General features: G+C 41.8%; 1 protein-coding gene across 2 annotated transcripts; it reads right to left on the bottom strand.

The window, feature by feature from the left end:
* Positions 1-13573: 13573 nt before the first annotated feature.
* Positions 13574-37094, bottom strand: ATP6V1G3 (ATPase H+ transporting V1 subunit G3). Of its 2 annotated transcripts, XM_061630565.1 has the most exons (4): positions 36999-37094; positions 24885-24917; positions 17921-18021; positions 13574-14308 (listed from the first exon to the last, which is right to left on the bottom strand). In XM_061630565.1, exons 1-4 carry the CDS (start codon positions 37078-37080, stop codon positions 14135-14137), a joined length of 390 nt encoding a protein of 129 aa, XP_061486549.1. In that variant the 5' UTR covers positions 37081-37094; the 3' UTR covers positions 13574-14134. The 2 variants fall into 2 exon arrangements, with proteins under 2 accessions (XP_061486549.1, XP_061486550.1); XM_061630566.1 differs by lacking the exon at positions 24885-24917.
* Between the last annotated feature and the right edge of the window lie 25513 nt (positions 37095-62607).

Here is a 62607-nt window from a genome sequence, read left to right as displayed (position 1 = left end):
GACCTGTATATACAGGCTGAGCTCATCTCATCTTTATTGTTTACGGTCATTGACCAGCCATACAGGTACAAGTATTTAAATGCAAAAAGGCAGAAGAATTACATATAAACAAGTAAACAAGTTAAAATATATAACTCATATATAAACAAATTTAAAAAATAAAATCTGGAATACTAAAATTAAGATGCTTTAAACATCTGTTTCCTTATAGTACATGCTAAAGCACTAAATTTTGCCACTTTAAAAGTTATTTCATTTCTCAAATCTGTGAGAAGGAAGGTGGTATAGAATGTGTCAGAGGAAGGTGGTATAGAATGCGTCAGAGATACAGGCTGAGCATAAGATGGAACGGTTCACAGCAGATCTTTCTCCCACATTAGGTTTCAGGAGGGGGGATAGCTTTGGATTCAGCACAGAGAAAAAAAATGAAATCTCTGTGTTTCTTCCCACTCCAGTTCAAGACAGCAAGTCCTTTCCAGAGACACACAGGCTTTAATGGCAACACCTCCAGCCAGGAGAGGGGGGAAGACCTGCACACCTTGTGGAAGAATCTCCAAGTGTTTCGTTTTTATGGAACACTTTGGCCCAAACTTGGCATAAGAAAGTTGATACTTAACAGATTTAGCTGCAGCCATTAATGAAGAGACTGGGTTGAACCCTTTAGCAGCCTACCTTTTTGCAGAATTCTGTCTCACAGCTACAAAATCACAGGACTGGAAGGTATCCCAAGAGGATATCTAGACTAACCCACATTCCTATAACAAAGGATTGTAAATATTCTTGTCCAAGCTCAGGCTTGGATGCTTCATAGTTCTGATCAGACACATATAGGATTGCATTATAAAACTAACTAACTACAATAATGTAGGGTAGTAGCCAAGAGACTGAGCTGCAACCAGGAAGTCCCAGGTTTTACTTCTACCTTTCTTATGAAATTACGAGGTGGCCCTAGGCAAGCTTCTCTCTCTTACTATCTCTCTGCCTCAGGGTGCCTCCAGACTGTCACTGTTTTGTGTGTGGGATTCAAACATATACCATAAATTTAGTTTTGTGCAATTAAAGTGGATTAAAGGGCTCTGTCATCCAGGGGCAACAAATCCATTAAAAAAACCACAAACTGACTTTTTGTGGTTAGGAGTGATGAGGAAATGCATTGAAAAGTGTGGGATGAATGGGTGATTAACAGGAAGAACCCACAAGCAATCAGGATGAATGCAGGATGAATGCTGATTGGCATATAATCTCCCATCAAATAAATCAGAACAAGTGCTCAGTAAAGACTGGGCATAGTCTAACCTCTGTGTAAGCTTTGTGCAAGCAAATCAGTGTTCCCAGCAGTGTTTCTAGTGTCTCCTTGCCAGTGTATGCACAGGGTTGAGGGTTTTTGCTTTCTCCCTACCCCTGTATCTACACAGAGTCCTTGTATGTCAAACATTAGATCATCTAAGCTCACATGTTATCCACAGCAGTCATCTAGTGTAGGCGGATAATAGAATAGAGGAGACCCCATTCAAGAATTCTTGAGTCTTGGGAGGTACCAGAAGTTCTCTATTTGGGAGTTAGACTTCAGATAGTAGAACAGTATTTGTAATATATGCTATTTATTCATATCTTGCACGCTACAACTCATAAAATGCATTCTAGGTTGCCTTAGCCATCATTGCAGAAACAGAAAAATAGAAATATATATATCTGCACAAAAGAAATTGCTGGATATCCATGTAACATCAAAGTATAAAACTCTGAAGGCACATCTTAATTAATGCAAGTTACAATAGATGAAGGACTGAGTTAACTCTAACTCATATCACAGAGACAAAATACAAAGGGCATAGGAATACATGTCATGATACATCACCCATCGGATGTTATGGTGGAATAGATGGATGGCTCTCCTGCTTTCTTTGATCGGAGCTGAAGGGGCCCTGAGTGGTATGAAACTTGGCTTTTTATACCCTTTCTTTTCTATGGGAAGGCGTGTTCCCATGGTCTTTTCTCATGGATTCATTCCCACAGATTTGTCATAAACATTCTCATGGGACAGGCTTACAAACACCTTTCCTTTCTCATAGATTTCTGTTTTGTAAACATAAATGTTCTCAGCGATTCATATGAGTTCATAAGTGAATTGGCCTGGTTACTGCTGGCCATTCAGAAAATTCTACTAAGGTATTTTCCTATTCTCTGCATTGTTTACATTCTAACTCAGTTTGTTTATTTTACATCTGCTATCTTGGCTGTACGTCCAGACTTCTTGGAGGGGGAGAATGGGAAAAACACTTGTCTTTTTAAAATGCTTTTTCTCCAACTTTTAAGGGGGGCAACTTCAAACCACTCCTGTTTTACTGTTGGTTCTTGTACCTGTAGCAAACTTTATACATTAATTCACTAAGTCTTAAGCATCTTCTAAGCAAATCTAAACATGTGTAAATGATTTCAGCACATTATATGTATATTTTAAGCTATTATCTGAGACTTCCCATTACGTCTGGATGAATGTTCTGGAGGAGCCCTCAGTCCCAACATTTGCACTATGGGAGATAAAATAGTGACTTCCTTACAAAGTTGTTGAATGCATTGAGAGAATGCACGTGGAGAGCTTTGAACACTTGAAAGCACTATACAAATCTGCTTAAATTTTCATTAAACTAAATAATTGCGGGCTATTAATATATGCCTCAGTCCAAGGAGGTTGACATTTGTTTTTCTGTTTTGTTGCAGGATCATGGTGGAACTGGACTTCACAACTGCCCAGTAAAATATAATCCATGGCCACTAACACCAGCCAGAATTTATCGACCCCTGCACCTAGCCTTGGGATCATTCTATATTTATGTGCATGCCACTAGGCAGGGGTATAGTCTTCTGGAGACCTGAAGGGTCATAGACCCCTTATCTTTTTGAAAGCCAGGTCCCTGCTGTGTCTCTATGTCTCCAGCATCCAGTGAACCAATCAGAGTGAAAGGGAAGTGTTGTTAGCCACTCAGAAGAGTCCCAATAATTTCCTATTGCAAGCAAGGCTTTATTAGCTCCTACTTTAAAAAGCCAAGACAAGTTGTGGAGAGTGAGAAGTCTGTAATCACAGAAGAAGCAACAGTGAATCCTGAAGATAACATTCCATCTACCTCACCAGGCAGTTTGAGAGAAAAGTGTAGATACTGAATTTAGTAATTCAAGCAATATCTCTGACAGTGAGAAAGGACAGTCCAGTGGTGACTGTGATAGAGAAGCAGAAAACAGTATTCAAGCCTGGCCAGAATATTCTATAATTTTAAGAGAGTGTGGCTGTTACTTATCAAAAATGGACTATGCACTTCTGAATGCACTTGCTACTACACTCCTGCAATTGGGATGAAGACAGAAAGGCATTCTCAGGGGTGCCGGAAGGAACATTCCAAGGCATTTGTTTTCCAGGCAGAGCAAAGCTGTTGGGTGCAGAAAATAGGTTCTGAAGCCACTTCCGACATGCTTTAGCATGTCTGTGTGGTTTCCACCACCTTTGATTTCTCATCACTTCATTACCTAGCTCTCAGTAACTCACTGCTGAATATGTGAACTGCTTCCATTGACAAGGGTTGTCAGCTGTCACTGCAGTAACATGACAGCTGTGGGGCATTTTGATCTGCGGAAGTGGATCTCAGACCCTGCTACCATCTGTGCAGGTGAGAAGCAACCCTTGCTCTCTTTGGACACCAACATCTTGGGTTACATGGGATTAGTAGAAGCGGTAAGGTGGGTAGAGTGAAGACACTCTGCTAGCTTTCTGACAGGTTTGTTACTCTTGCTTCCTGGGAGGGACAGGAGGAGGGGTGCAGTGGTGTGGAGGCTGGCATGGTGCAAATACACCACCAGGAGTCCTGGATTGGCTTCTCCCCCTTTCCATTTGCATAGCAGCTCTGCCCCACCCAGTGAGCTGCTTTTACGGACTAGTGCTCATGAGCACAATCCAAGGGTGGGGTGATGGGACCGTTATCCTGTGGCCACTACACAGGCCTGGTGTAGCAACAAGAAGGCTTGGGAGAGGCCTTTGCCTCATCACCTCCTCCAACAGCTTCCTCCATTGAGAGTTCCTGGAACTGCTGTTGGCACCTGTCCAAAGAGACACACAGGACTCTGCTCTGTTTAGTTGGTGTTTGAGACTCTCTGGGGAAATGGTAGCACACATAGATAAGGATCACATCAGGTCAAGTTAGATTCTGGTGAATTCAGCTGGACTTTGTAAGACATGTCCAGCTTCAGGCAGAACTCATTAGGACCACAGAAAGCTGCAGCAGAAGCAGCTTGCCCGATGGGGCTATGCTTCCTGGCAAGGGTGTGTGTCACTGTTGCTTACTGAGAGCAGGAGAAGCAAGGCAGCAGGGAGGCTGGGACAGTGCAAATGCACTGACAGGAGTGCTGCTGCACTGCGCTGACCTTCCCACCACCTCTCCATTCCCTTCCGGTAAGCAACGGTGATGCACCTGCTGGGAAGCTTTTATGGTGGCTCCTGTTGGAAGTTTCCCTTCAATCAATGCATTGTCTCGCTGTGTGCTCTGAATCTATTGACCATTAGGGGCAATAGATTTAGTTAGTCAGTTGAAAGGGCAGGTGGTTGAATTCTCTCCTTGTTACTTTACTGAATTATATGTGAAATTATGTGAAGGTATCCTCAGGTTGGGAATTATACTTTTCACCAAAAATGGGAAGATCTTGGATTATTTTTTCTTTCTGAGCCAATCAAAAAGCTTGGGAAAAAACTACACACCCATCTCCACTGCCCTCTCAAAAGCTGCCTCCTGCCAGCCCCTCCCCCTAACTCCCAAATAGTCTTCCCCCCTCCCTTCTCTTCCCTTCCCTTCCCTTGAACCTGCAGTGGTGGTGTCTATCACCAGGCACAGCCAGTCACTGGACAGTTTGCCATTCAAAATTATCTCATTGTTACTTTATTGACTTTTAGCTGAATTGAAGTATATAAATTGGGTTGCCAGCTTGGTAAAAAAATAAAAAAAGCCAAACACAAAACCCTGCTTCTGTGTCTTTTAAAAGCAGCTCAGTCTATAGCCATCATTAGCTGATCATATATCTTTTAGGTCTAAAAAGCTGCACCTCTGTGTCAGGCTGCACATGAACTGCAGCACAGGAGAAGCTCAGGTTTGGTTTTCTCTTCCCTGGTCAGTTCACAATCCTATTTATAAATGAAAACATTTGCTTATCTTGTCTTTTTTATTTTGAATTTTAGTAAGTGAATATGTTAAAATAGTGTTCTTAACAGCACATTAGTTACAGTATGGTATATTTTGAGCATTGATTTATTCAGACCACTCAAGACATGACAGAACTGGGGACAATATGAAACTGCCATAGTGGTATGAAGTCTGGCACGCTGTGTAAGTCAAAGAATTGTATAAAGATGGAAGAAGGTCTTACAGAAACCTGCAATGGGTCATGCCCATTCAGTCTTTGCATATTTTTTCCAGTGCAAGTGGATGGTGATCTGGAGAGATGATAATAAGTTGCAAGGCAAAACAAAATTCTATTTGCAGCCCATGTCCTTGATTTATTGTCACTGATACTCCCAGTCCCAGATAACGTAATGTAGTCCACACATTTTGCAAGAGGTCTGTATTCACAACAAACAATAATGACCCTTGCAACACAGTAGTTTGAAGTGTTTGCTGTCTCAAAATGAGGATTGCTCCATGGTAACTAAGGGTGTGCCTCTATGTTAACGGCTGGAAAATGCCTCAGGAGTATGCCACATCAGAGTCCATTGATATTGCACAATTAAAGTCATATTGAAAATGTGGATGGATGCAAATCTGTTTATGATGTCCTGTAAACCTGCATAGATTGTTTGGCTGTGTATATAGCAAATATGCCACTTTGCTGTTTAATGAAAGGAAGCATACACCATACTCAGTTATTTGTAGAACCCCAACATGTTCATATATCTCTTGATCTTTCAAATTTCTTCACCATGTTTAAACAGGTTTGAGCAGTTCTTGTTTTCTCACTGATTACTGTGTGGCTTTCAAATCCATTTATTTATTTATTAGATTTATATCCTGTCCTTCCTCCCAGTAGGAGCCCAGAGCTAAATTAGGCATGATATATACCTGAGTGGAACACCATTTAACTAATACATGATAGGAGGGCTTCTTTGCAAGTGAAACGTCCCCACTTTTCCTGATTATGTGTGTGGGCTACAGTTCCCAGTGAGCAACATCACTAACACCAGTCCTTTGCCTTCTGGGAAGCATCTAAATCAAGAGTCCAAAGACACTCTTTCTCAGAATCACTTTCTTTGCAAGGAACTCTGCACTTGTTCAGAAACACAAGACTCAGCTCAACCAGGTAACATGTAACAAGCTAAGTTAGATTGATTTTTTTAAAAATTCATTTGAAGTGGCTGTGTGATTGCTTCTTTCCTTTTGTCTTCCCTCACTCTTTCTCAAATAAACCTCTTTATTCTTGAATATTTGACTTCGTTGGTTGATTGGAGAGGACTTTCTCACTAAAGTATTCCCCTTGTGCCAAGACTGCACGGTTAAGCTACACGCTCGTGTTCTAAGGATGTTTCACAAAGGTTTGCTACCTTCTGTATCCACTGGACTTTGGGACAATTAATTGAAAACTTCTCTCTTTATTTTTTCATAGAGCTGGGCTCCAATGAGAGGTTAGTGTCCACAAATTCTCCAAGTAACAGGACAGCCAAGGGTTTTTCCAGGTAGGTTAAGCTTGTGGTGGCAGCCAACTGTAATGCTTTTTTTGGGGGGGGGGAGGGGGATCCTAATACAAGAAGGGAATCTACTAGTAAGGGGAAATCTCCCCCCGCCCCAATCCCTTTTGGAGTGTTCCTCAGTGGCTAAATTAGTAACAGTACTTCTAGAACAGTGGCTCCTAAACTTTTTTTTCACCTAAGACCACTTGAAAATTGCTGAGAGTCTTGGCGGACCACTTCATGATTTTTCTGCCTGTTGTAGTAATTGTAAGGCCCTGTGCTAGACGCTGTATGAGTTTTCATTGCGTTTTTATTGCTTCTTTTTATTCCTTATATATTGTATGTTATGTATTACAATTTGAATTCTGTGGAATTCAACCAAATACACTGTAGGAAATGAAAGAAGCAATAAAATGCCATTAAACATCCATATGAATATTTAATGTAATGGACGTGGGGTCTCCTGTCTTCAACCACAAATCCACAGACATGCTGCAGACAGCCTGAATGAAGCTTGCAGGCCACTGGTGGTCCACGGACCATAGTTTGGGAACCCCTGCTCTAGAATTTACTGCCCAAAAGGTGTTATTATGGGCCTGGTTTTAGAGGTCTTTAAAGGGGATTATAGGCACATTTACGGAGGGTCATTTTGTGATGGAATCATGAAGTATTTGAATTCCTGCACTGCCCAGGAAGTTGGCCTCAATGGCCTTATAGGCCCTTTTCTCCAATTCTCCAATTCTACGATTCTATAAATATAAAGGGAATTTGCCACTTAATACCAGCTGCTGGAGGCAACCCTGGAGGAAGGCTGTTGTCTTCATGAACTGCTCATGGACTTCCCAGGAGCATCTTGTTGGATATTCTTGGAAAGAAGATGCAAATTCAGTTTCTATTTCAAGCCAAAGCTATCATATTCACACTTTCCTAAACAATATGAGAACCAAAACACAAGCATCCTTTCAAATTTGCACTTATTCAGACTTTGCAATGCAGTTCGCCAACCAGCGTTTACAAAATGCAAGGGGAAAGCTGCATAAAAATCAATATATGAGGGAAACTAACATACAAAGATACCTTATATGATGAGAAATTACTTTCAAAAATGTGTACGTTAGTCAAAACTGCCTAAAAATTGTGCTTTTTAAGGAGAAATTCGCACTAGAACGCTGGAGATTTTCATGAGGATTTTTTAAAAATGCAAATTGTTGCAGAAATATGGAAACCTGAATTTAAGATTGGAAAAATGGGAATTTGAGAGGACCAAAACTGACAGATTTTTCCATCCCTGGCTGGGCTAGATGAAGCTTTGGTATGATTCATTTGGGCTCCTTTCATGCTTTCATCCTCTTCAGGAAGTCTCTCAAACTCTCCTACCTTCTGGCTATTTTTCCTGGGCTTTTCTAATCTGAGCACTCGCCATGCAGGGTTCACAGTCGCTCACGTGCTGGACTTCTTTTTGCTGGTGCACTTGAATCAGATTCAGTGGTGCTGTCAATGCAGGATTTGGGGACAGAATGAGTAGCAGGGACCCCAGATCCAGCATGGCTGGCTTACCACATTTTGCAGTAAGGTAGTACACATTATCTTCTATATATCCCTCCCCCCCACCATAATAAGACAAGTCCAGAGTCTAAAATAAGACTCTGGTAAGGGGAACGCGGCCCAGACATGTAGTGGCTGCGCCTTGTTACGGTCCTTCTCATACCCGCAGGGTTGTTGGTCATCCTCTCAGCCAACTCTCAGATCTCCAGTTGCTGCTCTTAAATGCCAGATTGGTACATAATAAAACCTCCCTCGTCCATGATTTGATTGTGGACGAGGCAGCCGATCTGGCATGCATAACCGAGACCTGGGTGGGCGAACAGGGAGGAGTTAGTCTCTCCCAGCTCTGCCCACCGGGGTACCTGGTCCAGCATCATGGTAGATCTGAGGGTCGGGGAGGTGGGGTTGCTGTGGTCTATAAGAGTTCCATTCACTCACCAAGCACCATGTCCATGCAGTTACTGGTCTGGAGTGTTTGCACCTTGTGCTGGGCCAGAGGGACAGGCTGGGAATCCTTTTGGTGTACCGCCCACCTTGCTGCCCAACGGCTTCCCTTACTGAGCTAACGGAAGTGGTCTCGGAGGTATTGTTGAGATCCCCCAGACTACTAGTACTGGGGGATGTCAACATCCATGCCGAGGCTACTTTGTCTGGGGCAGCTCAGGACTTCATGGCCGCCATGACAACCATGGGGCTGTCCCAATATGTTAGTGGTCCAACACATATGTCGGGGCATACTCTAGACCTTATCTTTGCTACTGGACATGTGGATAGTGATCTGGATGTGGGGAGTCTTACACCTCTCCCTTTGTCATGGACAGATCACTGCTTGTTGAAGTTTAGACTCTCAGTGGCCTTTCCCCTCTGCAAGGGTGGGGGACCTATTAAATTGGTCCGCCCCCGGAGACTGATGAATCCTGAAGGTTTTCAAAGGGCTCTGGGGGATTTTCCGGCTGAGAGGACTGGCGCTCCTGTCGAAGCCCTGGCTAATCTGTGGAATGCAGAGATGACCCGGGCTGTTGACACGATCGCTCCTGCATGCCCTCTCCTTTGTAGAGCTCATACAGCTCCTTGGTATACTCCAGAGCTGAGAGCGATGAAACAAGATAGGAGGCGGCTTGAGCGGAGATGGAGACGAACTCCCGACGGATGCAATTATGCGCTGCTTTGTGCTTCTACTAAGCTGTATGTAGGAGCGGAGAGGGTGGCGAAAAGACAACATTTCGCTGCCACTATTAAGTCATCTCTCTCCCGCCCAGCGGAGCTTTTTAGAGTTGTCCAAGGGCTACTCCATCCAGGCCTACAGGACATGGTAGATACATCAGTGGCCCGCTGTAATGAGTTTGCTGAGCACTTCCAGCATAAGATCTTATGCATCCGCCGGGACTTAGACTCCCATTTTATAGCAGCTGATCCTAATGAGGTGTCCGGAGCACAGTCTTGTCATGTTTTATTGGATGAGTTTCAGTTGGTTCAGCTCAAGGACGTGGACAAGGTGCTTGGACAGGTACGTGCAACCACTTCGGTACTGGATCCTTGCCCCTCTTGGCTAATTAAAACTAACAGGGATGGAACAGTTGGCTGGGCCAAGGAAGTGATAAATGCCTCTTTAAGAGAGGGAGTGGTCCCTGGCTGTCTGAAAGAGGCGGCAGTGAGACCACTCCTGAAAAAACCTTCCTTGGACCCAGAAAACTTCAGCAGCTACAGACCAGTGGCAAATGTTCCATTCCTGGGCAAGATCTTGGAATGAGTGGTTGCTGGCCAGCTCCAGGCGCTATTGGATGAAACCGATTATCTAGATCCATTTCAATCGGGTTTCAGGCCTGGTTTTGGCACTGAGACGGCCTTGGTCACCCTGTTTGATGACCTATGTCGGGAGAGAGACAGAGGGAGTGTAACTCTGTTGATTCTCCTCGATCTCTCAGCGGCTTTTGATACCATCGACCATGGTATCCTTCTGGAGAGGCTCGCGGAGTTGGGAGTTGGAGGCACTGCTTGGCAGTGGTTCCGCTCCTACTTGGCGGGCTGTCTCCAGAAGGTAGTGCTTGGGGAACATTGCTTGACACCGTGGGTTCTCCAATGTGGGGTCCCTCAGTGTTCGGTTTTGTCTCCCATGCTTTTTAACATCTACATGAAGCCGTTAGGTGCAGTCATCAGGAGTTTTGGAGTGCGTTGTCATCAGTACGCTGATGACACGCAGCTGTACTTCTCCTTTTCATCTTCTTCAGGTGAGGCTGTCGATGTGCTGAACCGTTGCCTGGCCGCGACAATGGACTGGATGAGAACTAACAAACTGAGGCTCAATCCTGACAAGACTGAGATGCTGTTGGTGGATGGTTTCTCTGATTGGATGGTGGATATATATCCTGTCCTGGATGGGGTTACACTCCCCCTAAAGGAGCAGGTTCATAGTCTGAGAGTCGTTTTAGACTCTTCCCTCTCACTTGAGGCTCATGTAGCCTCGGTGGCACGGAATGCGTTCTACCAACTTCGGTTGGTAGCCCAGCTACGTCCCTATTTCAGTAAGCAGGACCTCACATCAGTGGTACATGCTCTGGTAACCTCACGTTTGGACTACTGCAATGCGCTCTACTTAGGGCTACCTTTGAAGACAGTTCGGAAGCTACAGCTAGTGCAAAATGCGGCGGCCAGATTGCTAACAAGGACCAAGCGGTCCGAGCATATAACACCTGTTCTGGCTCTCCTGCACTGGCTTCCAATATGCTTCTGGGCCAGATTCAAAGTGTTGGTATTAACCTATAAAGCCTTATACGGCACAAGACCACGATACCTGTCGGATCACCTCTCCCGATATGAACCGGCTCGTACACTACGGTCTACTACAAAGGCCCTCCTCCGGGTTCCGACTCATAGGGAGGCCCGGAGGGTGGTGACAAGATCTTGGGCCTTCTCAGTGGTGGCCCCCGAACTGTGGAATAGTCTCCCCGAGGAGTTGCGCTTGGCGCCGACATTATTATCTTTTCGGCGCCAAGTTAAAACCTTCCTCTTCTCCGAGGCAATTTAATTTAAGTTAACTTAATTTTAAATGTGTTGTAACCTGATTTTAGACTTTGTAGTTTTTATATGCTTTGTTGTATTACTGTGTAATTTTATCGTATTTTTTGTGTTCACCGCCCAGAGAGCTATTGCTAGTCGGGCGGTATAAAAGTTGAATAAATAAATAAATAAAATATAAAATAGCCTAAGTGCACCACCAATCTGATTTCCTACTCTGCCTAGCAGGATGGCCATGATGCCATTCAACTTCTTTTGACATTAGCTTGAACTGCAGCCAAAAAGCTCCCCATCCCCTCCATCCAGCTCCTCTCTGAGAGCTGCATAGATTCTCTGCATTGCAAGGAAACTGACTCAGTCCAGTCCAAATTTCTTTCAGAAGGCTCACAGCTTCATGCATGCATGTCAATTCTTCTCTTTTTATTGGGATCTTTGCTTGAAGGTGTCTTGCATCTTCATGCTGACAGACATGGGACTAACCCTTTCGTATTGTGATATTGCACAACATAACACTACAAAAATAATAGTGATCATGTCGATACTTCTAATAATAATGTAAGCCAGTACTATTATCTTGGTGTTACACCTGGGGGTCTGAGAGATTCCTGTTCCCTTTTGGAACAGGAAGTGACATATTTGATGATCTAGTCTGCAAGGTGTTGTTGTTACTGTAATCTCTGCTCTGTTGGCAGCACCAGCCTTGCCCTGCCTTGAAATCTTTTCCCAATGGATCTTCTTTCCCGCTTCCTTGTCTTGCCAATGTAAAACCCTTACCTTTAAGAGCAGGGTAGTCAACGTTGTGCCCTCCAGATGTTGCTGGTCTACTGCTCCCATCAGCCCCAGCTCTCATGTCAAAAGGTCAAGGATGATGGGAGTTGTAATCCAACAACATCTGGAAGGTACCATGTTGGCCACCTCTGCTTTGGATTATATGCTGACTGCCCTGTTTTATTTCTAGTTTTTGTCCCACACCATCCAGTTTTAGTCAACTTACAATAAACACAAAATAATGACTGAAGATAGGAAGACCTGCTGCTGTGCATCGTAGTGCAGGACAATAAAGTCTGCTTTGATCAATAGCATGGATAACTTGGGCAATGAAAAATAATTACCACAAAAGTCTCCCTTTAAAGAAACAGCAGGGTGGGGGCAAAATCAGAAAACCTCCACCCAGATAGTCAACTTTACATTTACATTAGAAATATAAATGGTTCACAATTCATACATAGAATCATAGAATAGTAGAGCTGGAAGGGGCCTATAAGGCCATAGAGTCCAACCCCCTGCTCAATGCAGGAATAGAACTTAATGCATACCCGACAGGTGGCTGTCCAGCTGGGAACATCCATCTGGGAACCAAAGAACAGTGGGGATGCTTAAAGAATTCAATTTCCCTGAAAACTGGTGCAAGCTGACCTGATCTGTGATTTCTGGATCAGCTAAAAAAAGTCCAAACCTCTGCTCCTTTTAGGATATAATGGGTGGCATTCAATGCTTGTCCTACTCAGAGAGTAGACCCATTGAAGTTAACAGATATGACTGACAGTGCAATCCTATATATGTCTATGTAGTAGTAAATCCCATTGATTTCAGTGTGGCTTACTCTCAGGAAAGTGGGTATAGGACTGCAGCCTAACTTAGCTTCATTGATTTCAGTGGGTCTACTCTGGGTACGACTTAGCTGAATACAACCCAATATGTTTAGAAATCTATACATTGTGATAAAACATCTGCTTAAGTATTTTGTGATAAAATACATATTTCAATACAAATGTTAGTGAAGATTTTTAAAGAAAAAAATGCAGATTATCACCCAAATGGTAAGGAACAAGTTGTCTGAATGAACATGTGGACTGGAAAGAGTCTGATCCATCTATCTGCAGTGTGAAGCCTGCCAATGTTGGGTCCTGCTCCTAACAGACCCACAGGCTCTCATAGGAAGCTGCCTTATACTGAGTCAGACCGTTGGTCCATCTAGCTCAGTATTGTCTACATTGATTGGCAGCAGCTCTCTGGGGTTTCAGAATGGGAACCTTTTCCAGCTAGAGATGCTGGGAATTGAACCTGAGACCTTCTGCATGGAAGGCAGATACTCTACCAGTGAGCTACAGCCCTTCCCCTGTTTTAGGATGGTGAAGGGGCAAGGGGAATTATTCTGACTAACCATTAAACCACAAACAAGAGTTTCTTATTCCTACATCATTCCACATAATTATCTCTGGTCTGTAAAACTACCACAACCACACTTAGAGCCAAATGGTTTAATTTTAAAACTAATTATGTATCTATAATATTTATTACATAGTTGGTTATTTTAAACACTCCACATATTGTGACAAACAGATTTCCTGCAACAGGCCAAGTCATGCAAAGCGAACACTTTTTAAGTAGTAGGGAACATAAGTAAAGAAGTAAAAGACACCCACTAAAAAGCTGCTGGTGTCAAATAATTCTTTATTCTGCCATTGCCCATATTTAAGTGACACATTCTTTGTTACAAAAAAAAAAAAAGCAGTGGAGGTGGAGATGGGGGAGGATCCATTTTGCCAAAGGGTTGCGTGAACCCTTGTAGGAACCGGTCACATCAGAAGTCTTTTGGCTTTCTGTTTGCATCACATACCCAATTGAAAACAGAAAACAACAAATTCAGGACAATGATGTGTTTTGCTCAAAGGCAGCTCAAGACAATTTTGGTGTCAGAGGTAGAAAATCCAAGTGGCTCCTGCCCAATTCTTGATGGTGTTTAAAATGTAATAATGGACAACATGCTGCCCTGTAATGGTGCCCCAAAATCTGCCACCTGAATCAGGCTTCCTCATTGTGCCTACTACGAGGGCAGGCATTACTCCTTCTGAAACATTTTCATGAAAGGATTTAAATTGTGTACGCATAATTTGGGTGGAGTTCAGGGCTGATGCCATACACCTCATCCAAGAGACGTCCCATCACACGCTCCATGTTCTTATGATAGTTACTATTGTGGTCCTGGATCTTTGCTACAGTTTCTTCATCTATTTTTGTTGATAGGTTCCCTTGAGAGCCCATTATCTGCGAAGGCAAAACAAAACATATCCTGTGATCAAAACAGACACTTAGAAGCATGTTTACCCTAAGCTTTGATGCCCTTGAAAACCTTCCCCACTCTAAGGGTTGTTGAACAGGGACACTATTTCAGATTACAACGTGTTGTGTGAGTGGAACGAGATTCTCAGGAGAGTTTAACGGCCCATTCTTTCATTTATTGAAGCTCAAGTTGCAAAAAACAAACCAAAACCAATGTTATCGAGAGCATTGGTAGCTGGTTTTTTTCATATCTTACAATAACAGTGATACGAATAAGCATTTTTTTTATAAACCTTTTTATATAAATCAGGGGATTTGTGCCTTTGGTATGCACACCTGATAATAAGCCCATTTAATTGTTTCTAACAACATTTATATATTACGTTTTTATCATGCCATCCCCCCAAGGAGCTCAAGGTACTGTACATGGTTCTTCCCCCACCCATTTAATCCTTAACACTGTGTGGAAGGCTAGGCTAACTGCTTCAGGGAAAGTTTCATGGCTAAGGGGGGGGATTTGAGCCTGGGTCTCCCTGCCTTACTCTGATGCTCGGCTTCTCCACTGCATGTCAATCAGTGTGTAGGACCAGAGGTACTTCTGAGGAATAATCACATGTGGTCTGAACCACAGCAGAGTTGTGGTGCCCCTCTGACCTCCCTTGCTGGAGCATATCTGGGACTGTGAGAACTTGAGGCAGGAGCCCACAAATTCAGTCACATTAATTCACTTTGGCAGCAACCAGTATAAGGATGGGATCTCAGGATTATTTATTTTAATTTGACTAAATACTTGACAGATTGTGGCAGGGGGAAAAAAAAAGAACCTAGACCCACCATTTAATTAAATCTTATTTCTACATGAGTGGAACGTTTTATAGGAAGGTGATGTTATAAACAGATGCATGCATTCCAAAGCTGTGACTACTTTCTTCCCATTTTCTGCTTCCTTTAGGCAAAACTCCTCTCAAATTTAAATACTATTTCCATTAGAGAAGAAATCAAAATAAAATACTAGAGAATATCAATTGATTGCTGCTAAGTATGCATGTAGCCCTCTTTTTATTTTCACTGCTCTTTCATCATCTGCTTTTACAGAGAAGGTTTTCAAGATCCAGAAGTGACCATCAACGTGACTCTTGACTTAGGATCAAACTCCTGATTCCCAGGAATTAACCACTAATCTACCACCATGCTCTCTTGAGTGTAATATAGATTAGTGTTACGTGCACAGGCCTGATCCCCATTCCCCTTTCCTTCCCTGATGAGGCTGCATAGAAGAAGTCTGAAGTGTTTGCTTCCATTTTCAGCTAACCACAACCAGTTTAGTTTTATCTGAACCAGCCAGATTGTAAAGTATGGTTTGAAGTTAGCTTGTTTGGACAAACCATAGTTAAAACTAACCACAGTTTGTCCCAGCTTGGATATGATGACAAACCATAGTTAGTTGAAAAAGGAAGCAAATGTTTCAGATCTCTTCCTTGGGCCACATTGGAGGAGGAAAGCATGCAAGCTGAAGGGTTTTTCCCATAGTGCAAAACTGTAGTTTATTCTTCTGTCCAAGCAGAGCCATTGGCTCAGTTCACATGTAACACTTAGCCAGACCAGCCGGGAAGCTAGCATAGCATCTCTGCTCCACATGGATTCCAATTTACCTTCTGTCCACCCCTGCCATTTTGCATACTAAGTTCAACTGTACCTATCAGTAGTGCTTATTTTGCTGTGTATATCCATAAACATCATTTCCATTTCTGCCGTGATGGCAGGAGAGAACAGATAACAGTAGAAAAAACTGTTCTTGGATATTTCCAAGATAAAATTGCAACAAAACAAAAATATTGCAAAATCCATGTCAAGAGCTCTTCTGGGCTCCCTGGATCTGTCTGAATTGATCTTTGGAAGTGCACAGGGTTGTGTATCTGCATCTAGAGTGGACAGTTCTTTAAGACAACCGTGTGGCAAGCAACAAGAATTGAATTGGAGCCAGTTGAATTTCAGAAAATGTGTTCATTTTCTGCTCTGTATTAACAACACCAATGTTAGCAACACAAGTCAAATAGTTAACATCACACACTCTTTCCAGATAAATGAACTTGTACTTTTGGCATTCATGCCTAACACATAGGCTCATTGCCATTGTTTCTACATCGCTCTGTATATATATGAGGTGTGCACCAGTTCTGTGTAATAATGAGATGAATCAGTGTGATTTGGGGTTTTTCTCTCTACTCTGAGTCAAAGTGAAATATCATTACCCCCCTGAATTGAATTGGATCCCTCACAATGTCAAAGAGCACTCTGTTACTCTGTTTCTGTACTTTTCTGTGCTGCTGATACAGCTCTTTCATTTCCTGTATAATATCTCTATGTGTCTTTTGATCAATGGACTTTGCAAGAAGTAACTTTCAAAAATACTGCCTGAGGAACATTGAAGAACCCTGGATTGTTTTTTGTTAAAGCACAGCAATGGAGGATTAATAAAAAAAGTTAAAAGCTTCGTTTAAGTTTTTTAAAAAAATTGTAGCTTGCTCTGCTTTAACAAAAACAGCAACTGTGCAGATAGTGTTTTAGGTGGCAATCCATGTCTACTCAGAAGTAAGCTCCATTGGGTTCAATGGGACTTACTCCCAAGTAAGTGTGTATTGGATTGCAGTCTTAGACAACCTCACATTGTAATGCCTACTGGAGACCCATGAATGCCTATCAGGAGGCCTGTAAAAGTTACTGGAGGACACGGAAAACCACAAGAAACAAAGGCTGGTGTGCAGCTATAATGTTTTTAAAAACTGTGAAAGAGACAAAAGTGAATCCCTTTAACTTGTCCCATAAAAGGCCTATGGACCTATTTGTCTGCAACTTGACAGGCTTAATCCACTCTGGAGCGGCCCCCATATCTGTAAATTCCATCCACTATGGCCAAAAGGAGGGAAAGCTATAGCCATTTTAAGAATCCCCACTATAGTAATGGGAATCTATAGTGGGGAAATATAGAGCTTTATTTTTTACAGAGTGGCTCAGGAGCCGAATTTCAGATCAAAATAGAGAGTGCACAGAGCGACTCAGCAATAGATCAGAATTTTAAAATACAAGGCAAATCCTGGGGCCTGTGCACACTTCTGGTACATAGAACCATTCTAAAGGGGAAGGTCAGATCATGTAAATTAAGCCTACAAGAGTGTGGGCCCATGCATGAAACTATCTTTTGCGCTGTGTGTGTGTACACTCTGCAAACAGATGGAAAGGATGTTAAATTGCAGGTAGGGTTACCATCATTTTGTCATTTCAAAAAGAGTACATTTGGCTTCGATCAGTGAAAAGTAAGAGTATGCTGTTGCACCATCTCAAAAAGAGTACATGTACTCTTAAAAGAGTACGGTTGCTAACCCTAATTGCAGGAATGTGAGTTGAGCCTTTCAGAAAGTCTGGCCTATGCATACAGACCCATGTTCTGAGCAAGTGGACTACAGGTAACCATTTACACACAGTGGGGAAACACACATGTTCACTTCATTCCCACTCCACAGAGAGACAATCTTCAGCCAAGTCAGTGTGAGAACCAGCCCTTAATTTATCTAACTTCCCCTTGGTACTCTTACTTACATTAGACTGCTTATGTCTGAAATCCTTTTCCCTTTGTAGCCTGTAATGGTCTATCTCTGCTGTGGCTTCTTCCTTGGCTTGCTTTAGCCTCTTTCCCTTTCCTGGAAAAAAGAAGAAGAGACATTTTTGTTGGTGTTATGATAGAAGTTGGTATTATTTCTACATGGTGTTTCTTTCATGCATGGATCTCAAGCCTGTGACTAAGGAAGGGCACAGAGAACACCATCCCTTGTTGTATTCAGACAGACACAGTGAATTCACTGCCCCTTGCTCCCGTAAGTACAACTGAGTGCTAGCCTTCCCTTGGACTAGGAGAAACTCTGCCAGGAAACTGTATATAACCCTGTGAATAAATCTGTTAAGTTATTAACAGCCCTGTGGAGTCTGAATTCAATAGTCAGAGTTCAGCAGGCAACACATCTCCCCAACAAATTATCTTTGTTGTAAAAAAAAGCAGTCGAGATAAGAAATGAGATTTCCCCAGTTGGTTTATTAGGGCTATTACACAGTCTCCTGGTGTTTAGAATCTGCATGATATGGGAAGGAGACTTGAGCTGCTCTGCCTTGTCACCAACTTGTGCAGAATGCCTTGTGTGCCTGGGGAACATGTGCATGTAACCCAAGCTTGCCAACTTTTGATTTCAGAAACACTGCTGGGTGAAGCAGGGATGGATATAGGGCAGGACCTAGTTTATGAGGGGACATGATGAAGGCAGAATACGATGAGTCATGAGTTAGAGCCAGAGCAGAATCTCTGGCCAATTAGGTAAGGTCTGGCCGTGGCCAAAAGCTGGCAGAATATTATGGTTATGGGTAGAATCATTAGCTAAAAATGTATTAGCCCTGTTCTGAAATGTATTCGTGTTTAAGTACTCAATAGTGGTTGCCATTAACCACTGTTTCTGTTGTGTAACAGAAAGGGTAACTAACCTGTGGCTGTCCAGATAGTGTTGGACTACAATTCTCATCAGCCCAGCCAGCATGACCAATGATCAGGGCTGATGGGAGCTGTAGTTCAGCAACATCTGGAGGGCCACAGGTTAGCCATGCCTGTTTTGCAGACTGAATCTGTGCTTGATTGGGAATCTCAGCAAAATGCTGTGCTCATACACCCTATACAACCTATACTCTTGATCCATTGGCCTCAATAAGTTGATGGATGAATCTCACAAGTGAGTATATCCACATAGAGATTCTTATGGATATGCACCAAGCACACATGATGTCCCATGCATGAAATCATAGATAAGGCTGAGATCCCACCATCAGGGTGCATGTGTGTTTCTGTTGTGCACCAACCTTTAAATCAGGGATGGAGGACCTGTGGCCCTCCAGAAGTTGTTGGACTTGAACTCCCATCAGCCCCAGCTAGTATGGTTAATGTTCAGAGATGGTGGGAGTTGTAGTCCAACAACTCCGAGAGGGCCACAGATTCCCCACCCTGTTTAAATGTATCGAACTATGCAAATAGTTTATCTTCAGAATATTTATTATTATTGCTTATTTATTTATTTATTTAATTAATTTGTACCCCACCTTTCTTTTCCTGATAGAAATCCAAGGCAGATTACATATGGTTCCCAGGCGGTCTCTCATCCATCTCTCATCTGACCCTGCTTAGCTTCAGCAGGGTGCTGGCCTCATGCGCCTTCAGACCATCGCCTGGGACCAGAATAGTTAAGTATTTGTTATATCAAGCCAATGCATAAGCATTTGCTTTTATTTAAAGGGAGGATTTTAAGGTGGTTTTTAAAAGAAAATATTTACAGTGAGTCTACATTTTTAACAACATGCATAAACCTCCGAGAGAAAGCACAACTGCTTGCATTGCCACAGAGTCGATCCTCTTCCTCTGTTCCCCATGTGCTGGCTACAGGAAGGAAACTCCTATTGATTTTACTGGGTGTTTTGATTATGAGCTGACTCCCATGATCAGGACCATCTTATTTACTAGCTTTCACATCAACAACCAAATGTTTCCAGGCTCCCTAACTGAAAGGCACTGGGCATTGTCACTATGCATTCCTTGGTGCAACTATTGATGACTCCCTATCCTGCTTTCAGCTTTAAATCAAACTCTTCTTCTCTCCCCCAATTTCCTACAGCTACAGCCAGAGAACAGATTTTAGTTGTCGTTGATGAGAAAAGACATTATTCTGCAAGATTTGCCATATTGATTTGCTGCCAGAAGCCCTTCAATCCACACCAACTGGATTCTATTTAATGCTGGCAGATTTCCAAGGCACTACGAAGATACAGTTCAGCTACTCGCTGAGTCGCAACATTTACATTTCATTAGGTTCCCCCCCCACACACCTCCTTCCCTTTTCTCAACATTTGCTAAATGCAAAGTTGGGTGGGAACATCAAAGCAGATTTCTAGCACAAATATGATGTCAACATGAACGTGAAGGTAAAATTGAGAACGGGCAGCACGAATGATAACACAAACGATAGGAAAGCAACTCAAGCTAGGTAAACTTTAGGGAACATTACAAGCAAAGCCCTGACTCTTAAGGATGCAATCCTGTACTTATTTACCTCAGAGCAAGCTTCACTAAACTCAGTGGGACTGACTCCTGAGAAGGCTTGGATTGCATTGTAAATCTTACAAAAACCCAGATGAGTACAGGACTGGCCCTACCATCAGGCAAAGTGAGGCAACTGCCTCAGGCAGCAGATGCTGGGGGAAGAGGCACCACCAGCAGCATTTCCATGTTGTTCCTCCAGAGTTCCCCAGCCATTTCCCTCTGTTGTCATGTGGACTGTCCCCTAACCAGGCCTGCTGCCTCAAGTGTAGCGGAGGATGCTATTCCATTACCAGTGCTGAAGTAAAGATTCAGCTGTCAGCCCAGTTGGCTTCTGTACGTGGTGCTGTGTGTGTTTGTGTGGGCACCATCTTTGCTGCAAGTGGCAAAATGTCTTGAAGCAGCTAAGTTTCCACATTTCCGAGTGAATTGCATTTATTTATTTCCCTGAATGTGTAACTCTATCCAGGCTTGAAATCTTAAACATAAATCCTGTGACTTTGTTTGAACCTGTGTGGTGCTTCTGAAAGCATAGGCCTCAGAGCTTCTAACACTGATGCAAAGGAACCCCTGCCCCACTCTTGAGAGGTAACCATTGGTATGCCTGAACTTGGAAAAGTTACTTGTTGAACTACAACTCCCATCAGCCCAATCCAGTGGCTGGGGCTGATGGGAGTCGTAGTTCAAAAAAGTAACTTTTCCAGGCTCTGCCTGTGCCATACAGAAGCCTGACACAAGGAGGGTGTGGAGAGTTTAAGAATATTTTTGTACTGAAAGGGAGGGGGGAAACCTAGCCATATACAAAAAGCAGAGGCATGGACAGGGCAGGGGACAGCAGCCAGAAGAGTAAGCTGTATTGTTCTCTAACAAGGAGTTTACTTTTGTGGCCTAAAAGCAATTGACGGTTCTTGGCAGCCTCGTTCATTCCTGTTCACATTAATGGCAGCATAAACTAGAAAATGCAACACGAGATAGTGCTGGAAGATGAGACCCCCAGGTGAGATGGCACTCAGCGAGCTACTGGGGAAGAACGACATACGAGTAGTGCTGTGACTAATGACGCAGCTGGGTCAAAGCCAAATGGAAGCCCAGAGGCTGATGCACACAGATGCAAAAGGAGAGTCTGGAGTTGTACGACATACACAATAGTAACATGGAATGTGAGAAGCATGAATCAGGGAAAGTTAGAAATTGTCAACAAGAAATGGAACATATCCACATTACAATACTTGGTGTGAGTGAATTAAAATGGACAGGAATGGGGCATTTTCAATCAGGCAGCTACAAAATATTTTATGCAGGAAATCATAAATTAAGAAGAAACGGGGTTGTTTTAATAGTGAGAAGTGATGCAGCAAAAGCAATTAGGAACCATAATGCAAGGTCTAAGCAAGTGATACCAATGAGATTAAACGGGAAACCTATTAACATAACCATCATCCAAGTCTATGCACCAATGGCAAACACAGAAGAAGAGGAACTGGAGAGATTTTACGCAGAAGTACAGGAAGAAATTGATCACACACCAAACCAAGATGTTCTGATAATTATGGGTAACTGGAACGCAGAAGCAGGGAACAGAGAAGAACTAGGAATTGTGGGAAAATTGGGCTTAGGAGACAGAAATGAAGTAGGAGAAAGACTGACTGAATTCTGTGAAGCCAATAATTTGTTTCTTCCAAAAACATTTTTTGAGCAACTGAAAAGACGACTGTACATGTAGACATCACCAAATGGTCAATATAGGAATCAAATTGATTATATAATTAGCAGCAGAAGATGGAGACGTTCCATACTTTCTGCAAAAACAAGACCAGGAGCAGACTGTGGTACAGATCATGAACTGGTAATATTGAAAATCAGATTAAAGCTAAAGAACAACAACACAATCATAATGCAAAAAACAATTTAAATAACATCCCAGAAGAATATAAAGATCAAATAAGGAACAGATTTGAGGCTTTAAATTTAGTTGACAGAGAATCAGAAGAACTATGGAGTGAAGCCAGAGACTTTATCAGGGAAGAATGCAAAATGACAATACCTCTAGCTAAAAAGAGAGAAAGACCTCAATGAATGACTGAAGAAACTCTTAAAATGGTTAAAGAGAGAAAGAAAGCAAAAGCAAAAGGAGATAGAAACATGGTTAGAACCCTAAATTAAATAATACAGAGACTAGTATGTAGGGACAAAGAAAACTGTTAAAAAGTTATTGTATAGAAATAGAAGAGGATAATAAAAAGGTAGAAGAAGAGCCCTATTCCAAAAGATTAGAGAAATTAAGGGGAAATGTAAACCAAGAGTAGGGATGTTGACTGATCAACAGGGGAGCACACTGACTGACCAAGATGAAATAAAAGGAAGATGGAAGCAATATACTGAAGAACTCTATAAAAGAGATGCAAGGATGACAGATTCATTCATGGAGGAACCGTATGATGAAGAACGAGAAATTTTAGAATGTGAGGTGGAAGCTGCTTTTAAAATACTTGGGAGAAACAAATAGATGGCATACCAATAGAGTTGCTACAAGCTACTGAGACTGAATCTGTCCAAATTTTGACAAAAATTGTCAACAAATATGGAAAATAAAACAATCACCCACAGACTGATTGAAGTAGGAATGGGAGAGAACTTTGATTCTGTTCTCATTGAAACCCAAATTTATCAAATTTGCACTTTCTGAAACAATATGAGAACAAAAACAGCCATCCTTCAAAATTTGTACTTATCCGAATTTTGTGATACAGTTCTCCAACCAAGCAATGTTTACAAAAATGCATACATTAGGGGAAAGTGTGCACAAAATGAATATATTGGTGAAAATAACATTAAAAGTGCATTATATTAAGAGATATTACTTGCAAAAATTCATTAGTGAAAACTGCACACACAAATGTATTTATTAGGAGAAATTCACACTAAAATGCTGAAGAACTTTCATGAGGATTGTTTTAAAAGAAAATTCGCAAATTACTGCAGAAATATGTAGACTGAATTTAAGGTTAGAAAAATGAGAAACTGGGAGAACTGAAATTGACAGATTCCTTCCATCCCTGAATTCTGTCTACTCCTGGCATGCATCCACAGTCCATAATGGCGGTGCACTACAGACTAATGGCAGGTAGTATCTGTAGCAAGGTGGTTCCCACTTGCTTTGAGAGGCAAGCAAGCTAGCAGCCTCAAATGGCATAGCTTGCTTCACACAGGATGTGAAAGTAGATGTGGTGGTGCGTGCATGTCCTTGTGTTGCAACAGCTTAAAGGAGCAGGTCAGAACTGGATGTGGTTGTAGCTAAAGTGTGTGACATAAGAAGTCCCCAGTTCAAATCTCGCCTCAGCCACCTAGACCCATTATCTTACAGGGCTATTGAAAGGACTGCTGAGATAGTACAATTGAAATGAAGCCTACGTACATGTAACTGTACTCACGGTCATCCCTTGTTTCCTGTGCCTTTCATCTGTCTCCTGTTCTATGAGAATTTAGGTTGGAAGCTCCTTAAGGGATAGGGTGGCCACTAGCACATCACCAAAAAGGAGAGGACATACAATTTGCATATGCTCATGAATGTAATTACAGGCAAATGTAGACATCATGATTATAATTTAAATAGAAATATAATTCGTTAATTCATTCAAAGCACTTAACCTACTCTTCAGTCAGAAAGAGCTCTGAGTGGGTTACAAATGAATAACAATAATGCAGTCCCTGTCCTCAGGCTTTCAATCTAAAAAGACATCATGAAAGGGGGGGGAAGGATGTGGATGGAAGACAAAAACAAGCAAACTCAGGCACCAAGTTCTGCATTGTTAAGTAATACCTGCCTTATCAGTCATGTTATTGTTTTTAGCCACTATTATAAGTAGTATGATAAGAACCGAAATGATTTCCTGAGGGCACAACTGACCCTTGTGCCAATTGCCATGATTCCAATGGAGTTTGAGCATGAAAATGTTGCAGTGGACAGTTGTCTAATTATGCTAAAATCTATGAGAGCTTTGCCATTGACTTCCATAGGGTGTGGATTTGACCATGAAATAGATCTCTCCTTAGTGGGGGGAAACTGTGACCAGGTGACCTGAGTGCCTGACCAGTCTGTTGTCCAGGTGCAAACTGTTGATGGGTAACTTTAAGGTTCCTCCTGCTCTCTTTTTATGGTTCTTTATGTTTAAACTGGGCTTGGATCAAATAGCCCTTCAAATAGAAAACCATCCTCTGTAAAGTAGGAGACGTGGATGTAAAATCAGAAGCGGGAGAGATCTGTCTTCTCTTAGTATGCCATGTACACTGATTGTGTATCTACAGCAAAAATAATGCCAGTCAAAAACAATTACATGGAAATGTGGAGAAAAAGATAAAAATAGCATTTCAGAAACTGCAAAAGGAAGAAACAGAAAGCAAAACCTTCTGTAGGGAGATCTGGTCTAAATGACTCACCTGAAAGTACTGCATGGCTTCCTATCACAGCTGCTAAAAGTATCAGAAGAAAACAGAAGATAACACAGAGCTAGTCAGTACAGATATCAAAAATTCAAAAAATTCAAAAGCTTCTGAAAGGGATACACCAAACTGTTGATGGCAACACTTTGGAACTGCACAGTAAAATTTGTAGCACACAATCACATTATTCGGGGTCCAAAAGGTCCACCAAGTTCTCTAATGCCCTTATTTGAATGGAATGCTAAACTGCAGTTAGTGTTACTTGTGTGAGTTAGCTCCTCTTTCCTCTTTGGCATGGCTGCAAGTTGATTGGGTGATTTTACTTCCATTTTTGATTAACTGCAGTTTATTGTTACATCTGAACCGTACACTTAATGGTTAATCTTAATAATGGCTTATGGTGGGAAAGCCAATTTCAGAAACCACAGTTTGAAGTTGGCTTCTTTCAATAAACCATAGAGTTTAGATGTAATAATAAACTGCAGTTAATTGAAAACAGAAGTATAAGCTTCTGATCTCTTTGTGGCTGCACTGGAGGAGGAGAGGGGAGCTGATGAGCCTGAGGCTCATTCATGCAATGCTAAACCATAGTTTAATTTAGCATTATGTCTATAATTTAGCATTATGTCCAGAGTAGACCTATGCCATTGTATCACACATATATGTTCCATAAGTCTCAACATCCCTGTATATCTGTCACCCTGTTATCTTTATACAAAGTCCATAATCCTCTCTTCAGTGATTATCCATGTTTTTCATGTTTTAATGTTCACATATTGTTGCACACTGCCCTGAGATGGTGGTATATAAATAATTTTATGAATAAATAAATATGTTTGTAGAATTCCCATTAAAAACAGTACAAAAAGGCCTGGCTAACCCAGAAGATTTTGAAACAGCTGTCTAGTCCTGCTGGCATAAAAAAAAGTCTTCAAGAGACACCTGAAAGTCAAAAGCAAGGATGCCTTCTGAATGTTTGGCGGAAGAGTGTTCCACAGCATAGGACCGGCAACACTATATGCCTGACTTCCGCAGCTGGGCGTCTGTAGCATGTGGGACAACTAACAGCACTCCTCTGGATGATCTCAGTGATTGAGCTGGGATACAAGAGCTCAGGCAGTCCTGGACCCAAGTTGTTCAGGGCTTTGTGTATGAACACAAGAGCCATCTACCTGGTCCATTAGCATATGGGCAACCAATGCAACTACTGTAGCAAAGATCAGTTCTAGATCACGTGGAGAAAGTCTGTGTGCATGCGGTGTATAAATAGCAGGCTGTGCTTTCATCTTAGGATGTTGGAGGGGTCTTGGGCAGCATCCTCTCCCCCTCTTCATGTTGATTTGGTGTGTGATTTATGTTTATAAGCAGCGAATATTACATGGGAACAAAAAGAAGGCTCAAGAAGAACAGCACAGGCCCACATTCCCCACTGACAGGCATACTCTTCTACTTTTTGGTTGCACAGATCAACTGACTATGGATGCTGTGATCTTGCAGAATATGTAAGTGAGAAAACACAATCTCTCGGTAGCATATATTGATTACCAGAAAGCCTTTGATTCTCTGCAGCACTCCTGGCTACTTGAAATACCGAGAGGGTACAAAGTGAATCCCACCACAACAAGGCTGCTAGAAGCTACAATGGCAAAATAGATAATTAATATTGTCATAGGGTTGCCGTCTGATTTCTAGGAGTGAGACTGTTACTGCAGGTTTTCAAGGCAACATGCGACCAGAATATGGGACTTGAGAAAAGAATGCTAATGGCTCAGAGTTGGTGATTAATGGTTGTGTTGCCTCCGCAGGTTTTAGAATTGTATATTGAGAGACTCCTTCTGTTGTACTAAACAAGGCATTTATTAGGTTAGAGTTATGGAACTCTAGCGGTCTGTCTCTATGCTCCCTTAGCCTTACAGTAAATTCCTGTCAGGTGACATCACCCCTCTCTTTAATTGGTTAGTTAGTTTTCCCTCCAAAACCTGACTCAGTTTGTTCCAGTCATCAGTGAAGCCAGCAGCAGGCCTAGTAGCCCCAGAGGACAACACTCCTTTTTTACCTATCGCTGTCTCTCAGAAGTTATTTCTCTGCCAGCATTGCCTCTTCCAGAAGCCGCCTCTCCTCCATTGAATTCTACCTCTTCAACAATCCGACAATATAATTACCTGCTATCAACCTTCTCCATCATCATCACCATCCTCAGATCACTATCCCCAGAGACTGTACACTGTCTTTGAAGTTTCTGCATACTTTTGTGTTTTCTGGTTTAATAAAATAGTTCTGATTAAAAGAGAGAGATTGAGTTGACTGTCTGGCAAAGTGGGTTTTATGGGAAGCATCAGAATGGCATGGGGGGTATTTTCAATTTAACATTGCGGAATGTGAAAAATCCATGTTGACTATAGTATACAGCCACTCTTGTGGCTGTGTAATTTATTGGTTGTACTTATACATGCAAGGTCGTGGTTTTTTTTGTAATTTTGTAATACACACACACACGCACAGTGATGGCTAGTGCTCATGGGGCTGGTAGAACAGAAGGCAGGGAGTAGGCCGAGATAGAGACAGAGCCAACTAATTCTGGTTTTGTCCCCATCTTCCTCACTGCTGAGTTCTACAAGGGCAACGCTAAGACAAAGGAGGAAAAGGTCAGGCAGTGCCACCTCTACACTGGTGGTAAGTACAGTATGAAGGTAGGCAGGTGGGGGCTGTCTGTGAGCAGACTGAGGTTAGTGGGGCAGTGCCCCATTTGCCCAAATGAATCAGCCTCCACTGTATGTGTGTGTGTGTCTGTGTGTGCCCATATCTCTTGTGTAACTTCATCTTGGGTATGCGTGCCAACCAATCTCAATCCTTTTAGCCTTCTGATAATCAAAAATGTTAGTGCTGTAATGCAGCTGCTCCTCCTTCAAATCCCACTAAAGCATCCTGTTTCTAATCCTGTAAATCCTTTATGTCCCCGGACTTCCGGGAAGGGTGACTTCGTTTGTGCCTGCTTTTGAGACGGGCTCCCACCTCAAAAGAAGCTTATTCAGATATAAATCAGTCAGAACATTTTTTTTTGGACTGATGAAATTTCTCCCGGGCAGGGAGAAACGTAGAGATCAACCTCAAAAGCCTGTTTTTGTTGGGAGGACTGGATTTCATTAATTTATGAGAAAAGGTCCAGCCAGCAATGCCGGACGGACTTCCAAACAAGCTCTATCTGATTAATGCGATATGTTTATCTTTTCTTCAAAGAGAAAACGGACTAACAGGCAAGCACCCTTCTTTCTATTCTTTTTTTTACTTGGTTTAAATTGTTGCAGCAAAAAGAGATTTGTCAAATGAATCAGCTTTAAATAACTTCTGGGTGAGCTATAACTCTTCTCTGTTATTCACGAAATTAAGAGCTTATCTCTGTTTCTATTGCAAAAAGCTGTCCTGGAAGTGCATTCTAAAGATATAAACAGAAGAGGGATTTCTATTCCGAGGAACATTATATTGTCTGGGACTATTCTCTTTTTGGTCTATTTTATTTTGACGAATCTGCTTCTTCACGACGCCACTAACTGTTTTGATGCTGGGAACTAAATTTGTTTTGCATTCTTGAACATAGAGAGATAAGGCAGGCTGCTCTGTTTATACTGTGATGTCATCAAGCCTGGAATATTAACCTAATTGTTGCTGAAATAAGAAGTGGTTCTTCTTTATTTTTGTTTTGTTTTGTTTTCGTGGTTTTAAAAATGGCAATCAAGAAAGTGGCTGAGAATCTGGAAGTAATTATGTTTCAGAAAATAATGGATGAGATTGAGATAACGAAACAAACCCTGCGACAGGGCAGTAAGGAGCTGAAAATTGAACTGAGCAAAATGACGCAGGAGCTTAAAGAAATAGGGGATCCTGTGAGAGAGGAGAATGAGATCAGAGATGAGAAAAGAAAAAATAAAGGGAAGATACAAGCCCTGGAGATTGGAACAAATGTGGAATTGGAAAAAGATCTGGAGTTTATGGATATTAGAAATAAAATCTACTGTTTGGAATTTAACGTTATCTCTGAAGAAATTAATGAAGATATTAGAGATAAAGTTATCAATGGCTTGGATAATCTTCTGGACTGGAATGACGTGATGGAGCTTGATATAGAGAAAATATATGGAATTAACTGCAGCCATGTGACAATGGAAAAACTCTCAAGAGATGAGCCAGTGCATTTTGTAAAAAAGAAGAACACAGATATGACTTTACAACTATATTTCAGCAACTTATTCAGAATTGATGGCAAGAAAATATTTGGGATAGAGGAAATTCCCATCAGACTCTTATTATATGACTATGGTTATGACAGCAAGATTATTATGGAATACTGATAATGGAAGATTGGACACTGAAATTACTGGACTTAACAGGACTATTGAAGATGGAAGATGGAATTAATAGGGATAATGGAATAATGGCTATTGAAATTATTGGACCTAACAGATTTTGATGAGATGGATTAATCGATACGTTTATTTGGACTATGGTTATGACAATAAGATTATTATTATTATTAACGAGATGGATTAATCGACATGTTTATTTGGAGAAAAATTGATAGATATATTTCTTAAAGAATTGAAACCTCTCTTTGACTTTTTGTGGAAAGAATAAAGTAATGTTTATGAGATTTGATGATTAATTAAGATAACTACTGGAGGAAAGTGATTTTATAATATAATTTAAGAGACAGGATTGTTATATATTGTAGACCTACAACTGATTTGATCTGCGACAAATGGGAAGTCAACATTTTATTTTTTTGTTTAATCGATTTTGTTTTGTTTTGTTTTTTGTCTTTGAATGTTTTATGATTTTGTTTTGTATGTTTTATGAAAATTTGAATAAAAATTATTGTAAAAAAAAATCCTTTATGTCCCCAGAGGAAACAGTCCAGTTACTGAACCCAGCTCATTGAAATCATCTCGCACACAATGCTCAGTTGCTGTTCCTCATCCATAAGCATCTTATGAGACACGATGGGCCCTGATATCTGTACCTGTTCCACTGGTGTAACTCTGGAGTTTCTTGGTTAAAATCAGTGGGGTGAAACTGCATAAGAAAGATCAGACTCAGATCCTAACAAAGCCACATTGGATGAATGCTTATATTTCAGACTTGAGGCAACTGCTCATTCCCCTAACCCCTGCTTTTTCTCTAACTTGCCACACCAAATTGGACTGAATGTGGTTACACTGCACATTAGAAGCTGTATCAGATGTGACACACAGGCATGGTACAGCAGTGAAAATGAAGCTTGGAAAAACTAGTCTTTTCAGCAGATCTATGACTCAAGACAACTCTGGATAGAACTGACTGATCCATTGGTAAATTTTCGGCTAAGTGGCCAGCTCAATCCCAAGTCAGGACCCGCTTCTTGATCAGTAGATTTAAGGAGCAGAGAAACACGGAACACACTGAAGCCTTGTATTGATTTATGAGCCACTTGTCTTGCTGACTTTATTTACTGCCCTATTCAAGAGAGATCAAGTGTGATTATACAAAGCCTCTCCACAGAAGAAACAATCTGTTGAGGAACCTTGTGGATTTATTTAATATCATTTCATCTTCTCCGATGCACATTCCTCCGCCCACCCCATATTATTTAATTGCACTTGCCAGACTCTATATGTTACAGTGATCCCTTGGATTATGTACAGATGGGCACAAACTAGTTTAAAAGCTTTTTTCTTTCCCCTGCAAAGAGCCTGAAGTGCATATTTTCCCAGAGAATGTTTATTGAATATGACTGAGCTGCTACATGCTCAGTAGGGTGAACATGAGGGTGGGGTGGTTTTTTCTTGGAGGGGAGAACATAGCCTTTTACTTTCAGCCATTTATAATAAATTCCTAAAAGGAATTTGGGGAACTAGATTATACAGCCACAAGAGTGGCTGTATACTATAGCCAGCATGGATTTTTCATATTCAGCAATGTTAAATTGAAAATACTCCCCCATCCCATTCTGATGCTTCCTATAAGCTCATTTCAAAACAAACCTCACAAAACTTACAGTCCTGAACTCAGAAACTCTTCCTTAACAACCCACAAAATTTTCATGGTGATACACAAAACAGTCAGAGAGAATTGAAAGTTCAAAGTGTAAAAAGAAAGGGGAAAAAACCCAGACCCCGTTTGGACTTTTTTCTCTCAGAGATCTCATAATCTGTTGAAATTCATTAAAAATCAGCCATGATCACAAAGTACCTATAATCCTATTACTGACCTGCCCCATACTCTGACCTTCATCTTTTGCAGGTTAAAAGTTAAAAAAAAATGCCTGGCTCATTTTTAATTAATTTAAGAAATATTACCTTGAACTCAATGATAACGTTGGGCATACTAAGTAAGAACCGTCAGTGTTCTAAAAGCCAGACTCACAGCTTCTGGGCTTGCCTACTCAGGAGGCCACACCCATGCCAGAACTTTATTTCACTTGAGACAGTCATGGTTTCCCCCAAAGAATCCTGGGAAGTGTAGTTTTTGAAGGGTGCTGTGAGGAAACTCCGATTCCCCTGACAGAACTCCAGCGGCCAGAGTGGTTGGACAGTCAGGTTTGCCTATCCTAAGCATGATTGCATGGGAGTAAATCCCACTGAACTCAATAAACATGCAAATGATTAAACCTGCCTTATTCCTCCCCTCCCCCTCCTTCCTGTTCCCCTCCCCCTCCTCCCCTCTGCCCTTCCCTCCCTCCTCCTCCTCATTCCCTGTGGTCAGTTTCACCTATCCTAACCATGTTTGCAGGGGAATAAATCACACTGAACTCAGTAAGCATGCAAATGATCAATCCATTCTCAGCAAACTTGCACAGGATCCCTTCTCTTCTTAAAAGGCAGATAAATTCACTAATAGGAAAAAATCCTTGTGGTTTAAGAACGTATCTATAGCCAACAGATATTTCCATCAAACTTTTAAAAGCAGGGAAATTGGGTAGCTATAGTGAATGCACCAGGGGAGCAGGAGACCTGACCTCCTCTGTGAGATACAGTAGGGCCTCACTCATATGGCGGGTTACGTTCCAGACCCCCACTGAAAAGTGAAAACCGCTGAAGAGCAGAACTCATTGAATAGAATGGTGTGCAATGCCCAAAAACCGCCGGAAAAGTGGAACAAGCGCTGTATGAGTGGGGCTTTAGTCTAATTGCGCCATAAAGTGGGGCCCTACTGTATTGTTTGCACAACAAATTTGTCAAAATGCAAACACATTTTGGGTTGGTCTTTCACAGTCCAATCCACTTCCTGTGTAGCTTGGAAGAATTTGGTAACATTTGCCTCTGAGCATATGGTGAGTGGTGGCAACATCTGCAATCAGCCCAGATAATAGAAACAAGACATGTGCTGTGCTGATCTTGTTTTAGCAGGCAGGAAGTAACAATATTAACACACAGTTAATATAGTTCAGATAGCCACTTTAAATATGTTTGATTTACTATGTAATTTTAGTGAAGTTTCCTATAGTAAATCATTTTCTTTTGCTTCTGATTCTGTGAATATGTGAAGCACAGCAACACTTTGCAAAATATACACTAAAAAATTCCAAAAACAATTGTGGAACAATAGCACTCACTATTCTGCACAATAGTCTCCAGTGGACATCCGGAATTTCTCAGTTTGCACAAGATAAAACAATGGGAGGTGAAATATAGCCTAGCAAATTTCTGTGTGTGCTCTATGTTTTTAATTGACCATGCCTACCTTTCCTTACGTGGAATAGTGTAAGCATAGCAGGCTGAAAACATGCATCTTGGGCATGCCAAGTTTGTTTTTTCCAACAGCTAGAGTCATTTCTTAAGTAGCAACATATTGTAATCAGCCTGATTCTACATCAAAGTGCAGTTTCAGATTCAACTGTTAATGCACCCAAAATAACCTCCAATTTGAAACACAAAAGGCTGTCTTCACCATCATATGACGCTGATCAATAAAAAGGCTTTGAAATTAATAAAAAGAAATTTGACACAGGTTTCTAGGATGAAAGAAATAAAATTTTCTAGATTAGATTCTCTGTAGAAACAAAAGTAACACAGGAATGAAGCAAAGTAAGAAGTACACCAACAAACATACAAAAATGTAATTCTCCATCTTTGGAGATGGCAGGTATTGCCACCACTCACCATATGTTCTGAGGCACAGGTACGTTCCTAAACCGTGAGGTTTTTTGTCTATTAGTGAATAATAATAATGGCCCTGCACACAAGGTCTCATTCTCCCCCCCCCCCGCAAAAAATCCATGCATTCTGTGTATGCAGAAAATCTATACACAGAGAGATCTTGATTTCCCCCCACCTAACACATGGGCATAAGGGGATGTAGCCAGCAGCATGGCTCTGTTCTCCACTAAGAACAGGGCCAGCACAAGGGTATCTGAGATGAAGGATAAGATGCCTCCTCCCGCATTCCATGTAGAGAAGCCAGCCAGACTAGCAAGTGGATCTTACTTAAACACTGGAGATGTAACTGCAACTTCTACTGTACCTGGGGGCAGTAGCTTAGGGGCATGGTGGGGGCAGGCCATGTAGCACACACAGCTCTGTCCTCCAGCACCTTGCTGCTGCTCCCCACCTCCCAGCATCTCTTGCCAGAGGTGGCTGACTCATCCTGCCAAATTCTAGGGCTAGGCCTGCCCAGTAAACTGCATGAAGGGAGCTTTGGAGTGTAGAGAACTCTCCTTTTAGTTTATCTCAGCCTCCAGACCTACACAACTAAATATTTGCTCCCACAGAGGCAGTCACGGCCACTAACTTGGATGGATTTAAAAGAGAATTAGACAAACTCATGGTAGATATGGCTTTCAATTAGGGTTGCCAGGTTCAGGGCCTGAGACTGATCCTGTATATTTAGGAGAAGAGAAAGTCATCCAAGTGCAGGTGTTCTTGCATCACTGTAATGGGAAAAACCACAAGGTGGAATTCTCCCTTTTCCCTGCACAACTTTTAAAGATACAGACCTCTTGGAGGCTGGGCATGGCAACGAAGAGGTCTTTTGTATCTTTAAAAGTTGTGCAGGGGGAAGGGAGAATTCCACCTTGTGGTTTTCCCCATTACAGTGTTGCAAGAAAACCTGCACTTGGATGACTTTCTCTTCTCCTAAAGATACAGGATCAGTCTCAGGCTATGCCATAGTGGCTATGCTCTGCCTCCATGGTCAGTATGCTTCTGAATGCCAGTTGCTAGAAACAGCAGGGGGGGGACCATGCTCTTGCTCTCAAGTCCTGCTTGTGGGCTTCCCTTGGGCATCTGGTTGGCCACTGTGAGAACAGGATGCTGGATTAGATGGGCCATTGTTCTGGTCCAGCAGGTTCTTATGATACTGCTTGTTATCATCCCGTCTCTCTGTTTGTCTCCTTCATTCATACTCTTACTTTGTCTCCCTCTTAAAAGTGACAACTAGTTGTCAAAAGAAAGCAATCATAGTGCTACTGGTGCAACCCAACTTAGATCAGGGAAGGATCTACTTGGGCATCTTGACCAGTTAGCTGAAGACAAAGGGTGAAGATCAATGCTAGTCTTACTCAGAGTAGATCCATTGAAGTTAATAGACATGACTAAGTTAGGTTCTTTAATTTCAATGAGTCTACTCTGAGTAGGACTTAGTTGAATACAGTCCCAAGATTATAAGCTACCAATTTTTACGTGTATCTGTTGCCACCCCGTACCCCAGTTTCAGCTTTCAAATGAGGATTTAGAAATACCTTTTCTTGCCTCCTGCCTCAGAACAAATAAGCATGGATCAGTGAACCATACGAAAATGATCAGGGTTGGAGTTACACAACAGCCTATTTCCATGAAAATGAAGGTTGTGTTTTCAGCTTAACATGTCAGGCCCTCCTGTGTTCGGAAAGGGCAAGCTTGCTGTTTTGCTTCACAACTGAATCCTGCTGATGGCTAAACACTAAACAGGGTGGACTGCTGCTGAATGGTACAGATTGCCTTGGATCTGATGTTTTCTGAAGTATTTATGGAAATGGGTGTCACCGGTTAGCAGATTACTAATGAACAGCCCAGTCCATAAAGAGGAAACAGCAATGGATTGTCCAAACTCTGCAGGCCACAATGCATCATAAATTGCTGGGACCGTATAAACCTCATGCTGTCTCACTCATTCAGGTGACCTAATCCAACTGAGTCAACCACACCAACTACTGCAGAGATGGAGAATCTGACCCCCCGATGTTGTTATACAACAGTTCCCATCATACCAGACCATTGGCCATGCTGGCTGGAGCTGAGGAGACATGGAATCCAACAACAACAGGAAGGCCACAGTTTTTATTTTATTTATTTATTTATTATCATTATTTTTACCCCGCCCTTTTTCCAAAACTGGAACTCACGGCGGCTTCCAGATAAAAGCACACATATAATTAAAAACATACAAAAGTCTAAATTAAAATCAAATTAAACAATTTACAGTATTAAAACCATTCATACATACAGTTAAAATAATTCAAACTCAGTTTAAAATAGTACAGTGAGGCAACAGCAATGCAGCACCCTTCAAGACCTGTCCTTAACAGCTTTCAGTTCCAAAGGCTTGTTGAAATAAAAAAAGTCTTTGCTTGCCGACGGAAGGACTGCAAGGAGGGGGCCATTCTTGCTTCCCTAGGAAGGGAGTTCCAAAGCCTCGGGGCAGCCACCAAAAAGGCCCTATCTTGCGTCCCCACTAGTCGTGCTTGTGAGGACATAGGTATTGAGAGAAGGGCCTCTCCTGAGGATCTCAGGGCCCGGGTAGGCTCATATAGGGAGATACGGTCTGACAGATAGCCTGGACCTAAGCCATATAGGGCTTTATAGGTCATCACCAGCACTTTGAATTGTGTCCGGAAACAGAGTGGCAACCAGTGGAGCTTTTGTAACAGGGGAGTCGTATGGTCCCTGTGACCAGCCCCAGTTAACATTCTGGCTGCAGCACGTTGCACTAACTTAAGTTTCCAAACAGTCTTCAGAGGCAGCCCCATGTAGAGTTTTCCTCATTCCTAGATTACAGTCAACTAAACTGGCAGCTAACAGAAGCGAATGGAAGATGGCAAGCCTGTTGCTCTGAAGAGGATTAAAAAAAAAACCATACAACCCATAAAACTCTGGAAGCAACATCTCATTTCATGGAACTGAAGCCAATTACATTAGCAAAAGCATATATGAATAACCGCTGGTGGCTACACAAATGCACAGCTGCAGACAGGACCCAAGACAGGAAGGAAAAAGAGATGAAGAGAGAAATGGAAGCAGAAGTTGAAATGTTGTATAAATATGAAATAGCACTACAATCCCTATGCTTATTCAATAGATGTTGCTGACTAATAATAATAATAATAATAAAGTTTTTATATTTATGGATTTGTATGCCATATAACATATGACAATTGTATGTTAACAGACAACAATTGTACCAGTTATCTACAATTTGGAGATAGAGACAAGATGTTGAGCAGATTTTGACCACATTTGGTGGGAATGTAAGGAAGTAAAGCAATGCTGGATTCATGTGATCAATGCAATCACAGTGTTGTTATTAGGCAGAATGGAAGGGTTAATATTGACTCAATATGAAAAAATTGTAGGAAACGTATTAGCTACAGCTCCATTATTAGTGGCCAAAAATTGGGACAAACAATAGCTACTATCATTTCAGGACTGAGAAGAAATAATACTACTACTAATACTACTACTAATAATTATTATTATTATTATAACCTAATTAATCATACAGAAGTCTAATGTATATGATAATCTAGTATAAGAAATTACAAGAAGGATATTTAACAAAAAAGATTCAGTGGATTGTTGGTATGAGTTTATTTAGTAATGGAATCAGAAAAATGATTAAACTAACGTAAAAGAGATGTTGAAAGTAATTTGAGGGAATAACATCACGAGAAAACAAATTCATTTATAATAATGATTCTGCTAACTGAGTTGCTCAACTGAAATAATTCATGTTAAGAAGATATATTTATGTTATCTTTATCTGTTCATGCCTCTTTGTGTAAATGATTTATTTACAACTAAAAATGCAATTAAAAAGAAGAACTCCTATGCTTTTCCAATTAGCATTCATCAAAGAAAGGTAGTCTGCTGAGGCTGTACAACTTACTTTTTTTGGCTTCTTCAAGCTTGTCCTTGGCACGTTTTTCGGCCTGCAAAAGCTGCTGGATTCCCTGAGACTGGCTAGTCATTCTGTTTTCTTGATTTCAGAAAGCCTTAGTGGTGACTGGGAAGGAGGAAGCAGGCTTTATATTGCTGCTCATAGGTTTCATCCTTGCTTGTCTTGTTGTGTCAACATTATGAACTTCCACTTTGTCCTGTCTCCGCCTGCTGAAGCTAGATATGCTCTGGGAGGCAAAACAAAATGTGGATGTAAGGGAGGTGCACAGACTAGTTCTCTTTTGCTCTGGTTTATATGGGACAATCGAAATATTTTGAAAATCTGATAACTCTGTTGGTCCATAATATATGTGAACTTTTCTTTTTTTTTCAAGAACAGTCATCAGGGTAACAGCACAGCTGAGGGCGCTTCCAGACTGTCACTATTTTATAGTGGGATTCAGTCACACACCAGCAAATTCAGATAGTGCAATAACAGTTGATTGGGAGGTCTTGTGCAGCAAACCTGGTCCCCCAAAAGATCTGAATTTTTGCAATGGGAAAATGCACTGGAAAGTGTGGGGTAACATTTACCTGACGCAACGTCATCTAATCTCCCCACAAACAAATCAGAATGAATGCTCAGTAAATAACCAATGTTGACTAACCTCCCTGCAAACAAATCAGGATGAACGCTCAGTAAACAGGTCATCTGGAAGTGCCCTTAAATAAAACAAACTCAAAACCACAAATCCCACATTTGCCACTTGCTTTGAATCTTTCGTTCTGTGCCAGAACCACATGTGCCGCAGTGTGCAATGTGTCAAGCATTGTTAAAGCAGCTTTCCCCTTCTTGGTGCCCTCCAGAAGTTTCACTGGATTGGGCAGATGTTTGGGGTCATAGTGCAATGTATCTGGAGGGCACCAAGTTAAGGAAGGCTGACTTAAACATTGCCTAAAGTAGAGTTTATGTCCAAGATGTGCACATCACAATCTATAGTGCTGTGATATGGGAACATAACTTTGGGTGTAAATGTGCCATGTGGTGGCATTATTGTCATTCCCATATTTCATTTAGGCCATCCCCAGCAAGATTTGTTTTTGAGGTTCAGAGGGAAAAATAAGAATACACATACTTTAAAATATATTAAAACATTTTGAAAACATGTCTTAAAAGCTTAAAAAAATGTTTTTTTTAAAAAAGAAAAGGCTTAAAAACGTATTAAAAAGCAATTCCAACACAGACTCAGACTGGGATAAGGTCTCAACTTAAAAGGCTTGTTGAAAGAACAAGTTCCTTATCACTTGAGGCTGTAGTTCTCTGCAAACTTCCCAGTTTGAGTAAGCCCCATTGAATACATTGGGACTTGCTTCTGAGTAAACAAACATCAGATTGCACTATAAATATCTTTACAGATTGTGTAATTAATAAACATATTTGATAGTCAGGTTTATATAAATATTTCTTCATACTGTGTCCCAATAAGTATTTGATTTCACACTATGGTTGTAGACGATTTTTTCCTCTACATTTTAAGTGTGCCCTTCTTCCTTGGGGTGGTCATAGTTCTCCGTTGTTTTCATCCTGAGGGGAGGATAGGCTGAGAGATGGTGAGTAGCACATGGTCACCCAGTATACTTTATAGCTCATTTCCATTTTGAAAAATTAATTAAAAACTTTTCATGCAGGCAACGTTTATGAAGTAGATCAACACATTTAAAGCACATCCAACTCACATTTAAAGCGCATGGCTTCCCCTAAAGAATCCTGGGAAGTGTAGTTTCCCCCTCAGTTATAGTTCTCACCACCCTTAACAAACTAAAATCCCCATGATTCTGTGGTGGGATTAATGCGCTTCAAATGTGTGTTGAATGTGCTATAAATAAATGGTGTGGATCTGCCCTAGGTATGATGTGCATTCAAGAGTGAATTGCAAAGAACAATTTTAAAAGATACTTTTTTAAACGGGGAGGGTTGTAGCTTATCGGTAGGGCATATGCTTTGCATGCAAGGTTTAAAATACAATTCCTGGAAAAGACTATTGCGTGGAATCCTGGAGAGCCAATGCTAGTCCATGTCATGAGTACTGAGCTAGATGGTACGAAATGGCCTGTGTCAGTATAAGGCAGATTCCTTGGTTCCTAAAAGTGGGAAGAGACTCAAGGGCCACAGTGACTCCAACTGTGTATTTTTGTATTTTAACCTTTTTGTACACCGCCCAGAGAGCTATTTGCTATGGGCGGTTTATAAATGAAACAAATAATAATAATAATAATAACATTTATTTATGTATTTTTATTTACAACATTTATATACTGCTTTATTGTAAAAAATCTCAAAGCGGTTTACAGAAAGAATTAAAACAATCAAATTATTGGCAAAAGCGTTAAGGACAGATATTTAAAAACATTCAAAATAATAAAACCAACAATGAGTTAAAAACAGATTTAAAAACACAATAGCTTCCACATACCTGGAGAGGCTTGCCTCAAGAAAACTGATTTTAGCAGGTGCTGAAAAGAGGCGTCTGCCTAATGTCAATAAGCAAGGAGTTCTAAAGCATAGGTGCTGCCACACAAAAGGACTGATTTCTTACAAGAGCAGAACAAGTACTATGTGGCACCCATAACATGGAAAGCACAGCTTGAACTTGGCCTGGTAGCAAATCAGCAACCAATGTAGATTTCAGAGCAGAGGCGTACTGTGCTGATAGGATCTCACTCATGTCAGCAATCGTGCTGCAGCATTCTGCATTAACTACAGTCCCCAGGACAGGTTGTGCTGCATGGGGATTTCTGTGACCTTGGCTGACTGGCTGCTAGGATTTTTTTAGTTTGGGTTTTTGGTTATGAATCCTGACTGGTTGTGGGATGCTGAGTTTTCTGCCTTACTCATAGGAATCTTCTTGTGGTTGGTATGGTATTGCATTTAGGAAAGTGTTACTGCCTTTTGTGTTGTTTTTTCTATTTACATTTCACTTATCTTTAACCTCACTCCGTTACAGCCATAGAAGCAACAGCAGTGGTTCCATGTGCTCAGGTCAACCCCCTTAAACCCATTGATGATGCACCTTGTCGGTTGCATGACAGTTTGTTTCTTGCCCAATAGTGGTAAAAGAGAATTCAGATATTTGGAAGAGTGGCTACAACTGTTGTTCCCAAGCTGCTGCCTATGAAAGTAGACCAAACCATGTGTGTTTTCTTTCTGTCCGTTATTGCTCACTGGAATTGGGTTGGCTGTCAAAGTGAGTTTATAGCAGCCCACAGGGTAGACAGAAAGGGTAGAGAATCTTCTTACTCTTACTCATTTCTCAGACCTCTTTCTGAAGGGTCAAATCTGTTAAGAATTTTGAAGCAGCCATGTTAGAAGATAAGGGCAGGGCACTGCAGGCAGGGGGTTGCCAACTCTGCTTGGATATGGATGTCTTTGCAGAGGATCCCTAGTCAAGCTTTACCAACAGCACAATCCATACTATATCTACTCAGAAGTAAGTCTTGTTGAGTTCTATGGGGCTTAGTCCCTTAGTACATGTGTTTAGAATTGCAGCCTTCGGGGGCATCCATCTTTACTCCTGAGTGTTCCCATCTAACATCTCCACAACACTAGGCTCCTTTCTTCCTACAGTAGCCTTCTGGTGACTGGCCTGGCCTGGGGGCACTTAAACCCTTCTTGCTGAAAGCAAATGGGCTAGATTAAATGTTCCCTACCTGGGCTTCATATTTTAGCTAAGATTTCTATCTTAATTTCCAATCAGAGAATTTTTTTCCCCATTGTATGCTCTAAACAACTATGTTTGATGCCTAATGTATCATGCTTAATGACAGTACTAGGGCCCATCCCTGTGACATCACTCAGCAGTACCCCCTCTGCCCCGCCCCTGAAATTTCAGGGTTTGGGATGCTTCTGACCTGGCAACCCTAATTCCCGCCTTCCATTGTTCTTAGCCAATGAGGGACACCACAGTTGTCCTGGGAAAATGAAGAATTTTAGTCTGCTTGCCTGCTGCATCTGCAGAATCTAGCAGGTTAGAAAACTGCACATGCCCACTTGATCAACACATGCAGCTCCACCCCTTACCCATACACTTTCTGGTTGCGTCAGCAAGGAGAAGCAGCTTTCATCTCAGTTGCCTGTTTCTCAGGATATGTGTCTTAAGTGGTGAATGCAATGGGAGGGTCTGCCTGTCATCATGGAGGAGCGAATAAAAGGGTTTGATTTCACCAAGCACTCCCTCCCCTGAACAGATACAAGATATAAAAGCAAACCTCTCTGTAGAAAAGGCAGTGATACTAGCATTTGCATTTTTCAGCCCTGTACCCACCTTGTTAAATTGTGCTTACTCCTAAGTAAAGTTGCATTGGAATGCAGCCTCACTCACCCTGTTGCCTGACAGAGCCTCTGTTCAGCAATTCAGAAAAGGCTAAAAAGTATTTTTTGATACATACCCTTCTTCGAAATGACTGGCAGGCATCTCTCCACCAAAGATCACCCTACTTCCATCTTCCCAGGGATGGATGTGTGTGTGTGTGTGTGTGTGTGTGCAGACGTATACCTACACACATGTATATATATACATACAGAGAGAGTCGCTCCCTCTCTCTATGCATATATTCAATGCAGTGGGGGGTGTAACCTTCCCCCCCTTAAGACTAAGAGGAATGGAACAGCTACCCTGTCTAATGCTACCATAGCTTGCCAGGTCTCTAGAATTCACTGCATTTTTATTTTCTTTTTAAAAAAAGATGTGCCAGCACCCAGGTCTCCATCATGTTCCAGCCTTTATCATAGAAGGCTCCATTTCCCCTCTGTCTGATTGGATATGTGAGAATCTGTGTACTAAAGACACTTCTTACATGCTCAGACATGCTCCCTTTAGATAAGATGACTGACAGAACTGATAATATTGAAATCTTGATTTCTATCTGCGTTAAAAGGTATTATTTTTGTAGCGCTGCATTGACTTGTTTTATGTTTGTTGTGTTTTTATTGTTTTTACTATGTTTGTAAGCTGCCCTGAACTCCGTTTTTAACAGTGGAAAGGCGGGATATAAATCCTCTTAATAAATAAATATTCCATAATAGGCATTTAAGGTTGAAAATGAAGGATTTTTTAAAATCTTCAAATCCTACCCCAGTTTTTGGTGGTAATTGCTAGGCACAAAACAAAACTGAACAATGCAACTTTTAATATGGTTAATTTGCCTAATCAGGACATGATTTGCATAATATGCAAATTATGCAACTAATTTATAATTTGCATAATATGCAAATCAGCCTGTCCGGATTTGTGGAATTGGAATATGGCAACCCTAAGGGCCAGGGACAAAAGTGGACAGAACCACAAAATTCGCCTTTGTATAATATGCTAGTGTCTACGCATTCACACATAACTCTCTAACCTCCATCCAGGCAAGCAGGCAGCATTATCAGAGTTAAAGGACACATTCCAACCAGAAAAAAAAAGCTAAGGGGGTTGCAAAGCAGGGTGGAGAGGGGGGGGTTGCCTGGGGAGAGCATGTGTGGCTGTGAAGGGGGATGCCCTGAGGGCCAGACAGTGAGGTCTGGAGGGCTGCATTTGGGCCCCAAACCTGACACTCTCCATCCTTGCATAATGTCATTTTAATCAAGTGTAAGAGAGGAAGGATGTGTCTGATGCTTGTTCTAGCATCTCCCTGAATGTATCACCTTCACACCTGGTCTGTGAACTGACTGTGTTTTGAAACCTCTAACCTTGAATAGTAGTCGTATTCATTAATAGCCTACAAAATGTTCAGGTGCTTGCTTGAACATACAAAGCCAAATCTGTGGATCGGTGCAGGGGTGCACATGAAAGTCTTGCCCCCAGTGACTCAATGTGTGTGGCCCTGCCCTCTGACTCCCCGGCTGTCCCCTGGTTGGGTGGGGAAGGTCTGTAAGGGGCTGCATCTGTGCTCTCTTGAACATAACTAGAGCCCTCTGCAGTCAGGGACTCTGCTTTGCACTTCCATTCAAGCAAATGTGAGTAAAAGCCCACTGCAGATGCTCCCCATTCAATCAGCAGAAGACTCAGTGGATGGGGGCATACATACAGCGACATTGGGGCAAGCCTTGTATAAGGCTTCATATAAGACATGACATGGGGGATACAGGGGGCAACCTCCCCCTTTTGACAAAAGGGTTGACAAAGGAGATCACTTCATTCCATGTGAAAAGAATAATAATGAACTATGCATTGCATTGGCTTTTAAAATTAAAACCCTTCGGTCCTAACCCTATTCACCTGGGAGTGAGCCCCACTGAATTCAGTGAGACTTTCTTCTAAGTAGACATGGTTATGATTGCAGCCTTTGTGCCTATAGGCCGCCTCCTGTAACAAACAACTTACGCAGTCAACAAACAACACTTCAGGGGAAAAAAAAGAGAGAAGCAGTGAGGCGTCTGACAGGACAGCAGCAATTATACATCAATTAATGATGTAAATAATGTACATTTGCATATCTATTTATGTACAATGTGCACACATTAAAAAAAATTATTTTGTTGTAGCCAACTAAGGCAAAAAGCATCTGTAGCAAGAGCCTGTACTGTGACTGCAGGAGGGGGAGTCAAATGGACGGATGGAAGGAGATCCACTTGATATTGAGTTTTCAGTGGATTCCTCTGACATCCCTAGTGCTCACCCACTAAAAGAAACCTCTTTGCACTTCTCCTCTGTGCAGAATGGAAAGGAGGATGGGTGTCCAATCCAGGCATCCAATGAAATGTGGGCATGTCTAAGGGTGCATGTTCAGTGCAGGAGAGGCTGAGCCAGTACAACAGGAACCGAGTGGGGAGAGCTAAGAGTCACGTGGGCACTAATCCCTTGCCCTCCTCTGACTATCCCGCCTAGCCTGAACTGAGTGTTTGTGTTGTTGCGCTTTGCAACTGCCCTGCTCTCTGTTGCTGTGCCAGCATCCGCTGGAGTTGGGCTGAGCGCAGCAGTACCATGTGACTCCAGCAGTGGTGGCAGCCTGGGTGGTGCCAAGAGAGAGAGAGAGAATATATATGACCCATGTATGTGGATCCTCTTGTTAGAGGCCTTCATTCTTCCATATTATGTGTGGACATGTGCATCTCAGCAGCAATGCCTTCCCCAAGAGGTCAGGAATCCAACAGCAAAGCTGTCCAGGGAGCTCAGTGCCACCTTCAGTGGTTTAGTTCCTGTGACTCACAGAGATGTGTGAAGGGACACGGATAACAGGCTTTGTTTTTGAACGAGTTACTGTCACTTTTTTTTTTTTAACAACTGCTCTTTATTTTTATTTATTTATGAAATTTATATTCTACCCTTCCGCTTGAAAGATAGAAAAAGGGGAAGTGGAGGCCTGCTGGAGAAAAATGTTTTATGCAGTAGGGTTAACCTGTGAAAGGTTGAACGCAGCCATCCCAATTTCCTCCTTGGGGGACAAAAGGGTAAAAGAGAAAATGAAAATAAACACAAAGGAGAGTGCAACCTTTTTGCTTGTTTTCCAGCAGACTGCTGGCTGGTAGCCTTGGGGCTCTATGTAACCCCTCAGGAAATTCCCCACTAACCAGCTTACCAGCATAACTCCAGATCCCAAGGGCAGATTCCTCATATTACACACCACAGACATTACCCTTATCCCTCCCCCCCCCAAGTGAAGCACAAGGGGCTCTTCAACTACCAAGCATGTCTGAAAAGGAGCAGAGACACTGGTTGCTGGTGCCCAGGCAAGCAAATAGGAGTCAGCCATTACGGAGAGAGTCATGCCAGAATGTCATTCACACTAGGAAGGAAGGAGTAAGAGCCCTTTGCCTCAGCTTTTCCTCAGCTTGCATAGGAGTTCAATCAGTAGATTATTGGCCTTTTGGACCTTTGCTCAATTCAAAGAGTCAATACAGTTTAGTGGTTATAGGACTAGGACCTGGGAGACCAGGGTTCAAATCCCCACTAAGGCATGAATCCTACTGGGTGACCTTGGGCCAGTTATTCTCTGTCACCCTAACCTACCTGACAGGGTTATTGTGAGGACAAAATGGAGAGCAATAAGAGAAGCATATACACCACTTGGAGGTCCTTGGAGGAAAGGAGATAGAAATGTTATAAATACATAAAATAAAAATGTAGCCTGTTTTAAAAATTGCCAACAATGGAACTGCTTGATTATTGCTGAAACTGGCTACATGATGAGTCTGATAGGGATTTGTTGGCCATCTAGTCTAACTGATTCCTTGATGCAGGAAAACCAGAGCTAGAATAGAGTCTCCACAATGGCTGCCCAGCCTCTGTTTGAAGGCCACTAGAGAGGATGAGACCACCCCCTCTAAGTAATTGGTCCCATTCTGAACATGTCTCTTACTACCAAGAAGCATTTCTTAATGTTAAGTGACAATCTACCCTTTTGTAAGATAAGCTCTTTATTATTTATTCATTCATTTATTGCATTTCTATCACACACTTCCTCCAAAAAAGAGTCCAGCACAGGAAACAACAAAATAGCAAAGCAGCACACTCGAAACTGAAATAAGACAAAAAAAACATTTAAACTTGTAAAGACATGAACATCTAAAACCACTTCAAATGTCATCACAGCTAACAATATCAAGGTTACCAGGAACAGTACATTTCAACCATCAAATGCCTTGGTAAGCAGGACTGTTTTAAAATTCCTCCTGAAAGTCAATAGCAAGGGGGACATATGCATCTCACCAGGGAGGGCATTACACAAACAATGAATCACCACCAGGGTTGCCAGGTCAGAAGCATCCCAAACCCTGAGATTTCAGGGGCGGGCACTAGTGATGTCACAGGGGCGGGCCTGAGTAATGTCACGGGGTGAGCAGGAGTGATGTCATTAAGCATGATACATTAAGCATCAACCACAGTTGCTTGCTGCATACAATTCGAACAAAAACATTTCTCTGATTGGAAATTAAGATAGAAATCTTAGCTGGGTAAGATTTCTTAGCTGGGAGCCTAGGTAGGGAACATTTAATCTAGCCTACTTCTGACAAGAAGGGTTTAACTGCCCTCAGGCCAGGCCAGTCACCAGAAGGCCATTGCAGGAAGAAGCAAGTCTAGTGTTGTGGAGATGTTAGATGGGAGTACTCAAGAGTAAAGATGGATGCCCCTGAAGGCTGCAATTCTAAACACACTTACTAAGGTACTAAGCCCCATAGAACTCAACAGGACTTACTTCTGAGTAGATATAATTTGGATTGTGCTGTTGGTAAAGCTTGACTAGAGATCTTCTGCAAAGACATCCATATCCAAGCAGGGTTGGCAACCCCCTGCCTGGAATGCCCTGCCCTTATCTTTTAATGTGGCTGCTCCAAACTTCTTTACAGATTTGACCCTTCACTTCAGAAAGAGGTCTGAGAAATGAGTAAGAGTAAGAAGTTTCCCTGCTGTTTCCGCCTACTCTGTGGGCTGCTATAAACTCACTTTGACAGCCAACCCAATTCCAGTGAGCAATAACTGACAGAGAGAAAACACATGGTTTGGTCAACCTTCACATGCAGTAGATTGGGAACAACAACAATTGAAGCCATACTTCCCAGTAAGTGAATTCTCTTTTACCACTATTGGGCAAGAAGCAAACCATCATACAATAGCAAGGTGCATCATCAATGGGTTTAAGAAGGTTGAGCTGAGCACATGGAACCACTGTTGTTGCTTCTGTGAATGAAAGGTCAGATGTAAATGAAATGCAGATAGAAAAAGAAAAGACAGTGATGATCTCCTAAATGCCATACTAACCACAACAAGATTCCTGTGAGTGAATTCCACAACCAGTCAGGGTTCTTAACCAAAACTAAAAAACATCCTGGCAGCTAGTCAGCCAAGGTCACAGAAATCCCCGTGCAGCACAACCTGACCCGGGGGCTGCAGTTAATACAGAATGCTGTGGCACGATTGCTGACATGTGTAAGACCCTAACATCCCATAATATCTCTGCTCTGAAATCTGCACTGTTTGCTGATTTGCTGCCAGGCCTAGTGCAAGGTGTGATTTCCATGTTATGTGTGCCACATAGTAATTGTTGTGCTCTTGTAAGAAATCAGTCCTTTAGTGTGGTAGCATCTATACTTTGGAACTCCCTGCATATTGTACTATTCATTGTACTATTTTCAGCACCTGCTAAAAACGTTTTCATTTAAGCAAAGCATACCTAGGCACGTAGAACCTACTGTGTTTTTAAATCTGTTTTTAACTCATTGTTAGTTTTATTATTTTGAATGCTTTTAAATACCTGTCTTTAACTGTTTTTGCCAATAATTTTGTTGTTTTAATTCCTTCTGTAAACTGGTTTGAGATTTTTTACAATAAAGTGGTATATAAATGTTGTAAAAAATACATAAATAAATTTTAGCGTCACTGTGGCCTTTAGGTCTCTTTCCATTTTTAGGAACAAAGGAATCTGCCTTATACCGACTCAGGCCATTTGGTACCATCTAGCTCAGTACTGATCACATAGACTAGCATTGGCTTTCCAGAATTCCAGGCAATAGATTTTTCCAGAATTTGAATTTTGGACTTTTGCATGCTATAATCCTTCCTGTTTGAAAAAGTAGCTTTTAAAATTGTTCTTTTCAATTCACAAATGAATGCACATCATGCCTAGGGCAGATCCTCACCATTTATTTAAAGCACATTCAACACACATTTGAAGCACATGAATCACACCACAGAATCATGGGAACTGTAGTTTGTTAAGGGTGGTGGGAACTATAACTGTGAGGGAAGAAACTATACTTCCCAGGACTCTTTAGGGGAAGTCATGTGCTTTAAATTGGAGTTAGATGTGCTTTAAATGTATTGTGTGGATCTACTTCATAAACTTTGCCTGCATGTAAATCATTTTAATTATTTTTTAAAATGGAAATGAGCTATAAGGTTTATTGGGTGTTTACTATAAAGTTTACTGGGTGACCATGGGCTACTCACCATCTCTCAGTCTAATCTGCCCCTCAGATGAAAACAACAGAGGGGAACCATGACCACCTAAAGGAGGAAGGGCACACTTAAAATGTAGAGGAAACATTGATGTACAACCATAGTGTGAAATCAGATACTTATCAGGACATAGTATGAAGAAATATTTATATAAGCATGACTGTCAAAGATGTTTATTATTTACACAACTTGTAAAGAAATTTATAGTGCAATCCTATGTTTGTTTACTCAGGAGCAAGTCCCAATGTATTCAATGGGGCTTACTCAAACAGGGAAATGTGCACAGAACTGCAACCTCAAATGATAAGGAACTTCACTCATCCAACCCAAAATTCAGAATCATGCCACTTTAAGCTGTTCTGCAACTGTTCATACTTGTTTTTATGGTTATTGGATTTCAAATGGATTTTATTTTTTATTGTGAGCTGCCTTTGTTTCCAGTTAGTAACCCTACCTCACAGGGTTGTTGGAAAGACTCCATATATACAAACACACTGGAGATGTAAAAATACCAGAGCTTGGAAAAGTTACTTTTTTGAACTACAACTCCCATCAGCCCCAGCCAGCATGGCCACTGGATTGGGCTGATGGGAGTTGTAGTTCAAAAAAGTAACTTTTCCAAGCTCTGAAAAATACATTCACCCTATATAACAGTATAATATAATAGTTTATTGTCAAAACCAATATTAGTTTCCTGCATAATAAAAGCAGTGATACCTAAGTAAGCCCTGTCTAATTGATTTAAAAATTAGGATTGGAGGGGGAGAGTATCACTCCCTGCTCCAGATTTTACTCCATCCTTTAAAATCCCTGCGAATGGCAGGTGACATTTTGGGCACATTTTCTAAATAGGCAGCTCTTAAATAAGGAGTTTTATATATGCCCCAAAGCTGCATAGCTCACAATCAGTTAGCTGTAAGATCTTCATATCTATGGTGTCTGTCTATCTGAATGCGCAAAACATGACTCGGAGAAAATAAAATTGGTGTGGGACTGGATCTCACCCAGGAGTCTTCACTTGGTCATCCCTGCTTCAACAAAAGCATGTTTGGTAATAAGAATGGAAAGTTCTGTCAATTTCAGTTCTTTCAGTTTGTCATTTTTCCAACCTTAAGTTCAGTTCTCCGCATTTCTGCAACTATTTGTGATTTTAAAAAAAATCCTTATGAACATTATCTAGCATTTTAGTGCTAATTTCTCCTAATAAATACATTTTTGTAGGCAGGTTTGACTGATATACATATCTTTGCAAGCAATCTGTAGTCATATAATGCATTTTTGTATGTTATTTTCACTCATTATTTTTATGTACACTTTCCTCTAACATTGGCATTTTTATCACGGTTGTTTGGTTAGAGAACTGCATTGCAAAATTCGAGTAAGTGTGAATTTCAAAGGATTTCTGTGTTTTGGTTCCCATATTGTTTTGGAAAGTGTGAATTTGACAGATTCAGCTTGAAATGCAAACTGAATCAAATTTTTCACCAGCCCTATCTGGAAATGAACCATCTCTCCAGATACTCCAGTCCCTTTTCTAAGGTATTATTCTACTGGAATTATCCCAGAGGCTAAAATAGGGCAACATTTCTTTGATATCCCAGCCTACGCGGAGGCAATGAATGCAACTGAATCAACCACAAAATTCAGGTTTATTGTTCTCTTTCACAAACACATACAGGCACACTTTAAAACTACAACAGCTTTTTCCTGTATTAAGTAGTTTGGGGTGTGCTGCATTAGCAAGTTCATCAAGTGCATTAGTTATCAGTGGCAGGCTTTGTTCAAAATACAGGGGTAAAGCATCAGATTTCATACGATGATGAAAGGATAGAACCAGTAGGATGCCAAACAGCCTACCTGAAGGGGGTGTTTGTGTGTGCATTCTTTTTGTTTTGTGTGCAAGTTATCAAAGCCTCAAAAGGTTGTGCAAACACCTGCTTGAGTGTGTGTGGGTTTTTTTTTAATGCTATCAAAATGAGGCCAACCACTGCTATTGTTTTAACCAAGAGAACTTCTTCAAACGGATTAAGGTATGTCATGCTGAGAAAGAACCTCAGAAATGTAAAAGTCTTGAAGTTTCATGTCTACTAAGGCAGCTTTTCGGCAGCACCGGTCTCCTACTGCGTCCTGTTTCTCCTCCTGTTCTTGCAGGCTTCTCTCACTTTAACTTCTACCACATCCTGTTTGATTCTTGGAACAAAATTCTTTTGTATTTCTTAGCATGGGGCCAAGCTCCACCAAGGCCTTTGAAGTCCATTCTCTCTGCATCTGGGTGGTGAAAGGGAAATGTAGAGTCTGTAGATTGTAGCAACCACAAGGGAGCAATGCACTACTCCACTATCTTCCCTTCAGGTCCCTCTTAAGGAAGCCAGACAGTATAATGGTCTCCTATGGCACCTACAATGCTGCCACTGTCTTAGGAAGGATAAGGGGAAGGCCTCCATTCCTTGCTCTTTTCACAAGAGTGGGAGTATTACTGTTGACAGGAACGTGCCTATCAAGTCCCTGTGAGCTGTGAAAGCTACCATGAAAAGATTAGGGAGAATGTGAGGCCTGCAAAACTGGCCCCATCCTGCTTTTCAGTGTACTTCCCTGTATTTAGTCACAGCAGGCTGTTGCCAAGAGTTACAAGGCCTGGAACTTGCTCTGAAAAAGGCAAAAGTTCATGTTTCAAATATTAATTCACTGCTTGCCTATCTGGATCCAGTTGTGTTTGTTGCTGCAACACTGAGCTTCAGGTTTCCAGACTTCCCTCTCTAGAGGGACTTTCTTTATCATTTTTATTCTCCCAATGGCACTGATTTTATCGAAGATGCCCAAGCCAGGCTTGGCAAAGAACGTCAGGGATTCATTAAAGCCCACTTCCTAGAAGAGCGAACCGTTAAAACTCCTCACACTTGCCTTTAGCTCAGAATTCAGTCACAGCTGGGGAAGAATGGCTGGCTTTGCCTCTGCAGGATTCATTCCACTTACCCAGCCAACCTACACTTTAAATGAGCTAACAGGCTTGTTGTGAGGGTAAAAAAAAAAGGGGGGTCGGTGTACACCGCCCTTCGCTCCTTTGAATAAATTATGCATGCAGTGATAACTTCCAAACTAGATTTTTGCGATGTGCTGTGTGTGAGGCTACCTCTGAAGACTGTTTGAAAGCTTTAATTGATTCAACATTCAGCAACAAGGGTGCTGACTTGTATAGATTATATCTTCACCAGGTCCAGCATGGTCAGGAAAATGCTGAGGCCTATAGGCCTTGCGGGGGAGGAGGAGGAGGGGATGCTGCCAGAATTATTTTGGGTAAATAATGTATTTTGAAAGCCAGTGCTGAAAGGAGAAGTGTGGATCCAGCGATCCCCATGTTCTTCCTCCTAAATGCCTTTGAATCCAGCGTACTGATTCTACACCTGGGGGGAAAGAAGATGGCAACTGTTGCAAAGATGCCTGGCTCCACTTCTTTTAGGGTTGGTTTATTGAAAGGAGACCTCGCTGGCCTGAATAGCTCTTCAGTGGCCTGTTTCTGCTTCTTGTTCCTGCCACTGTCTTCCCCCCACCAACTGGTAAACCTGCTGAGCGGAGGGGGACCTCCAACAGCCACGGAGGCATGCTGGATGGGTGGACTTGGACCACCACGGAGGTGCACTTATGTTCACTGGAGAGATCCAGAGGCATCCAGGGAGGAGGGAGGTGTGCTGGGGGTTTCACAGGAAGGCTTGCCCAAGGCCCCTCAAATCTGGTGCTGGTGCTGGTGCTGAGAGAGCTACATAAAAAGACACACCTCATTACCTTGCTCTTTGACACCTGAGATATGTATATTTTAGGACCGACTATATTCTTATGGTTGTAAAATGTTTTAACTGATTTTCATCTTGCATTTTTATACTGTTGTAACCTGTCCTGGGACCTTATGGTGAAGGATGAGTAAGAAATCCAGTTTTAAAAAAAGAGTTGGCCTTGCCCCTAAATAGCATGGAGGGCAAAAATTACCTCCTCCTTCTGTTAGTGGCTGTGATGTTCCTGCTTATATTGTAAATATGGTAAGTGCTGGTTATATAGAAAACATATGGTAAGTGGAGTGAAAGAGGAGGGGGAGTACATAAGCAGTAGAATGCTGGATGATTGGCTGAGCGTTTGAATGGCTGGGAGTATAAATGGAAGAATGACAGTTGAATCTGGGTGGTGAATTGGGGTGGTGAATTGGGGTGGTGGATGTTGGAGGTGGAGAGAGGTGAAAGAGAGGTTTTGGTGGTGTTTGGAGGTGGGTGTTGTTGTTGAGAGTGAGTCGGAGTTCTGAGGCAATTAATGAGAAGTAAAGTACATAAGAGAACATATATGAAACTATAAGCTTGTCAACAAAGTAATTAAGTAATCTTGTTATTTCTAATTCTTAATAAATATTTCTTGGTTAAATAAAAGCCTGATTCCTTCAGCTGGGATACACATACCAGGGGGAATAGCAAAGTAACCAAGGCTGAACAGTTTGTATCGAATGGTGGCAGCGGCGGATCAGAGGAAAGTGTATCCAGTCCCACAGAGAAACCCAGGGCTGTATGCTTCAGAGTCAAGAGGCTGCAGGGGGGTTTGGGAATTACCTATACCCATAGACACAAGGTATCGAGATAGCCAGGCAAAGACTAGGCACAGTCTATTGGCTAAAAGGGTTACAGAGTGTCGGGTGGTGCTGCCTAGCAGTGGGATCTTTTGAGATCAGTGCTAGTGCTGTAAAGGGTAAGAATAAACCTGACGTTCCTGTCTGCTGGTAGCCACAAAGTGAGAGCTTCACAGGTGGTGCCAGGGGAGGATGTCACAGTGGCCACCTGCATCTCCCACTAGATCAAAAGCCCTTGGGCTCACAGAAGGGCACCAGCTGGATACAACCAAATAATACCAATGAGATTTTCCTAGAATCATGTGGTTTAAGGCTGGTCGAGGTTGGTGTAACTAGACTACAAAGCACAGACAGAAAGACTGGAATAAAGTCTCTTCTGATGGAGAATATAATAGAATCCTCTTACCCAAACTTCTTAAGACTGTTTTCTTCCACTGCATGGAAAGGCAGGATATGCAAAAAATCAAATAACAATCAAAATCTCAAATCAATGAGCTTACTTGTCAGTAAAAACATTGCACAATTGGACATAAAAATGGCTAAAAGCAATGCACACTGTCGGCACCTCTGACAAGAGCAGCAGCAGAAGTGCAGCATTAAAAATAAATGTATCCTGTTGGGTTTTATGTGGTTTTTCATCAGACAACTTTAAAAATGTGTGAATGAAATATTTAGATTCATTGTGCCAATTGTTTCCTAGTGTGGCATGAAAATGAGTCTTAAGAGTTTGGAGCTGGCAACCAAGAGAACATTCGGCATTGTTGCAGTTGAGAGGGTGGCTTAAAGATGTGTGGCAGTGATCTTGACACTATTGAGACAGTAAGCCAAAAATATGGATAGAAATCTCTACTAAGGGAACTATCAAGGCCTAGAAAGTCTTGACGCTTCATTTGGATGGGACCTCCTTAGAAGAGGAAGTGGAGCTCTCTGCAGGCCACAATGCTGTGACCAGAAGGTGTTGGCACCCCCTTGTGGAGATGCTGTGACAGCTGCTATGAAGGACATTAAACAGACCACCTTTGCATATGGTCAAATCAGGGACTTGGGTATATCATGTTGACACATGCCTGGACTTTGTGTCTGCCACCAGATCAACTCCTGGACCCGAATACATAGACAGTGGCAAACCAGGACAAGAGCTACCTTTGGCATCCCATCACCTGCCAAGCTCTGCTTCTGTAGATAAGACCCCAATTTAAATACTTCTAGGATCAGGGCTTCCAATGATGTACCTGGAAATTGGGGATGCAAAGAATATTGTAAGAATCCTCTGCTGCTGTCTGGTTGGTGCTGGTGCAACTTCTGTCCCGCCCAACTCCTTGTTCCTTTCCCTGTCTGCCTTGTGGACAGCTTTCCTGCTGTTTTGGAAATTGCGTCCTTTGGATCTAGCGCCAGTCTTTTCTTCCTACAAGCAGGGGAAGGGCATTAACTGATAAACCAATTAAGATATACAACAAGTTGATTATATTATTTATTTATTTTCTGAGATTTATACCCTACCTTTCTTTCATCAAGAAATCCAAGGCAACATACATCTGGTTCCCAGCTGGTCTCCCATCCAGGCACTGACCAGAGCCAGACCTGCTTAGCTTCAGCAAGGTGGTGGCCTCATGGGCCTTCAGATCATACTCTGAGACCATATACTATTACTTAGTATATGAGATGTTTACAGGAAAGAACCGTTGCCTGGCCGCAATAATGGACTGGATGAGAGCTAATAAATTGAAGCTCAATCCAGACAAGACTGAGATGCTGTCAGTGAGCGGTCTCTCTGATCAGATGGTGGATATTCAACCTGTTCTGGACGGGGTTACACTCCCCCTGAAGGAGCAGGTTTGTAGTTTGGGAGTTCTTCTAGATCCTTCATTGTCACTTGAGGCCCAGGTAGCCTCGGTGGCACGAAGTGCATTCTATCAACTTCGGTTGGTAGCTCAGCTACGTCCCTATCTGGACAGCGACGACCTTGCTTCAGTTATCCATGCTCTGGTAACCTCAAGATTGGACTACTGCAATGCGCTTTACGTGGTGCTACCTTTGAAGACGGTTTGGAAACTGCAGCTCGTGCAAAACGCTGCGGCCCGATTGTTGACTAGGACCAAACGATCCGAACATATAACACCTGTTCTGGCCCATTTGCACTGGCTGCCTATATGTTTCTGGGCCAGATTCAAAGTGTTGGTTTTGACCTATAAAGCCTCACACGGCGTGGGCCCGCAATACCTGATGGAACGCCTCTCCCGATATGAAACTACCCGTACACTGCGTGCAACATCGAAGGCCCTCCTCCGGGTACCGACTCATAAAGAGGCCCGGAGGATGACAACAAGATCTAGGGCCTTCTCAGTGGTGGCCCCCGAACTATGGAATAGTCTCCCTGACAAGGTGCGCCTGGCGCCAACTTTGCTGTCTTTTCGGCGCCAGGTTAAAACGTACCTCTTTTCCCAGGCATTTTAATATTTTAATATTCTTAGTATATTTATTACATCTTAGTATACTAGAACAATTATGTAATATGTTTTTAGTCCTTGAATTTTGTTATGTGTGTGGTATTGATATGTGATTTTATTATATTGTATTTTAAATTTATGCTGTTCACCGCCCAGAGAGCCGTTGGCTGTGGGCGGTATAGAAATTGAATAAAATAAATAAAATAAATAAATAAATAAATAAAAATCTTTAAAAGTTATACCAGGGGGTGCATTTTTTGTTTTTAGTCTTCAGAGCCAAGAAAGACCCACTTTTTGCTATATTAACAGGCAAGGAAGTAAGTTGACAACTTTAAAAAAATATTTTGCAGCTTTAGCAAAATCATTTATTTTACTCTCCATTCAAATCGCTTATAAAAGGCAAAAGAAAAGGTTGGTTGCTCTAATGTTGGTCTATTAGAACAATATTCACAATAAAAATATTTTTACTAAGATCCTATAATGGTCGCAATATGGCAGGTAGCCTTCAGGTTACAATAAACTCTTCCTTAGGTGGGGGGGAAGGGTAAAAGGAGGGTATAGATATTTCTGCCTTACAAGGGACCTGTGAATTCCAGATATTGCCAGAAATAACCTTTGCTAATTGCTTCTGTTTTGAATTTCCATTTGCTTCTTTGACTAATGATGATGCTTCTGTAACTTGGGCTCTTTTGCACCAGGCCCATTTCTAACCTAAATTAGTGTGCAAGGGCTTCTTTTATCACCATCTCAAATCTACAAGCTCAGGTAGCGATCCCTAGTTAAAGCAATTAGCAACACAATTATTGGTGTGCTTGGTTGACATTTTCTCTTGACAAAACCAGTACAATGAAAGCTGAAATCCGCAGGAAGTTCTACAGTTATTACATTTGCCAGGGACGTATTTTTCTCCCACCCGAGCATTATACTGCAGCCAATGTGGTGCTTTCCAATGTCCAATGTGATGTTGGACTATGACTTCCATCATCCTTGGCCGTTGGCCATGCTATATAGGGCTGATGGGAGGTGGAGTCCAACAATATCCTAGTGCTTGTGTCTCTGTCTGCCTATTATTTTTTTTAAAAAACTGGTTAGACACCCTTCAAAGGCTTTATGTATACATTAAAAACAAAAAAACCCTCTCTCTATCTGCTTCCGAGTCATTTACTGTGCCACAGAGTTATGAAAATGGTTAAAGTATTTCCACAATGCGTTATGTTGAACTCAGAGGTTAAATTTGCTTTGAGTTTTTGGGTAGACCCTTGACATGTGGATGGCGAACAATGGCGGTAGGTTCTTGAGGTGGGACTGACAGTGTCCCAAATGTAGATTTAATTTTGTAGCTCACAGCATAGGAAGAGCAGCAGCTTGTGAAATGAAATTGAAATTTCAACACTCTCTTTTTATTCTTGTCAAAAATATGTGTATGCAGGGGTTTACCCACCAGATGGTTACTTTAACAAATAATCAGCATATCATTGGCCATGTGGGGCCTTCCTGCCATATAATCAAAAAGTTGATAATTAGAATATAAGAAAACAAAGTTTGAATAGATAGAAAAGCTGTGTTTGGCAAAATCTGTAAAGTTCCCAAATGTGTGTGTGCATGTGTAAACAAGTGTTATTTCTCACTTTTTCAAAATGACCTGTAATAAATATTGCAAAAAACAAACAAACAGCTGAACACAATGAAGTGCTAAATCTCCAGACTCCATCTTGCTGTCCAAACCCTGCTTCTAGCAGAACCAGAACACCTTAAGCTTGGGTTGTGGGGGTAAGAGGGTGAAGGGGCTGAAGCAGTGATGAAGGATAGCACAATAAAAAATAGAAACCACAGGGAAGGAGAGGGAAATAAATGTTGGTTTCCTATATTGATATTAGATATCTTTTCATTTCTGGGGGCACCGGGGGGGGTAGCATTGACAAAAGTGATGGATAGGCCCAGGCCTACTCTGAAATTAATCACTGACTGAAATGTGTATATGCTTAGTCCAAATCAACTTTGAGAATGATCTTAAGTCTTTGCTTCCTTTAGTAATATTAAAATATTTTATTTATTTATTTATTGTATTTATATACCACCCCATAGCTGAAGCTCTCTGGGCGGTTTACAATAACTAAAAACATTAAAAATAAATATACAAATTTAAAAACACATCTTTTAAAAACAATTTAAAACACATGCTAAAATGCCTGGGAGAAGAGGAAAGTCTTGACCTGGTGCCAAAAAGATAACAGTGTTGGCGCCAGGCACACCTCATCAATCATTCCATAATTTGGGGGCCACCACTGAGAAGGCCCTCTCCCTTGTTGCCAGACTCCCAGCTTCCCTCCGAGTAGGCACCCGGAGGAGGGCCTTTGATGTTGAGCGTAGTATACGGGTGGGTTTGTATCGGGAGAGGCATTCCATCAGGTATTGTGGTCCCAAGCTATGTAAGGCTTTATAGGTCAAAACCAGCACCTTGAATCGAGCTCAGAAACATACAGGCAGCCAATGCAAGCAGGCCAGAATCAGTTTTATATGTTTGGACCATCTGGTCCCTGTTACCAATCTGGCTGCTGCATTTTGCACAACCTGCAGTTTCCGAACCGTCTTCAAAGGCAGCCCCACGTAGAGCGCATTGCAGTAATCTAACCTGGAGGTTATCAGAGCATGGACAAAAATAATTTTAAACAATCTTAAAACTGGATGCATAGCACCCAAAATTCATAGGTGGTGAAGTTGGGGAAGCTGTTTCACTTAATATATTCCAGGGGTGGGGCTGGAATTCTCCAACAATTCAGGAAGGTCTTTAAAAAGAAAATGTTCAAGAATCTAACCTCTAGATTAGATTACTGCAATGTATTATACATGGGACTGCCTTTGAAGATGGTTCCGACACTGCAGCTGCTGCAGAATTCAGCAGCTGGCCTGGGAATCAGGCTGGCCTGGCTGCACTAGCTACCAATATGTTTCTGAGTCCATGTCAAAGTGCTGACTTTAACTTACAAAGCCTTACATGTCTTGGGATCCCAGTACCTTGTGGAACACATATTCCAACAGGAGCTTACCTGGACCTTGAGGTTATCATCAGAGGCTGTTGTCCAAGTGCTCTCTTTGAGAAATATTCAGAGTATTAGTGAAATAACATACAAAAATGCATTATATTAGGGAAATTGCATGCAAAATGTATATATTAGGGAAAATTGTGTACAACTGTGCATATGATAGGAGAAACTTGCAAGAAAGTGCATATGATTTTTGGTACAGTTTTTTAAAAAAATGCAAACTGATGTAAGAAACTGAAATTGACATGTGTGTCCATGTCTCTCTGTAGCAAGAACTATAACAGGAACCTCTTGATTTCATCCAGATTCCACATGCTCCACTAAGTCCAGTGCCATCTAGAGACTAACCTATATAATGACAATATCCACTTATCTGTCAGCTAGGAAGGCTTTTGTCTGTACTGCATAGCCACTTTTGAAACACCATTAGTATTTGCATTGCTCTGCCTTAGCAGTCAAAGATAGCCGCAACCACGGAGATTAAACCTTTTTTCATAGGGCATGACAAGTGATAATGGAAGTCTCACAAAGGGAAATGGGCTGCTTTGAATAGCTCAAACGATTACATCTATAAATATAGATGTGCTTTGTGCTTATGACAAAGTCATCCCTGATAAAAAAGCTTGCACAATGGTAGCATTTGAGGTCTTTGCAAAATTAAATTAAACCCCATTGACTCTTCTTCATGGCAAGTCTTCAAATGTAAGATCTTTCAGTTACATGTATTTGCCCGAAGGGAACCTTACTCTTGAACTTTGATGATATTATTCTTCCCTCTTCCAAGTCTCAGCTCCTAATACAGGTGGTTGCAAACCTGCCTTTTAGAAAGTGAGCTTATAGGAGAAGTCACCAATCTCAGTTTTCAGATTAGTTCTGTCAATCAGTTCTGATTTTCAGAAGAGTAATTTCTGCCAGTATTCTCTGTGTTTTTCCTGTTCAAGAAAGACTCTCCTTTTCAAAAGCAATGCTAAACTGTTTTCAACAATAATTTCAAACTATATGTTCCAGCTCTTGGAAATAATTGGGAGAATCCTGCAGCCATGGATGTTCTTTTTTCAGGACCAGCCAAAGATATTTTGCTACCTTAGATGAAGGACAAGGAGGCAAGTCCCTGCTCCTCTTCAGTATACAGAATCCAACTGGACCGGTTGTTGAATCTTATTCTGACACTGGTGATGAAACAGCATCTTCCACCATATGTGAGGACAAAAGACTAGCTTAGAAGGTGCAGGGCGTGGCACATACAGCTTTGCCTTCCACAAGGGGGGAATGCCTGGGGACTTCAAGAGGAGTGACCAGTGAAATTTCTGCCTCTGCCTCCCAATATCCTGCCCCCCCATCTGCTGCCTGAGGTGCCTGCCTCACTTTGCCTAATGATAGGGCCAGACCTGTCTTCTTGTATAGAAGGTCTGGCTGACATGTTTACATGCAGCTACCATGCCAGAGGACTGATCCATAAATGCAAGTTCATTACTTGATGGCTGCACTTCTAATGGCAACTTTGCATGTGTAAACAAGCCATTACAGATCAAACGCCATGGACAGAAGTGTATTATACCTCACATCCTGTCTTTCTTTCACAATGCTTTTCAATGGAGTAATTTCATACATTCAGCAGTGAGTCATCAAGTGATGTTAGATAATCAAGCAATGAGATAATCAAGTGATGCTAAAGCATCTGTAAATAAATCTGTGCCATTTTTTAAAAAATCAGGATCCAAATGCGACCTACATAATGCATTAATGGGAGCTGGTATAGTGTAGTGTTTAAGATGATGAATGATGAATCAGGAAGCTCCAGGTCCAAATTTCACATTTGCTCTAAATTCACAAGGGGGGCTTAGGAAAGCCATTTTCTCTCAGCCTTAGTCACTGACCCCCAACTGCAATACGAGGGATAATAATACTGACTGACATTATAAGGTTGTTGTAAAGCAGGAGTTACCAAACTTCTGAGGCCAATGAACACATTTGAACATTTTAGAAAGTGCTGTGAGGTTAGTCACAAAATGGCTGCAGTGGGGGTGAGCGTGGAATAATAGAAAATGGCTGCCACATCTAAAAGAGCAGAACAAGAGACAGGACCACAACATGGTGCGGGCAGGTCTTCCGATCAGCAGACCAATAAAAGGGGGGGGGAGGTACCTACATCAGCCACTGCCATGCTCACTCACAGAAAGAAGCTCTTTGCACTTTGTTCAGAACTGAAACGAGGATGGGTGACCAATCCTGGAAATCAGGGCATCTTTAAGGGGGCTTGTTCAATGTATGGGAGGCTGAGCCAATGCAAACAGGAACCAAGCAGGAAGCGCAAACAATCTTTTCTGCATTGTAGATTTTTGAGGGAATGCTTGCTGAAACCTTTTGCAGGCATTACAGGATGTACTGGGGGCACTGGTGCCTGCGGGCAGCATACTGGCAACCTTTCTGAATGTCTGTGTCTTTCTTTGTGTGTGTGTGTGAGAGAGAATGCTTGTGTGCATGTGTGTGTGAAGATGAGTGCATGAGAGCTATGTGTTTTCTAAACTGTATTTTTAATTAAATGTGGTGTTTTGCCTTTCCACCTGCATAAAGCCTTTTGCTAAATTATTCCAGGTTGGGTATTGATTGGCTATATACCCAACATTACAAACGGCTCGCTAGAGAACTCCCCCCCCCCCGAAGCTGTGGCTTTACTATAAAACTTGGAAGCATTTATTCTGATGTGTTTTTTTCTTCCAGTGAAATGTTCTTTATTCACTCCTTAGTGGCAGTTTCACATCAGGGAAGAGACCCCAGCAGAACGCAGATTTGTCCGTTATACCGTCAGTTTGTGAGCGCATGTTGCTGACGGTTGGGGTTGCTGATAGTATTCTGGGCTCCCTGCTGAGTGCTGGAACAATAACTTCAAAGTCTCTCTTCTGCCTCCCCCCACTTCTGTTTCTAAAATGTCCTTGGGCCATTCCCACATAAAATGAGAAACATAACATAAACGCCACCATAGTCCTCGAGTATTGTGGGGTAAATAAAGATTTAAAACAAAAACAAGACAAAAAGAATCCAAGCAAAATTGTGGATCTATTGAAATGGGGAGCCAAACATCCACTGACTTTAACAGAAACAGAATTTCATCTGTACGGTGATCATCTTTGTGAGCTGCCTAAATAGAGCTACCTGTTCACCTGCTTCTTTTATCCTCTTTTCCCCCTCACTCCACCTGGAGTTACTATTTTAAATGTGTTCAAAAAGCAGATAACAAAACATGCCATAGCCAGGAACCACATAGCGCTAACACCTAATGATCCTGCCAAAGGATATAGTGCTGCTGTGACTGAAATCAAAAGGGCTAATCCGTGGTTATTTGAATCGGCATGCTTGAAATGTCCTCTCTCTGTCTCTCTCCCCCCTTCTTTGATTATCAGGAAAAGAACTTTATGGATGCTCCTCACTGCTTGAATCAGCCCAAGTGTACATCATTCATAGTCTTTTGTTTCTGATGCAAATGGGATGGAGGCTGGTGTGTCTTTTATTTGATTTGCCCAGCCTTCTCCAACCTGGTGCCCTCCAGATGCACTGGACTCCAAAGCCCATCATTTCCAGCCAATGTAGCCACTGCTAAGAGATTATGGGAGCTGCAGTTGAACAACATCAGGAAGGCAACAGGAAGGTTGGATTACTTAGTTGTTCTCTGAGGAGCTCAGAAAACCTCATATACGGATCCCAGGTTTTATACCTTCCAGGGAGATTACAGGGCCACACTTGCTTAGTTTCAGCAGCAGAACTGCAGTCTAAGTCCAGGGCTGGGATGGTGTTGGAGTTTGATGTTTACACTTCAAAACACTTTAAGCCACCTAGGTCCAACAATGGCAAATGCTTCATTGGAGGAAGATGAATTCCTGGCTGCCCTGAAGGAGGTGACAGCGCACCCGTTGTTTAAGAGGCCTCCCTGGACTACCCAGTAGCTAATATCCCTTTTGGGGCAAAGTGTCTGACAACTTCAGACATCTGTGGATGAAACAGATAATCTGGAGCCACTTCAATCTGGTTTCAACTCTAAGACAGAGGGGGTGCAGGCAACCCTGTTGATTTTCCTTAACTTCTCTGTAGTGTTTGTTTTTAATACCAACCACAGCGACCTTCTGAAGCAGCTCTGAGGGTTGGTTGTTAGAGGCGTGGTGATATGGTGGATCTGCTCCCATCTGCAGGGTTGCTTTTGAAAAGCATCTTTGGAGGTCATGCCCTCTACTCTGTGGAATTTATCCTGTTCATGGACACATTCCAGCCAGGCAAAGCAGGGTTGGTGAGGTGTGGCTCAGAGAATGGGGTGTATGGCCTGGGACAGTTCCAAGGGTCATATAGAGAGACCCAGAAAGCCATGTTTGGCCCCTGGGCCTGAGGTTCCCAATCTCACTGGGAGATGCCATCAGTGGCTATGGAGCAAGATTCAGGATAGGGGCCCATTGGCCGGTGCTTCTTTGACAGCATTCCGTCGATCTTACAGGCAGTATCAATTTGAGTTCATTCTTTGTCCGCCACCCACTGCTTTTGCTGGTCCAAGTTTCCCCCTTCCCAAATATTGATAAATGAAAGAAAATATCAATATTTTGAA

The sequence above is a fragment of the Rhineura floridana genome, chromosome 6 (assembly GCF_030035675.1).
Source record: "Rhineura floridana isolate rRhiFlo1 chromosome 6, rRhiFlo1.hap2, whole genome shotgun sequence".
Taxonomy (NCBI): domain Eukaryota; kingdom Metazoa; phylum Chordata; class Lepidosauria; order Squamata; family Rhineuridae; genus Rhineura; species Rhineura floridana.
Note: the sequence above shows the minus strand (reverse complement) of the source record. Positions and strands in the feature narration are given on the sequence as shown.

Coding starts and splice junctions, on each gene's coding strand:
- ATP6V1G3 (XM_061630565.1), bottom strand. CDS start 37,080: ATGACTAGCCAGTCTCAGGGAATCCAGCAGCTTTTGCAGGCCGAAAAA. Junction 24,918..36,998: donor GCTTGAAGAAGCCAAAAAAA/GTAAGTTGTACA, acceptor TGATACTTTTAG/CAGCTGTGATAGGAAGCCAT. Junction 18,022..24,884: donor AAGCCATGCAGTACTTTCAG/GTGAGTCATTTA, acceptor TCTTTTTTCCAG/GAAAGGGAAAGAGGCTAAAG.